This window comes from Mytilus trossulus, chromosome 5 (genome assembly GCF_036588685.1).
Source record: "Mytilus trossulus isolate FHL-02 chromosome 5, PNRI_Mtr1.1.1.hap1, whole genome shotgun sequence".
Taxonomy (NCBI): domain Eukaryota; kingdom Metazoa; phylum Mollusca; class Bivalvia; order Mytilida; family Mytilidae; genus Mytilus; species Mytilus trossulus.
In genome coordinates this window covers 84,110,584-84,163,944 of record NC_086377.1, presented here as the reverse complement: position 1 = coordinate 84,163,944, position 53,361 = coordinate 84,110,584, and the positions used below count along the sequence as shown (strand labels likewise).

The window sequence follows — 53,361 nt, the reverse complement described above, 5'->3', positions numbered from 1 at the left end:
ATGAAAGTTCTTGGATGTTTCATCATGTTCATCACAACTATTTATAGGTTACTGTACAGCTTTCAACAATGAGTAAAACCCTTTATCATTTGCATTTATACATACAATTACATTTTTACATGAGTTATGCTACCGTGAATACTCAAATTAACAAATAATGACAGACAGCAACTTAAAAAGGACAACATAAGCTTTAGCTCAAGCATGTTGAGAGACTGGCACATAAAATGTGACATAGTAAATATAAAAAGATGTGGTATGATTGCCAATGCGACAATAGTCATGTGATAGTAAACCTGTTTTTGAGAGTTTTTCTGTGAAATTAACATATATCATGTATATCAGATGAAGAAAGGGCATATGATCTACATGTACATACAAAATTAACATGGTTTCATTGCTAATGAGACAACTCTCCCTAACACGGGCAAGCAACTAAATGATGTAAAAATAAAAAAAATAAAGGTCAGTGTTAGGCCTACAACTACGAGCAAATTTTATACAACATAGTCAGTTAGCTGAAATGCTCGGCCTTGAAAATTGTACTGCCTTTAACAATTGAGGGTGTTGCAGTACAACATTCAATAAAAAGAAACCAGAAAAAAAAATCAACCTTGAGAAATCCTTAGAAAATTATGTAAATAATGACAAATATAACATGCAGTGGTGAATACAGGTTCAAAGTTTGAGATGCAGGTTGTTCAATAGAAGGTGGTACCATGTACTTTTAAGTCTAATGTTACGGTAAGTTTCATGTACATTCACCAGCTAAATTTAGGATTTTTATATTCTTGTAACATACATTGTATTTAAAAGAATCTACTATATGGTAAAGGGTGTCGGTCAACATGAATGACATGTAGATATCAATGAATACCAGCAATTGACAAAGTTCAAACTCAGTCATGTATGTAGACAATGCAGAAAAAATAAAAAAAATATATATATTAATAGCTCAATCAAACTTGATTGGTGTAAAACACACAAAACATGCACAAGGACTCATAAAGAAATATTTAAAGAAGTTAAACATATATAAAGCAACAATCTGGTACATGTACTAAACATGAATCCAAGTAAAAGTTGAACTTGAAGTATGTTCCATTAGACTGTATTTGGGCAGAAAACATACTTTCAGTGGTGGTAAATATACAGATACATTGTTCATGTAATCATAAAATATTGCCATTTCCATTATCACAATAAGACACAGATGAGACTTCTATCATTGTCTTTGCTTATTTATTTTTCTTCCGTAAAGTTCCATACCACATATTGCCTATTGTAAACCACTCAAACACTACATGTACAGTACTGAAAATTCAGAAATAATTGAATGTGAATAATGTGACTAGGTAAATATTGCAATAATAAGAACTTGCATTCTTAAACATTTGTAACTGAAACATGCACATTTATGAGGAATTATTAGAAATCTCAATAAATAAATATTTTTTAGTGAAATTGAGAATGAAATTAGGGGAATATGCATGTCAATACGACAACCCAACCAAAGAGCAAATAACAGCTAAGACATCCATTCTTGAATAATTGCAATAATAAATGATCATATACTGGAAATAGCGTATTAGATGAATGCAAAACTTTCAGTACTAGTATTTACAGTTTTAAAAAAAATTGCTGGGTATCCTGATTGTACATGTTTTATAAACATGATAAACTGATTTTATTTTAAGTTTATCCACATTTTTTAAAGAGGGGCAGAGTCAACAAGAAACATGTAACAGTGGCGGATCCAGAAATTTTCATAAGTAGGGGCCCACTGACTGACCTAAGAGGGGGCCAGCACCAGTCACGCTTCAGTGATTCCATATATAAGCAACCAAATTCCCCCCCTAGATCCGCCTATGTGTAAGCAATACATAGTCACACAAAAGACTTTAATGCAATTTGTCTTGTATATCAAATAAGGAGATGTAGTATAATTGCCATTGAGACAACTATCCACCAATCGCATGTTCTAATGAAATAGCTATATAATTAAGTAATTACACTATAGGAAAATACCTCCTTTGACAATGAAAAAATTCATACTGAATAGTGTCAATAGTGGACTAAATATGGATTGGACAAACAAAAATCAATTGAGAAACTTGACAGTCTAATGTATAAAAAACAGATACATGTATGTCAACAGACATGAACCAAATTAAAGCAAGCCACTGTCCCTTTAAAACTGTAAAACACCAACACAAAATATTTGTTTTGGTCACAAAATGAAATGTGATGTTTGATATATGTACATAAAATACATGATGGATGAAATGTAATTGCATGCCAGTACTGACTGGGACATCAATTTTGGAAATGAATATCCTTGTCTAGTAAGTTGGAACCCAGTCCCCTTTACTCTGGGTTGGGACCCCCCTTTCTTTTTTAAATGGCTGGATCCGCCCCTGACATATATATATATAGAACTCAGACAACCAACATATACACCATAAGACTACTTTTTTAAGTTTAAGCGATTAAATTTGCATAGAGATTGTATTACAAATTATTTATGAAGGTGGATCTGCACTTTTGTCAGTCTCTTTTTCCAGGAAAATTCGACATTCTACATACAGTTGAAACCGGAAGAAGTGCGTCAAACACGCACAACTTGTTTTACTATCGTCGGTTACTAAAAAGGTCAAATGATTTCAACGGATATTGTCAATAAGATCAATTTATGTTGAGGTTTAATAATGTAAATACTCCAGCATCGTCAACTGTAACAGAGTTGCGGTTCTTTGATGATTTTGTTCGAGTCGTCAGTGCGCTTGAATGACATATGACAATTTATCGAAACCATAGAAACGAAATCTAAATTCACAAAAAGCGGGTTGCCAGAGACGATATTTCTCAAAAAAGTCAACTGAAATAGAAAGCTATAGTTATAACCTAATAGAAAAGTGCTGCGCGCTTAATGAATATGAAACTGTAATCAAATTAAGAACGAAACTGTGTACAAATTTAACGTTATATGCTGCCGGGCAAACTAAAAATATTATTCTAATTTAATATGTTCACTTTTGGAAAATCGCGCAGCACTTTTAAGCAACGGGAAAGCACAGGGATTCGTTTAAAAAAAAGTTTGTTGATTTTTATTCAGTGTAGTAACCCGCTTTTTGCCAATTTGATTAAGGCATGTTACCCCTGTGGAAGTCACGTGACCTAGGCGATCATGACCAAAATTTCGGTTTACTGAATCCTTACTACATGAATATATAAATTCAACAACTAAGATTTATGAATTGTTGATAAAACAATTTTATTCTTGAAATATCATATTTTGCCCCTTTTTATGTTTAAAAGTGCCTTAACCTACCTGCGTTAATCACAATCCAAATTTAGAGCTGAATCCAGCTTGAATGTTGTGTCCATACTTGCCCCAACCGTTCAGGGTTCAACCTCTGCGGTCGTATAAAGCTACGCCCTGCGGAGCATCTGGTTAATGTTGCATTTTGTAAACTGTTGTTTATTTCTTGGTCGCATATTTTTGCATAGCTTAAGCTTATGAGTTTGCAGATAACATTGGTATCTTTCACCTCGGTTCTGATTTTGTGAATGGTTGGACTGTCAGACTCGCAGTGTTGATGTCGCTTTGACTTTATTGCGCAATGAATAAAAACAAGAACATGTGTGTTGTTTTTTTTACCTTGTGGGTAGTAGAATTTTATGTACTAGTATACATATATACAAGTAGAAGATACAATTAAAACAAAAATAGTGCTACAATAATCACATCAACAACAAACACAACGGTATCATAACATATTTAATTTGTAAATTACAAAGTCACTCGGTATTTAAAATAAAACAGTTGTGTTAATGCAAAAAGTTTGAAGGCAAAATGTATAATCATTGAAAAAGATTGACAAATTTAGGACAAATCAGGCTTAGGATTTTACATACACGTTTGAGGTGATTGAGTAGTAGGAGAAAATTATCAAGCATTGGACTATCATTGTTGCAAAAATCTAATCACTATTAAATATTATAGAGTATATAAACATGTTCACATAACATCAATAGAAATAGTTCATAATGGAATTAAGGAATAAGTGGAAGAACATAAAATAACTATGAAACACTGTCTCAGGTACAGGTAAGGGTATGGTTGAATGCCCACAGTATGTTTAACCCCGCCACATTCCCAAGTCAGGAGTCTTTAGTTCAGTGGTTGTCGTTGGTTTAAGTCTGTCATATTTGTTTTTCATAAATTGTTTTGTCATAAATTAGGTCGTTAGTTTTCTCAATTGAGTTGTTTCATATTTGTCATGTTGGGGCCTTTTATAGCCGACTTTACGGTATGGGTTTTTCTCACTGTTGAAGCCCGTACAGTTGCCTATATTTGCTTACCTCCACTTTATTTGAACTTTGGTGGATATATATAGTTGTCTCATTTGCAATAATATCCTATCTCCTTATTTTTACATACACAAATTTTGATATTGGCGATGAAAGGAAAAGGGGGTTAAATTTTGTAAAACTGACAATGAATATTGAAATTCCAATTTTACACACTCGACTCCTTAAAATTATTAAAGTGGCTTGTGGGTACGAAAATTTCAGCAAAAAAATAAACCTTTATTGTTTCATTACAAATTTTATTTATTACACTACTAGTTATTACTTTATGATATGGTACAAAAATCAACCCCAAAAAAATATTCGTTTGGCCCCATATGACTTTTTAAATGTTTATATCATTGAAAAAGCTCCAAATTATCTCCCTTTGGTGCAAAAATGCCTTTTTTTGGCATTAAATTTGAAATATCTTTTTTAACTCATCAGTGACCTATATTTTTTGTTAATGTTTTCAAATAAGCTGTACATAAACTAAATAATTGTAAAATTTAAGCGATTTCTGTAATTAGGTTATTTTTTTATTTCGATATTACCTCTATTTCTCCTGTTAGTTCAACAGAAAAAAGGACATTAACAAAAATGTATGCTTCTTTCAGAGGCAAATTGTGAGCTTAAATGAACGGTGACCCCATTTTTTTTATTTCATTTTTCTTTTAAGTATATGATAAAGTTCATTTATGAAAAAATATAGCGAAATCCTATATTAGAATAAAAATTGATTTATACCCAGGAGCCCCCTTAACAGACGTACAACATAAAAAAACTCATAAAAGATTCCAGGCTTATCATTGTGAGCGTCATTGTATTTTTTGTTTACAAAACAGTAAAATATCAGAAAAACAAGGAAAATTCAAAACGAAAAATTCCTTTATCAAATGACAAAATCTAAATCTCAAACTCATCAAACGAATAGGAAGTCATATTCCTGACTTGTTTCAGGCATTTCCTTATGTAGAAAATGGTGAGGTAAACCTGGTTTTATAGCTAGCTTAACCTCTAACTTGTATGACAGTCGCATAAAATTCCATTATATTCACAACAATGTGTGAACAAAACAAACAGAAAAGATTTAAATGTCAAACATAGAGGTACAGCAGTCAACATTGTGTTATAATCTTAATATCTATAAAACAAAAAGACAAATATGTCAACAAGGAAAAACAAAATGACATACAGACCAAAGCACATAGGCAAAAATATACAAGAATACAAAAATAACCATAGTACAATAACACAATGGCGGGATGTTTAAGTACTGAGCCACATCAAAAGATCCCAAAAGGGTATAACCAAAAAAGGCTGAACAGTAAAAGTAATTTACAAAGAGAAATAAAAGAACACCACAACACGTAATTAGGATGATAAACAACGTCAGTGACTAAAATCTATACTTCCAGACCATCATGTATTATTTATGCAGTGGAATATGTATCAACAAGGTCTTGGTATCTTCTAAAGAACTTGAGCAAAAGACTCATCAGTGACGATCGAAAAAGAATCTTAAAAAGGCAAATCAAGCAAGAAATTGTATAGCATTGCGCTAAAACACCCCCAAACAACACATGGTGCAGATAGCCTGACTTGAAAGAGGCCAAACATTTGCTTGGTAGTAGGTTTTCAAATGTTTTTTCTGATCTGTTTGGATTTAAAATCCATTTTTCTGATGGATGAAAGATAAGTTCATTTGACAGAACAGATGTGTCAAAAACATTCTTTGTGAAATACCATGTTATGTTAGCAACAACTATATTTACATAATAAGAGCATATCGTTGTGAAATACCATGTTATGTTAGCAACAACTATATTTACATAATAAGAGCATATCGTTGTGAAATACCATGTTATGTTAGCAACAACTATATTTACATAATAAGAGTATATCGTTGTGAAATACCATGTTATGTTAGCAACAACTATATTTACATAAAAAGAGCATTTCGTTGTGAAATACCATGTTATGTGAGCAACAATTATATTTACATAATAAGAGCATTTCGTTGTGAAATACCATGTTATGTTAGCAACAACTATATTTACATAATAAGAGCATATCGTTGTGAAATACCATATTATGTTAGCAACAACTATATTTACATAATAAGAGCATATCATTGTGAAATACCATGTTATGTTAGCAACAATTATATTTACATAATAAGAACATATCATTGCATTTTTGTTCAAAACTATGTTTATGAAGAGGCATTTTTATTTACAAATGTACATATAAAAGTAGCTGTTTGATAAACAAAATATACAACAAGTTAATGTCAAAAAATTCAGAAACACCTTAAGGACAAGATTCGGTCACTGAATTAGTTATTTCATATGTGCATACTTTATTATTCATTAGACTTTAAACTTAGAGATAAATTGACTATTAAGGTAACATTGAACAGCTTTAAGAGATTAACATACACAATTATGACTGAAAAGAAATTGATAATAACCTAAATGCAGCTATGTAGGTTATTCAATATTTATCAAAATAGTACATATAGTATATTGTATAAAGTTATGACATTTCCTTTAGGTTGCACTTTGTAAAAACAGCTGTTTCACAAACCACGCCTCTTTTGGGATATATACTATTGATAGATGTTTTGTTTACCTACTGGTTCCCAGATATGATATCTATGTTTCATCTCAAAGAGACACATCTTGGGAACTTTACCAGTATGAATACACATGGATAGCGGCCAAATTAAATTCTGAGAAGGACCAAATGTTAAGTGAGAGGAAGTACATAATTTTAGTATACATGTAGGTTTAAATTCTTGGAAGTTTGAGGCATATAAATGTTGAAAATATACCGCACAGCCATATGTTTTGAACTTTGAAAAATCAGAAGTGCATATGAACTTTCCAATTACTGGTTCCAAATAATTATATTAAGATACATTAAAATTATTTTATATGAATATAAAATATGTCATGACTGCTTCATAATTAACATATCTGTTATGGAACGAACACTCGTAGGGGGATTTGTGTTTACAGGAATGAATACTCGTAAAAGGGGTACATATTTTATGTTTTTCCTTGCCAAGCATGACACTCACACATGACATATGTTTAATATAAATATTGTTATCAATAATATATTGTTATTCATTCACTTTGAATGTTTAAGTGACCAAATCATTGATCATAGGATTGACAATACCTCCTTCTATTCATTGTTTACATGTGTTTGTCTTAGCGGTTTAAGTGACCAAATCATTGAACATTGGATTGACAATACCTTCTTCTATTTATTGTTTACATGTGTGTGTCTTAGCTGTCTTTAACTTGTTGTATAAAGTTTTTCTTTTATTTTGAGCGTTTATGAAAGGTTGCCATATCTGTGCTAGTAACTTCTGTCTTCTCTATTTGATCTGCTAGATCTGCATAAATTGAGTCTTGTCGTAGGGCTTTGAGAAATTCATTAAATCCCTGTTCATTTTTACGCAACAGCATGTCCATTAAATTCCTGTTCTTTTCCTGTGGGGTTTTACCAGATTCTATCTTCTTCCCATCATCAACTGACAATACCTCTTTTGATATTAGATGATCTACTATGTTCTCGTGTTGTATATCAGTGATGACCTTGAGGTAGTTCTTTTGTAGACGAACTTTATATAATGGAAAATTCCAAACTGATAAGCCTACAAAATACAAAAATATTTTTTTCTTAAGATAGTGCTATTGACCTTTTATGACTAAAGACGAGGTTAAATTCAGATAAGCGATTTGGACCACATGAAATTTATAACGTGTTTTCATTTTTTTTTTACATCACTTGGTCGATACCTCTGCTGGTGAATCTCGGTCTATTTCTGTAATTTATTCTTACATACTTTTGATTTTTTAACCCTGTATGCGTACATTGCCTATGAAAATTTTAAAATTGTTTGTATGCACATTGAACGACAAATTTATGTGACGTATATAATTTTTCTGACGTCGGACACTCAAGTAGATCCATGTGTTCGTGGATAGGTTTTTGTGTCCTGTTAAATTGTTCCTTTTAAAAGTTTTGGATTCTCATAAATTCTATGTATAACTTTTGGACTAGTTTGATTTCTGTAATTTATTCTTACATACTTTTGATTTTTTAACCCTGTCTGCGCTCATTGCCTATGTAAAATTTAAAATTGTTTATAATCCAGGTACTTTTGATAACTATTGTATTCACATTGAACGACAAATGTATGTGACGTATATAATTTTTCTGACGTCAGACACTCAAATCAATCCATGTGTTCGTAGATAGTAGATGTTGTTGTGTCCTGTTAAATTGTTATACGATGATGACTGATGTTCCCATATTTTGACTATTTTATTGATTGTGACTGTTTATTTAACGCATCATGTAAATGTAACGGAATTTGATGAGACTGTAATTAAAGTGAGAGGGTTAGCGCTATAGAACCAGGTTTAATCAACCATTTTCTACATTTGAAAATGCCTGTACCAAGTCAGGAATATGACAGTTCTTGTCCATTCGTTTTTGATGCGTTTTGTTTTTTGATTTTGCCATGTGATTATGGACTTTCCAAATTGATTTTCCTCTGAGTTCAGTATTTTTGTGATTTTACTTTTTTTTATATGTCTCCTAGAGTATCATTAGCTTAGTATTAAGTACTTTGCGACTCACATGATTTAAAACAAACCCTTCTTAAAATTACCATTTATAAATTTTAAAATTATGCAGAAACTAAGGTTTCAACTCATTCGGGCAAAGTTGGCATTGGATGGATTTGGCCATTTTTAGTACTTTTCAGGTGTGTAGCCCTTCTACTGTTTTGGTTTTATTCACCCTTTTCTTAAATCAAATGTCTCATGAATAAATTGAATACCCACATAGAATGTAGTATTGATAGATCTTAAATTTCTTCAAACAAATTGAGATGTATGCTCTGAATTTATCAAACACATATGATAAGCGTTTGGCATTTTAAACAGAGCTGGTAAACATGGTAAACATACACATTCACAATTTATAGTTAATTGCCAATTTGTTTGTTATTCTATTTTCTCTCACTTTGATTTTTTTTTATAGTTGACCAAAACTAATGCCTTTGCATTATATATGTCCACTATTCTTTTCTACAGTTGGATCTAAGAAGCGAAATTCATCTGAGGTCATATTTGCCTGATTCGTAACAGGTACTTAATGAACTGTGACTTCATTATAACTGTAGAAAAGAATCTTGATCTCAATGTCTGAGATCATAATTACTCAATGGTACAATGTCTAAGATCATAGTTACTTAACACAAACTGAAATTCGTCCTGAAAGACTCATCATATATACCAGTGACCTACTTTGGTATGCAAGAAAAGTATTATACTTATGATAATTTAAATACGACGCAATTAATCTGGTAGACAGTCTTTAGAATCAAATACATTATATCTATTTTGAATGAATATATAACAAGATTTAAAAATGATTTCAGTAAAAATCCTTCTTTCTTTGTGTTTATAATAAACCCTTCAGATATACCTTCATTTTCTGCCGATGCTGATGTTGGACTTGGACTGGACTCACATTTCAAATCATTAGCGATATCTTCGTATCCATAAATACGTAATCCATCAACAAACACACTGTAAGCAGGTTCTCTCCTTTTAATTACAATATCCAGCAATGCTTTGTTCTGATCATCATGTCGAGGATAATGTTCAATATCACGTCTGTCGTCTGCTGATATCACCAGATGTGTCATCATATGATCTAAAATTGGACTGATTTGTATGTCCTGTATGATTCTGTCTGCATTATCTCTGAGTTTATCTGTAATTGTAGTAATAAAAAAAATCGTTTAGGATGTAAGTTGACTTAAAATATCAAAATGATTATATATTTTGTATTCAGTTAGCATACTGCATTTACTGATTTCTTTTCAAAATATGTATTGTCAAGCAAACGAAAAGTCTGAACTTTAGTTCACGTTTTGAAATTGCACGCATACACAATATGGAATATAAAAATTGAGCACAGCTCAAACTCTCAAGACAGTATCTAATTCTATGTAAGAACCTTCAACTTTAGCTCACAGATATGATATTCCTGTATAAGAAGCAAACTCCCGAAAATGTACATAGATATATAAAGTGATATTCACAGTAAAATATATATGTTATGTCAAGTTTTCCTAAAGTGTTCAGGTCTCGACAATAACGCTTGTCCGATTGTCCGGTACCAGAGGGAAAAAGTCGGACAAGTAAAAGCTGTATCAAGGGTTGTCCGTCGGGACAAGTTCAATTATTCTGCAGAAAATAAATGTAATCCAACTTTGATGAACAAAGTAATTATAAACAAAAAACAAGAACACAAACATTAATTTGACATGTTTCTGTATTCTGTTTATTCAAATGCAAAACCGTTTTCTTCAACATGTTAACATGCACTCAATAATTTTTAGCTGGTTCTTTATCAGGTATGTTTTAAAAGGTGAAAGGTATACTATTCTCGGAAACCAGTCTTACTGATCGGAATCAATGATGCACTTTGTAGATAAGGTAACTGTTCAGGACAGTTCGTCACCTCAACAGGTTTAGCTCCAAGTTTAATAGACAGTTTGGCACCGTAGGAGACATATTTAGTAGACATGATTGATAGACAGTTTGGCAAGGCAGGAGACATTTCGGGACCAAGACAAATCAGTACCTCATTTTGATACCTTATTCTGTTCCTTATAATAAATACCATACCGGTATTTTTTTCACAAAAATATTTTTTTTTATTTACCATAAAATTCACAAAATCATATTTGATCATTAGCAATCAGACCTTATCTTCTTCTTTTTATTGATTGCATTTGAATTATTTTTTTCAACTTTAAAAAAACAGGATACAAATCCAATGAGTTTACAGGCCTATTAGATGGTGCCTCATGTGCAGAGTCTGGTGATACTATCATTGATGAAAACTAGAACCTAAGTCCTGTGACATGACTTGATTCAGTTGTACTTGACTCATATTTTTGAAAAGTATTTCAAAAGAAATACATCAAATTCTGTTCTATTGTTTCAATTCGTTTTGTTCCTTTAATCAACTTAAGATGTAAAAAGGTTATTTTTAATAAAAAAAAAATTGGACAAGCACAATTTCATTCGGACAAGTAAGTTTTGGTATGTACTTGTCCTACTGGACAAATTGAAAAAAAAAGTTATTGTAGAGGCCTGGTGTTTATGTCGTAATCAAACTAAATTCATTTGATGTGTATTGATTGATATTTTGTCTCGGGTACATTTTTCTTTAATAATTTGTTAATGTATTTTAACTAGCTTATCAGTACTTTATGCTTATGTGTGTCTGTTAATTGTTTGTTTGCTTTATGTCATAAAGGCAACAGTAGTAAACCGCTGTTCAATAGTCATAAATTGATTAAGTTAAAACAAATCCAGGTCACAAACCAAAACCGAGGGAAACAATGCAACAACAAAAACACTGAAATGCTAAAAAAACAAATGCCTGCATACATAGAAACGGACTATTTGGTATCAATCTGACGAGTTAAGCACAAAGTGCCTTTTATATTTGGTTTGTATATGTTTCTTTTACACAACTGTCACAGGTTAACGACAGGTTAGTTTTCAAGATTGGTTCTAAATATAGAAATAAAAATATCCAAAAAATGTCTGACACATATATATGCATTGAATTGACATAAACCAACACTTAACAAAGGAAACGCAGGTCATAACAAATGAAAAAAATATAGAGTGCATTACTTCACAAGAGTAGTATACCAATACTACTATAACATTTAAATAAAATTAAATTAAAAACCCCAAAAAAAAACCTTAACAACTAGAAGCAAACATATACAAATAGTTTGAAAGAGATTCCTAGATGATTCCAGATGCCACCTGTATTCAAATTGTCTGAAAAGCTACTGAGTTGACTGCAAATGATTTTTTTTAACATAACTGAATGAACCGCAGTGGATATGGCTGAAAATTGACTGGGAGACTGAACATGACGGAATAATCAAATTTCAGCTTAAGATTCATTTACGAATGCTACCTATTCCGTAAATAAAAAGCTACTGAAAAGTTTCCATATCTGTTTTCCGTCGCAGCATATTATTACCTGTAACAATTTCCACAGCTCTTAATGTTTTTGCATCTATGTTCTTCACAACCTCCTCTAAACAACGTACACCTTTTCTTATATTAACCAAAGCTTGTTTAATGACGCGTATTGTAGGTTTTACTGATCTGTCTTTTCTCCAAGTAAATAACACTTCCTTATTTTGGGCTGTCAAATTGGTACTACATTTGTCGATATTTTCTAAATCCGCTATGGACAATCCGAGTTCTGTTCCAAGTTGAAAAACCATTTTTCCAATCTGTGGTGCTAGCTTGTCTAAAATTTCATCTGTAGGGATACAATCTAATATATCGTCTGGAATTCCTATAAGAGAATTGAGATTTAAATAATACATGGAAGTGAATAGTTGTACATGGACTCATGGACATTAGTCTTCAAATGATGTTTTAAACAGTCATTTTATTTTCTAGGACTGGTTTTGGCTGACATGAACAACACGATGGGTGCCTCGTGTGGAGCAGGTTCTGCGTACCATTCTGGGGCACCTTAGATCAAACCCAATGGTTAGTGGGGTTCGTGTCGCTTAGTCTTTAGTTTTCTGTGTTTTGTTTTGTATACTATTGTCATGATTGTGTTTCTGTTTGTCCTTGTCTTTTGTAGCCCTGGCATTGTCAGTTTATTTTCGACTTATGAGTTTGTCCCTCTTGTATCTGTAGCCCCTCATTTTGAAAGGTCTGTTTGTAAAATGCTTATCACAGAATACACAATTATTATCAGTTAACTTTTTAGCTGGCATGATTCAAATCAAACGTTTTTTCTATTTCAAGTATTTGTTGATATGTTTAGAAAATATTACGGAAATAAAGTTCCCTCAGGCAAAATGGACCTTTCAAGGATTTTTCTAGGTCCTTTTTAGTCATACTGCTTCCCTTGTAAACAGCCTCTGAAAATTTACACAAACAGACTAACAAGTGCACACTACCATGTGTTATCTCAGTGAATGACAAGAAAGCAAAAGAGCATACATGATCACTAGCCAAATCATTTGTCTAGTAAGAGTAAGAAAAAACTGATCATAAATTGACAAAAACATCACTTTCAATATTAGATCATGTTTGTGTTTTTCCTAAACACAACAATTAACAAACACAATTCATGTTTATGCTTCTGTCAACTTAATTTCTATGGGAATATGTGCATTACTTGATAACATATGCAGTTTCTATGATTTTAAACTGAATGTAAGACATTTCGTTAATAAGAAGAATGAAAAGACAGACACAGAACTATAGCAAAGCCCACACTACGTTTGACCATGGGTTAATAAAGTCACTGTTAAGCATGATTTCTGTTGACAGTACAGTAAAACAAAAATACTAGATTTCGTTTAAAGTACATGAATATCTTAAGATACAGTTTACTCACTAGATTTTACTTGTTTTCTTCTCCTGACCTGAAAATGAAGCCGTATAAAACTGTATTGTAACTATTTAATATTATTCTTCCGGTGTATCTTAAATGATTGCCGCAATTCAATTCACGAATACGTATCATCAGCATTGTTTTATCATACAGATGTAAAAACATGTGTATAATATCGCCATTGTTTTAGGACCATTTTCGAATAATGTGGAGGTATTTGTTGTATTTTGTTATGTTTACATAATTTGATAAATAGTGTCAAGTATGACTGTTTATTTAAAAAAAAAAGTTATCCAATAATTAAGAAAACAAATAGCACATGTTCATATCTTATATATCTGGGTCATTTCTCCTGCTATGTCGGCAAGGCTTGGGAAATAAACCTGATGCATATTTAATGAAATATTATTAACAGTTATGTAACAAGATATCAATTATTGACAATTCTGTATTTATGTAAGCATTCCAGCGATCTAATTGTGAAATTTAAGTACATATCTTTGATGTAAGCGGCTCTCAAACTTCGATTTTATGTTTTCAAAATCGTAGCTAATTTACTTTTAAGTGACCATTATTGAAAGGGAGATCTGCAAATGCAAAAAACACTTTATCTCTATATAGCTTACCATGCATAATGTGTGTGTTGTTAATTTCATTTCTTGCAAACTTTTATCTAGATCTCCAAAACATATTGAATAATTCTCTTTCAAGTGAATAAGTGTCAACAACTTGACCATCTGTGTATTTCCTGTGTAATTCTTGACAATATCTCTCCAATCTATCTCTTCCATTCCAAGACGAAGTGCTAATTCATGTATCAAGTCTTCCTCACAAGTACTAGAAAGACGAAGCAACTCGGGGTTACTTGGAATTTGATCTAAAGAATATTCACTCAAACCTACAAGTTGTATAAAACGTAAACATTGTAAAAAGATAGTAATAATTATGTAAATGTGATGATACATTACTAGAACACTATTAGTCAATATTAGTAAACATTGTAAAAAGATAGTAATAATTATGTAAATGTGATGATACATTACTAGAACACTATTAGTCAATATTGGCAACAAATATGAATAAACATCCTAACAATATTGGTAAGCAAGCCAACCAACTTTGGACCAACATAGAGTAGTGAAACATGACAAAAACAGTAAAGGTTTATATGCTAGTCAACTCTTATATATATCATGCATATAAACTCATCCTCGATACCAGGATTATTTTGGGATTTACGCCAGACGTGCGTTTCGTCTTCAAAATATTGACTTGCTGTCTCATCAGTAACGCTTGAATAATTGGTGATATTTTTTTGTGTTAATGGAACACAAAGATAGCCGATACACATTTCAATTCCACAAATGTTTAGAACTGGATTATTGTGAATCTTACTAAGGTTTTGTATTTATGTTATCAGCTCACAATATAACTTCAATGCAAATTACATATACTCCTACGCACGGATCCGGAAATTTTTTCACCTAATTTCGGTCATTTTCATACAACTTAAAAGTTGATGCCCCTTTTCAAAAAATGATTGACAAAACCACAATACTGCATGAGACTCATTATGAGTATGCTCATACTTGATCGTCATGTTCGTAGCATCAACAAACTTGTTTCACTGTTGCATCGCATTTACTTCATGATTTGTCCTACCATTTTCCAAAAATCGTTTAAGAGCAATTAAGGGAAGGCAACAGTTTAAAAATAAAATGATTTTAATGACTCAAAACGATAATATTCTCAGTTATCCCTTACGTATCATTTGATTCTGAAGTCAAAATTCAAACCGGATGTACAGTGACAATCCTAAAATGAACAATTCCGGACTCATTTCCGGGATTAGTTTTGTTTATCCAAATGACAGGAAATCATCGGCTTTTTAATATTTTACCTTTAATAGTGTAAGAATATTAATTAAAATAGTTGCACAAGCTTTATTTAGGATGAACTTATTTTAAATTTACAATTTATTGTCTAAATCTGTGGGAGAGAATTTCAAGCATGCGTATTACATAGTAAACAAAGCACGTGTGTGAGAAGTAAAAAAAAAAAAATTCTACGTAAATTAAACAAAGTTTTAATTTAATTTTAAATCATAATTGACAATTGTCTGACCTGTTGAGTAATTAAATAATGAAGCCAGTTGGTATGGAATTTTTATTTCATTATAATAATAGTTTTGAGCTTGTGAATAATTGCCAGGTGTGAATTAAAAACACAGGTAATGAGATTAGCAATCATTAGCCAATAGCTCCCTGAGGCATTAATATAGTTATTAGGAGGGCCCTCAGGATTATAACACTTTATTGAAGTGGCAGTTTAATTACAGGAAGTCGATAACAAAACAAAAATGTGTTCATAATGGCGATTTTGAAAGTCGATCTCAACGAAATGACCGAAATTATTACGGTTGAAAAATAAAATTTGACCTAAATCCCAATTAACAGTTTAGGACATTATAGTTTCAGTTTATGACATGACTGGCAAATATGACCGTTTCCGGACCCTTGCTCCTACGATACATATTTTACTCACGAAGGAATTATGATATTTTTGAGATCTTATAACAGAAAAAGAAATAGTCAATACATTTACCTGGACAACTAGGATCACACTGCATTTGTTCCTGTAAGGAAAAGAAAAACCTTTTATTATCCTACAAGTATTCGTAGCTAACGTAATCCGGCTAACATACCAAGAAATAAAAACATAGAAACTGCTTATAAGTTAAATATTAGTATAATGTTAGACTAGTTTTGATAACTATGCTGAACAAAGTTAATCAAGCCACAATTTGTATGTGCCTGTCCCAAGTCAGGAGCCTGTATTTTCGTTATTGTAATTTGTTGGTGAACATCCTACTAGTTTTTTGTTCTTTGTTTTACATGTTTTATGCATGAATATGTTCGTTAGTTTTCACTTTTGGATTGTTTTACATCTGTCATACCAGGGCCTTTTATAGTTGAATATATGGTATGGGTTTTTCTGATTAGTGAATGCCATACAATAACCTACAGTTGCTACTATGTCATTTGGTCTCTGGTGGAGAGCTTTCTGCTATGTCATTTGGTCTCTGGTGGAGAGCTTTCTACTATGTCATTTGGTCTCTGGTGGAGAGCTTTCTACTATGTCATTTGGTCTCTGGTGGGAGCTTTCTACTATGTCATTTGGTCTCTGGTGGAGAGCTTTCTACATTGTCATTTGGTCTCTGGTGGAGAGCTTTCTGCTATGTCATTTGGTCTCTGGTGGAGAGCTTTCTACTATGACATTTGGTCTCTGGTGGAGAGCTTTCTACTATGTCATTTGGTCTCTGGTGGAGAGCTTTCTACTTTGTCATTTGGTCTCTGGTGGAGAGCTTTCTACTATGTCATTTGGTCTCTGGTGGAGAGATTTCTACTATGTCATTTGGTCTCTGGTGGAGAGCTTTCTACTATGTCATTTGGTCTCTAGTGGAGAGCTTTCTACTATGTCATTTGGTCTCTGGTGGAGAGCTTTCTACTATGTCATTTGGTCTCTGGTGGAGAGCTTTCTACTATGTCATTTGGTCTCTGGTGGAGAGCTTTCTACTACATCTACTATGTCATTTGGTCTCTGGTGGAGAGCTTTCTACTACGTCATTTGGTCTCTAGTGGAGAGCTTTCTGCTATGTCATTTGGTCTCTCGTGGAGAGCTTTCTACTATGTCATTTGGTCTCTAGTGGAGAGCTTTCTACTATGTCATTTGGTCTCTGGTGGAGAGCTTTCTACTATGTCATTTGGTCTCTAGTGGAGAGCTTTCTACTATGTCATTTGGTCTCTTGTGGAGAGCTTTCTACTGTGTCATTTGGTCCCTGGTGGAGAGCTTTCTACTATGTCATTTGGTCTCTGGTGGAGAGCTTTCCCATTGGCACTCATACAACATCGTCTTGTTTTCATATTAATCAAAATATTTGGAATTACAAAGTTACACTAATGAGACTACTACAAATACCTTTATAAGACTTTTTTGGAGGGATTGTATGGTTTGTTGTGCGACCTTTTAATACACTGATTGTGTTGTCCTACCTATTATGACATTTTGAGTAAGTGTAAATTTGCATGGTGGTTGGTGTTGGTATAGCAACTGGTTTCTTTTTGTAGTTCGAAAGATTCTCTCAGTTTTGTGTTTTTACTTCAGTTTGTAAGTTGTAAATGAATTTTCGAGATTTAAACATCATTCTGCTCAATATGTCTGCGCCTAATGTATACTATTCATTACACTGTGTCTGTGAATTGCAGAACATTGATTAGGGGTTTTATCAAATAATTGCTACACTGGCATTGCTGTTAATTATACTCGAAAAAGTTACGAAAAAATAACAGATGGAAAGCTAGAGTTGAAAACAAACGATTGTTATCATACTGATGAATAAAATTGTCCTTGTATCTTTTTTTCTTTTATGTTTCAGCATTAAATTTTGTGATTTGATAGGGGACTTTCCATTCCGAATTTTCCTCGGTATTTTTGTATTTGTTTTTTTGTATTTATTTCTTTATAAAGAAACAAACCAACTATATGATGTCTAAAAATATATGTCTGATGCATCCTAAGAAATTATTCAAAATGAAAATAGTTAAAGTAAAGTACATACCAGTTTCTGATTCCAAACCCTCCAGTTGTGTTTAATGTTTTCACCATGTTCGCAAAGACATTCCTCTGTATCTACAACCATATTTTCTTCTGGAGTAAAACAGTTTAATTTTGAGCAGGAATACTCAGTGTGGAATGGTAACTTGTTGTTGGCTTTACAATGGATAGTTGACTGATAAAATTCGGATATTCTCTCCAAAGTAACAAACAAACAATCCCGGACACTAGTGGCTATATCAGGTATTATCAAACCCTTGGAGCGCTTGTGGACTAGGTGCAATAAGATCTTATTTCCTTCTACACAGACAACAATATCATGCTCTTTATCAAATGATAACCCAACAAACCCCGAAAACATAAGTTTCCGTCCTTGGTATTCTTTTAATGTCCACATACTCAGACATGCACATATTAGACGGTTTGGTAAAGCTGGAGGTATGATGGTTCCTTTGAAAACAAAGGCCAAACTTACAGTCCTCTCTGGTGTACATTCTTGTGTCAAGTAATCTGTATCATTTCTTTGTGTAAGCATACAGGGTACAAAGAAGTTTTCTACTGGTAGACGACTTCCTGTTTTTGTATCATATCTCCGTTGTTCGGATACGATATCTAGATGTATCAGCATATCAAATATGTACTCTTTAAATGGTAAAATCTGACGGAATTCTTCTTGTTCCCAAATCTGGTAGAGGTCTACTTTTTGAATCATTCCATTTTCAGACATCTTTTTGAAGGTTTTCCTTGTTTTATTTTCTTTGGGCCAAAATGCAACATCTATAAAAATTGAATAAAATATGAAATATTATTTATATTATGAGATTATAGCGATCTATAAAAGCTACATGATAAAACTATTGGTATCACTCATTTAGATCATCACTGGAAAACACAATTTATCTTAATATTTCAATTAAATGTCTTTTATATCAGAACACATTTTTTTTTGTCTAGTCTGTTACAGGATTTGGTGATCAAAGTTGAATCATTTCCATTGGAAGAAAATTATCTGAAACAAGGCTTGCATGTGCTGTGAGAAAACTGCTAGATTTCTAATGTCTGCATGGCTTGTACATGTTTTCGGTAAGGGAAACACTAAGAATGATGTATGGCAGTCATCCATGATGACATCTTGTCAGTCAATTACTGTCTTTCATATTTTTATTTTTCAGTTTTAAGCACAATTATTCGGTATAAGGTAGACGTTAATGTTAAATACACTAGATGTGATTTTTTTCTTTGAAATACTGGTTATTTGAAGATTCCCCGTTCAGTTTTGTCTTTATCAGATCAATAAATTTACAGAATTTCATCCTAATGTAAGACTACATCTACAGCGATTTGAGCAAAATGTATTAAAAAAATTAAAACCATGCCACATCATGATAGAATATAATGTGGACAAATTAAAGAACCTTAGTGAGCACCCTCACATACCCCACGTCCCCACATTGTCATTGGATGAAATAAATAAGTGTAAGAAAAACAAATTGTATAAGAAAAATTAATTTCCTGCCAATATGCACATCTAAATAGTATGTCCTTATTATCTACAAAATTTCATGAAATTCTGTTGTGTGGTTTCAGAGGAATTGAGATGATAAACTGCTGCAGAAGTACATTGAAGCAAATAAGTTCAAAGGGGCTAACTCCTAGAAAAAAAATTGAATCGCAATTTCCCGTCGATATGCACAACTACATAGTATGTCCTCATTATTTGAAAAGGTTTGGTGAAATTCTGTTGTGTGGTTTGAGAGGAGTTGCGAGGACAAACTGTTGCAGTGGTACATTAAAGTAAATCTCGCAACCAAGGTGTGCATCAGCTGGTCCCTAAACAATAATGTATGATAGTTAAGTGAAATGAATGTCACACTAACCATGTATACATTTACTTTCTATAAAAAGCCTGATATAAGAGTTTCTGTTTAAATATATAACAACTTAACATTGTCTCAAAACATAATTGTGTTAGTAATCAACTCATAATGAGATAGAACTACTTTCAAGTTTTTTAGGATTGTTCAAATATATTTTATATTTTGAAACCATGTAGTTCTATAGTTATACTAATACCTTTATACTTAATAAATATCAGTTTCAGTTTAAATTGAAAAAACAAAACTAAATAGGGAATGTGTCTATGGGACACAGATGATGCACCAGCTTGCATATTACGGAAAAAGTGACGCAACCCAAATTTGTAAATGATCTGCTTTTTGGTAATAAGCATTATATTTAAGTTTCATAAAATAAACTTAAGTTGGACAACAGAAACGAAAAAAATCCGCATTTTTTCCATTTGTAAAAGGCATAACTCTAGAACGGTAAAAGGGAAGGCACCAATATTCAAACTTGATCTTTGTTTTGTGGTTATAAGCATTTTCATGTTTTTGTATAGAATTCATAAAGTTTGGTTGAAGCAGGGAATTTCTATACTAACGGGACTGGTCACTTATAACGATATGTATACAAATTATCAGACTGATCTCGGCCGTAGCTGATGTCACGTGACTTTATAGCAAATCATTTCACATTTACGAAGGAATTCTTCATAACAATGTATACAAATAAATTATATGGCCGTGTTCACATTGACCTAAATTCGGTGTTGTGTTAGTGTTACTCACACGTAAACTAAACAAAATTGCGTTCCCATTGATAAAACTCAATGTTTACATGTAGTTTAAATCATGTTTTACCTACACACTGTCGATAGTCAATGTAGGCCTTGTGTAGGTTAAGTGTACACAAAACTAGGCATTTGGGACATTATATTGTATTAATTGTATCGTGTATATATTTAAGGAGGAAACTGTTTTTGAGTAAAATAGATATTTTTGATAATTATTAGTTGTCTAAAATTTACAGATTTTTTTTTGTTAAAAAAAATTAACGTACTTTATTAACCCCTAATCAACTCTCAAAGCAGTATCATTGCCGAACCCATAAGGCAACAACCAATTGATTTTCGGGGGGGGGGGACAATTATAGTCGAGTATAAAACATAAAGGCAAGGGGGTGAGGGCGGTGAGCTATGGATTTTGTTTTGGAAACAAAAAAATGTTTCCAGTTTTTGGCCCTGAAAAAAAAATTGTTTGTTTCACCCTCAGCTGCCACTATATATAATGCTACAATTGATTTCGACTTGTCACCAAAATTTGTCCTGAAAAAAATCAATAGCTCACGCCCCCCTCCCTCTCCACAAAAAATGAAGTAAATAGTTGCTGCCTAATTCATTTGAAAAGGTCTTCCCGAATCGACTTGACGTACACAGAAATATTCGCCACTGGTCTTCACTAAAAAAACGATTCACGCATAAATGCATGACTAACAAAAGTGTGAGGTAAATGATATGTTTGTCTAGTATCTTAGTTCCGTTAAATAACACGTAAAATAAATGAAAAAAAACGTTACCCTATTCCTTTACCAAAAAAACAATGTTGGAGAAGAAATACAATTTTAAACGAACAGAAAAAGTAAAAATGTAGTAAACTCTAATATCTCAATCCTTTTTTTCGGCTGTAAGCACGCTGTTGCAGCTAACGTTTTCTAATGCGTTATCGAGACATATCTAATGGCTTTCATAAAGTAGCAACCACTTAACTTTAAAAAAGGGGGAGGGTTATTTTTTTTTATCTGAGTGAGATTTTTTTTTCGCGCGTACGTTTTTATTCCATTTTTTTCGATGCTGGTGATCAAATACTTTTTTTGTAATATTTTACACTATAATGTATGGGGAAACTCTTGATTCAGAATAAAAAAAATTATCATCTGTATGACCATTTTTTTTTATCAAATTGGGGATCGGAATATTTCCATTCCCATCCCCCACCCCCCTTTTGAAGTCAAATGGTTGTTCCCTTATCGCTAGAAAAAAATTCCAAAAATTTTGAATATTCAGTTCTACGTAATGAACATTTAAATGACATATAGTTTACAAGTGGGAACAAATCTTATGTACAGGTAGCTAAACAAGGTGTATAGATGTGAACAAATGTAATGTGAAAACAGTGTACACTACACTAAACTAATTGTAAACATGTTTACTCTACACGGCGCGATTTTATGAAATTTTATACATTTTGTCATTGCAAAATGCTGTTTTTCAAAAGATTTCTCGGATTGTTTTTTAAATATTGATCTTTGAACTTTGAGGAATTTGTTCGTTGAATTTTCAGTGGCCGCCATCTTGTGTGATATGGAAACAATTTTAAACAACTGGGTTGTTCTTCAAAACGATACGTCTAAGTTTAATAATTCATCATTCTTTCAAAATCTTATATTTTTTGTCACCTTAAATCGCTATTAATCAGATTTTATTTATACAACAAATAATAATTATACAATTACAATGTAATGTGAAGTACTCAAATAACTACTAGCATCGTATATCAGAGATACAAAACTAAGTTTATATTTGGGTGGTAGCTTTAAACAGGTGGCTTAATTAGTTATCAGTTAAAATCAATAGAGACGAGCCCCGTTAGTATAGAAAGTCCCTGGTTGAGGCAAACTTAAGTAAGAAAATGGAAACAAAAAATGCAGCAATTTACCCATTTATAAAGGGACATAACTCTAGTATAGTAAAAGTGACGCACACAATTCAAATTTGATCTAAGTATCTGAGTAAACTGCTCGGTTGTCTGCTGCCGTACATCACCAATAAAAAAAAATATTTTCATTCAGAAATTAGTTAAACAAGTGCATGCATTTCACAATTATTAACACTGTGGATAAAAACAGATTGTTTTTTTAGTAATCATATTACATAAAAATTCTCACATACCAACACAACTATTAGTAAAGGATATTATCAAACAGTCTGTCACGCTCTAATAAAAGGTAAACACTTTTTGGATATTGGAACATTTTTACCTGCATTATATATATATATGTAGGACTCAAATCTATGGCAGGTTTCAAATCTATGGCAGGTTCCTAATCTATTGTATATGTGACGTCATGCCATCCCAAATCTATGGCAAGTTTTGTAATTTCCTAATCTATGGCGGATTTATGTTATTTCCAAATCTATGGCAAGTTTTGTGCAAATTGAAAACAATGCAGTACATTTTCGACCAATTACTTGTCTTAAGCAAGTGTAAAGGTACGACAATGGGAGCGTGGCTATAAACATTTTTGAAATATACATTCCATAATGGTCCACCCCAAAAAAAAATCATAAAGGAAAAATGTATATGCCTTGATACAGATTTCAAGATTAAAATGATGTGCTCTGTAAAAAATAAACATTTTTAATCTGTGCATGGTAACTGTTTAACAAATTCATTTAATCAACTAATAAGACCTTTGAAAAACAAGGAGGCGGTTTTTTATAAAAAAAAGAAAAAAAAAGTAACAAATAAAAATAAACAGTTTGAATTTTCAAATAATATTTATTTTAGCGATATCGTTAATACATCTTTTTTTATTTAATGACGATTTAAATCAAATTTGTATCCGGTAATTTTTTATTTCACTTTATAAACTTTGCTAGCCGTAGACAGTAAACTACTACCAAATAGATATAGGAAGATGTGGTATGAGTGCCATTGCAATTTCTAACAGTAAAAAGTAAAATCACAAAAATACTGAACTCAGAGGAAAATCAATACGGAAAGTCCATAATCACATGGCAAAATCAAATAACAAAACGCATCAAAAACGAATAGACAAGCACTGTCATATTCCTGACTTGGTACAGGCATTTTCAAATGTAGAAAATGGTGGATTAAACCTGGTTCTATAGCGCTAACCCTCTCTCTTTAATAACAGTCTCATCAAATTCCGTTATATTTACATGATGCGTTAAACCATTATAGGTCAACGCCTTCAACAAAAGCCTTGACTTACACCGAACAGCAAGCTATAAAGGGCCCCAAAAACTCTTTTTTCTAAAATATGCGGTACTAAAAATAGCGGTGCCATAATTCATCGAGGCATTCGGCCAGTACAGAACATTTTGTCCATCTTCAGGGTTAATATGTCACATCTTCCTTTAAACTACCTGCAAATTGTTGTCAGGGAAATATCTTCATCTTGAATGGGGTTCAAAACTATATGGGTGAATTATGGCGTTATTCAATTGTGACGTTATATGTTACTCTTTCCTCCAGATGTGCCATAGATTTGGAGAAAACAAAAATTTGCCATAAATTTGAGTTCTTTGACGTTTGTAACGTCACATTTGCCATAGATTAGGAATCTGTCATAGATTTGGAACCCGCCATAGATTTGAGTCCTAAATATATTCACTACACAATGAAAAAACATACACACCTGTGATAAAAGATCTCATAACTTCCACCATAAGAAGGGGGTTAATCATTACATTATCTCTCAGCTGGGGGGTATCAAAATAAACAATCTTCCCCAGAGAATGATGAAAATGTAGAAAATCAGTCAACTGCTCAGGAGACAGGACAGACACCTCGCTGATAGCATTTAATTCTTTAACTTCAGCCAATGACATTATTTGTTTTCCTTCTGCCACTAGTTCAGCGATCTCTAGCTCTAGTGGAACACAAGCATTGGGCATTCTTTCACCCCAGCATGGGTGGTCGAATGTAAGTTCTGTTATTGTTTTCTTTAGAACTTCTATTTCTGGGTCGGCTTGATCTTTGGCATTGACAAATATTAAAGGTCGTAGGACCAGATGATGTTTTCCCTCGTGGTCTTTAAACAACTCCTCAATTCCTCTGTTAAGCTCTTCACGTGTGATCTCAATATTCTCCTGTTAAACATAAAAAGTTGATAGAATAATACACTGTAAAGATACTGTATCACACACCTGGTGATTTATATGCATCTTCAATGGTGGAATATTCCACTGCGTACTACATTAAGATTTATCTCAAATTTTTGAATGACATACACCTTCTCTTACAGGTCAATTTTACACTTTTATCCTATTTCTTATACTTTCAAAGATAACAGAATGAAACTGTTATCAGTTGTTAAATATTGCATTCCAAGGGGAATACAATAAAAAGGGTCTTTTGAAAGAAAAACTTGTTATTGATACTTTTGTTCGGTAATTCACTTTACCTACCTAGTAAAGAAACACAAATTAACAAAACAAATCACATTTAATAAGTTGGCAATAAATCTAAAACAGGTCAAGAGTGTATTTGAGACAATATCTGAAAAAGTCTAATTTTTGGCAATAAGAAAAAACAAAAACAAAATCTTTAGACTCGGTATTTTAATAGCACGAATCGAAGAACACACATTGGGGATCTATAAACTGTTGTCTGTAATTCAAACAATTGTTTAATAAGCAAACAATGGCAATTTTGAATAAAGGGCTGCGCTTTAGCGCATGATACGCCCGTTGCTCTTTTAACTTTTCTTTTATGCTTTAAATGACTGTATATGATCAACTAGAAATAGTGTGAGTCCTGTCAAATACCCCCCCCCAAAAAAAAAAAAAAAAAAAAATAAATAAATAAAAATGCAAAAAAAAATTGGCACTATTAAGGCTACCTCAAATTTAACTAAGTTTGTTGTCTTAATTTTTCATCCATACATTCTATCTTGTTCACAACACACTTTCTGAGTACCAAGTACCTTTTATATTTATTAAGGCATATACATTATATAAAAGTTATAGATGAGATAAAATAGACTAAGTTATTCTAAATATTAGCCTATGTCAATAGATATAAACAATTTATCAAAGTTGCATAAAATTTTGTGAAAGTGTTAGTTATTGTCCCAAAATTGGAAAATCCCCCCTTTTTTAAGCATAAAAATTCATAACACGGAAATGTAAAATCTGAAATTTATAAAAATTGAAAGGGAGCTTACATCAATAGATATAAATAATTCACCAAAGTTTCATGGATATTGGTGAAAGCCTTTTTGAGTTATTGTCCAAAGTGTTAAAAATCCCCATTTCTTTATGAATAAAGCCCCATAAATCCAAAACTTAACATCTGAAATTGATAAAAATTGAAAGGGAGCTTACATCAATAGATAAAAACAATTCACCAAAGTTTCATGGACATTGGTGAAAGCCTTTGTGGGTTATTGTCCGAAGTGTTGAAAATCCCCCCTTTTTTATGAATAAAGCCCCATAAATCCAAAACTTAAAATCTGAAATTTAAAAAAAACGGAAGGGAGCTTACGTCAATAGATATAACAATTCACTTAAGTTTCATGGAAATTGGTGAAAGTGTTTTTGAGTTATTGTCCGAAGTGTTGACGACGGACGGACAGATGGACGGACGGACGGACAACGGTATACCATAATACGTCCCGTCTAAAAGACGACGGGCGTATAAAAATGGTAAAACAAATTCCAGTTCTTTCCTGTTACCAAAGTGAATCAATTTTAAAAAGTTTCTAATGGGAATAAGGAATTAGTTTAAGACACTATTTGATGTTTACTAGTATATCCTGCAATAGTTTATCAAATGCCAATTATTGATTTTAGCATTTGCAATACAAAAGGTTTAGAAATATACTTAAATATAGTCAGACATGTCGGTAACATGAAAGAATCTTGAGTAACAGGACAACGGTAACATGACAGAGTTGGTAACAGAAAGGATTTTTCTGCTTTATTTTAAAGTTTAAGAAAAATGCATCATTTTAGATTGGTCACAATTGGAAGATAACAGCAAACAATGTCATTTATCCTTTGAAACTGTATTTGCAAGATGAAATATCTGCCTAGGTAATGAAAAATTCTAAAATAAATTCCTTGCTGTTACTATCTACTATACTAGAATTGCACAATGTTCTCTGCTGTTATCAAAGGGAAAAAACCTATTTTTTTATTCAATATACTATATATTTTTTTGAAATTTATTTGATAAGGTGGTGATAACTTAAATATTAAATAAAATGGTTGGCATATAGTAAATTATCTTTTCGATTCTTAAGTGAAATTGTCTTCAACATCCTTCCTGTTACTGATGATGGTTATGCTGTTACTTTTTATCAGGTAACATGACAGTACATAACATAAAGGAATTACGCGATAGTTTTTGTCCTTTTTATCACATTAAATGTAAGTGTATTTCCTGTGACATATATTTTTTAAAAAGATGATATAATTACACACTAAATGTGTGGTGCACACTTAAAATTATTCTCAGAAAGTGTAAGAAAAGGCTATAACAGGATAGACCAATAAGTATTTTTCTATAAATTCGTACCTTGGATGGGCTTGAATTTTCAAACCTGGCCGCCTTTCCATCTATTTCTTTGTACTAATGCATTCAGGAAATGATGCTCTTCAAAATACTTAATGGGATATAACTCTTGGTCTTGTAAACGTTTCCTCAGGTAAAAAAACCTTAGTGGTAACAGGAAGGAAATCACCCCTGGGGACCATTTTTTTTCTCTTAAAATTTGCAAAATGTTATTACATGCTCTTGTTATAATATAAAAAGACAAATTAGGGGCAAGTTTATTATATGATATATCATATATATGAGAATCGGATGCCTGTTTAATTAATTTGGATATTATTTGAATGAATTAGTTTTCAAAATAACACAGGGGACAACATGATTTTAGGGGGGAGTTGAACATTTAAATTACAATATTTTATTGGAAGAAATACAATAATGAGTGTTTAATTGGCAGGAGTTGGTGCATTATATAATTTAGTTTATACTGAAACTTAAAATATTCAAAAAAGACGGTTGAATAAAAAAAATAATTGCTGGACATGGAAATTAAACTTTTTCAGATACTGTCTCATTTGCATTAACATAAGGATATTGTTTAAGTTCAATTTTTTGTTGATAAAAAATTGAACTTATTTTAAAACAAAGCATGAATTGTCCTCATGCATTCCCTGACCCATTTTTGATTCTACCAACCCATCAACATTTGTATTACATTTTGGAATTTCAAAAAGTTGGCCTCTGACATCGCTGAAGATACATTTATTGTTAAGACCTTCATCTGGTGCAGTACCGCTAAATGCTAAACTTTCATATTGTCAACATATTTGTTGAAATAAAACTGACTTAAATACAACTTAATCATTTTAACTGAGCAATTGTTATAGTCAATAGACCATGACCGAGAGTAACACGGCAAAGAAAATACAAACCTGTAAAATAATAACATTTAAACTGGGCAATTGTTATATTTATTTTTGTTATTTTGGAAGTATAGCTTTTCAACAATTTTCGGTACAAATCCATCTTTGGATTTCAAATGTTGGGCTTTGAGCCTTCCTGACGAAGGTAAATGAAGAAAAGCGCTTCAGACGCAATAAATTATTAAACGTGTTGTTTTTCATTTTTCTAGTCAATAGACCATGACTGAGAGTGACACGACAAATAATTTCCATGACAATGAGATGTATCAAATTGAATATTAATACAAATGCAAACCAAATATCATTTTCTGATTTATAAGTGGTTATTCATATATGCTACTCTAGTTATAGGCCTTTTAATCTGATCTTAAGTCTATTACCCACAAATCAATTAGGATCTTGTTTTTTCAAAAATGTAGCTATATAAGAAGTTTTGTCAAGTTAAGACATATGGGCATATTATCATTATATAAGCAATAGCGCTCTTATGAAGCAGTTTTTACACATTATTCAAGTGTTTCAAATGGCAATGACTTACTACTATATATCTTACACTAGATCACTCACCGTTGGTACTTTATCTTTGTGAGTGGCAACAAACAAGATCTTTGGAATGCCTGCATATACAACCTTACAATAGGTCAGGATGGAATTGACCCAATATTGCAAGAATACTACAAAATAAAATCAAACTCTGTCATAAAAAAGTATTAAAAAGTATATACATTCTGCCTTTTTTCATATTTGTAATACTACACTTTTACAATCTCATTGTCTTTTGTCTTGTTAACCCCTTATTTAAAAAAACCTGGATGAATTGCTGATAAATGAGGTTGATAAAGTATTAATACTTGATGAACCTGATTTATTTAAACAACTGCATGATAATAGTCTTACTTTAAGTTGGATTCTCTGTCAAAAAGTGACAACTGTTTCAGTGTATATGTTTATTCTATATTGTTGTATTTGTTCTTCAGACTATTTAACACATAGTTAAAGGAAGGCATATTAAAAAAAAGGTAACAATGCTTAAGACCTGCATACATTTAAAAGGTATACAAACTAATATTTCACACCAACAAAATAATGGCAAGTTCAAGTTGCAGTCCTGTGTAAGATTTTATGGAACAGCCCTTGGATTTTGTATTTGTTCTAATCACTATCTTGTTTTTTTTAATTATCATTTATGGCCGAGAACACAGTTATTCCGTAGTGCATTTCTTTTAGCATGCAAATTAAAAAATCACACCTGCTCTATCCAAAATGATGTGATATGGAACCTTATGGTACAATGACAGAGAGAACAGTACACTAACACACAAGTTATTCTCCTGAAACTACAAACATGTCCCTTTTTGACCCCTATTTCCTAAACTATTGGTACCACAACCCCCAAAATATTCTTCCTTTTGTGGTATTGAATCTTCTTGTAAAATTTCATAGAGATCCATTCACTTCAACTATTAAAAGTTATTGTCCGGAAACCAAATGTGTCATCGGACGACGACATAATAGCATTATATGAACCTCAAAAAAATGTGTGCGGTCGTATACAAATTCCTGTCCCAATTTGACAAGTAATTCCATTCTCCTACTTACTTTTTTAGGCATAAAATATAAAGAAATAAATCTGGATGGTGTAAGAAAAAAAAATTGCAAGTTATACACTGTCACATGAGGGTCACTATTTGTAGACAAGGAAAATCAAACGATGATAACTGTGTCCCGGGACCTTACAACAGACATTTAAAGCCAGGTAGTATTGTTGAAAAGTAGTCCACATTTCCTAAGATTTATTTTCAAAATTAGTTTTCTAAAGAAGTCAAAACTGAAAACTAAAAAAATCCTCATTTTTCCAGATTTTGATGTTAATGAAATACATAATATAAACTAGGACTAATTTCAATCAGTTCTAAGAAGGTTACATTATATAGAAATGTTTAACTCAATGCAATAAATGGAGATGCGGATAAGTGGGTTTCTTACGATGCATGTCCTTCAAAACAGATTCAATCATACTACAACAACAACAACAACAACAACAATACTTTATTTTAAGAGGGTTACACAGTTAGCTATATAACTAATCTTCCCTGAGGCCCTCGTAATGAAAAATCAAACAAAACACAAACATATACTAGTACATTGCATACATACATTAGCATAAAAAGTCAAGTGTGATAATAATGTTCAATACAACTTGATAAAATGTGATGAAAAAAATAAACATGATGACATGATCAGTTTTTTATATTATTTATACAGCTAGGTTGATTTCAATAAATGATCTGTTATTTTGTATTTGAAAGAATTAATATTTGTAATATTTCTTAACGGTATTGGCAAATTATTCCACAAGAATGGTCCAGAATACATAAAAGATTTTTTGAATAATTCTGTTTTTGGTTTAGGGAGTATGAGGTTTCCTTGAACAGCATTTCTCAAGGGGTACGGATTTCTGTCTGAAACATAATGAAACTTGTCATCACTAACTTATGATATTTTATTCTCTGTTCAACTGTCATCCAGTTTAAGTGTTTGAATAAGGGTGCAGAAGGAGCGAATGGGTCTGTTTCTAGTATTAATCTAGCAGCCCTCTTTTGTAATTTTAATATCCTTTTTAAACCCTCACTGCTACAACTACTCCACACTATACAACAATAATCAATAAGTGGCAAGATATAACCATTATAGAATAATTTTCTGCAGTCTAGATTTAGAAATTTTTTAATCTTTAATAGTAGATATAGTCTAGATGATATTTTTGAGCAGATCAAGTCAATTTGGGTTGTCCATGTGAGGGAAGGGTCAATTTTAATGCCTAAAAGACTTTCGCATGTGGAAGATTGTATCACTTGGTTGTTAATAGTTAAACAACTCTCATTGTAATGTGGCATTGCTCTTTGCTTCGTTCCAATAATCATATATTTTGTTTTATTTTTATTGATGAACATATTGTTATCATTGCACCATGCCTCTACACCATGTAAATCTTCTTGTACCTTTGACTGAAGAGTTTGATAACAATTACCAGAAAGATGTAAGGTTGAATCATCGGCATATAAATCAGTGCAACAATTTTTCATATAAATAGGAAGGTCGTTGATGTATAATATAAACAGAAGGGGGCCTAATATGGAGCCTTGGGGAACACCATACTTGATATGAAGTTTTTCAGAATGAGCATTACCAATTTGTACTTGTTGAGTTCTTTCATTCAAATACGATTGAAAAAAAGAAACAGCAGTATTATCAAATCCATAAATTTATTGAAATTATGTAGTTAACAAAGTTCTGTAAATCTGGAATTGCATCATTTGAAAATTATATAAATCAAAAAGAAGCTTTATTCCTTCAATTAAAACGTGCGTCAAAGTAAGAACTGCTTAAAAAAAAAAAAAATTGTCTGAAATGTTAATGGATGGACGGACAAACTACAATATATCAAATGCTATGTTTTGTCTTTATAAATGTTTTCAGTTTTGGTTCAAGCAAAGCAACACCTTCAAAATACCTACGTGATAAATCCTTCTCATCAAAACTACTATTTTTAGTCTTAGGGTAGATATTTTGAGAAATCAGTATGTAAACATTCTAACATTAAATATGTTTTCTGGTTTACTCATTTAAAACAATAAGAATCTCTATAGGAAAACATTTTTTTTAACATTGCTTAATGACTAGGCCATTAATTGTGAATTTGACAATACATTGCTTAACTTACTTTTACAACAAATAACATATTTTGACACAATTAAGGATAACATTTGTTTTGCAGCTATTTAATACGAAGTTTTAACAAAAATAGATTTAAGGAATAACAACAATAGTGCACACACTGAAATATCTCGCCTTCTTTACTAACCATTTATATTATGTTGATAGTCCTAGATATAAAGTTTTACTACAACTATATGTATCACATAAACTTAGCATGATCCAAGAAAATGAGGTCAAGGTCAGATAAACTAAACAGAAATACATGTACATCTAACAATCATTTAATTCACTTAATGTAGTTGACCGGTCCGTCTACAAAGGACTCATCAGTGACGCTCGAATCCAAAAATGTTAAAAAGGCCAAATAAAGTACGAGGATGAAGAGCATTGAGGACCAAAATTCCTGAAAGTTTTTCCAAATTTACCCAAGGTAATCTATTCCTCAGGTAGAAAAGCCTTAGTATTTCAAAAATTCAAAAGTTTTGTAAACAGTTAATTTATAGATATGACCAAGAAAACTTAACATTGACCAATGAACCATGAAAAGGAGGTCAAGGTCAGATAAACCATACCAGGCAGACATGTACACCGTACAATCAATCTATGCAATCAATATAGTCGAACTATTGCTTGTAGTATCTAAGAAACAAACTTAACCATGAAAACTTAACATTGATCAATGATCCATGAGAATCAGGTAAAGGTCAGATGATACATGGAGACTGACATGTACATCATAAAATATTTCCATACACCAAATATAGTTGACCTATTACATATAGTATTAGAAAAAATACTAAACCTAAATGAAATGAAAATGAGGTTAAGGTCAGATCACACCTACAATACTGTGCAATTGAAGATTTCTTGCTATAGCGCAATACTGTGCAATTGAAAATTTCTTGCTATAGCGCAATACTGTGCAATTGAAAATTTCTTGCTATAGTGCAATACTGTGCAATTGAAATTTTTTTGCTATTGCACAATACTTAATATAATAATTCACATATCCTGTTTGGTGTGTATCTCCTGCCATATCCTTATTATTTGCTTTTATATATATATATCAGAAATAAACAAATTAAAAAAAAAAAAAATGAAGAAAAAAAAAAAAAAAAAAATCCCCCCCAAAATTTTTTGAACCCCTTATGATTCATCACCCCAAACTCAATCCCAGCCTTCCCTTTGTGGTATAATACCTTGCAGTACAATTTCAGAGAGATCCATACTTTTGAACACAAGTTATTGTCTGGAAACTAGAAAAAAAAGCTTTTTGTGTCCTTTTTGGTCCCAAATTCCTAAACATTTAGGGCAATTGCCCCAAAACTCCAACCCAGCCTTCCCTTTGTGATATGGAACCTTGAAGTATAATTTCAGAAAGATCCATACACTTACACAAAAGTTATTGTCCTGAAACTAAAAAAATGCATGTTTTTTTACCCTTTTTGGCCGCTAATTCCAAAAAATTTGAGGCAATTACCCCCAACACCAATCCCAGCATTTCCTTTGTGATATGGAACCTTGTGGTACAATGTCAGAGAGATCCATACACTAACACACAAGTTATTGTCTGGAAGTTACAAAAATGCTTATTTTTGGCCCCTTTTTCCTTAAATGTTGGTACCATAGCCCCCAAATTCAAACCCAACCTTCCTTTTGTGGTATTGAATCTTATGGAAATATTTCATAGAGATCCATTTCTTAAACTTAAGTTATTGCGCAAAAACCAATATGTCTTCGGACGATGACAATGACGCCAACTTCATACCAATATATGACCGCAAAAATATAATGTTGTCTCTCAATAAATGCAACACTCTGTTCATGCTTATGATAAAATCATCAGCTCCTTTTTTGTGAGAATTTACTCATTCAAAATCTAAAGCACTTTCTGACGTACAAAAATTTAAACCTGGTATCTTTGATAAATATTATTGTCTTACCTCATATCAATGTTTCAAAATGTGAGACATATTGAAGTTAAAATTGTAGTTTGTGACAAGCTCAAAGTGGCAATGTAAACAAGTTACGTAAACCTTTAGATTGGCTTACAGCTAATACATTAATGCTAGCAAGACAAATCTTTGTTTGGCTTGCTTGCTTTGCTTGTATCAATGTTTGCTCAAGCAAGGCAATTAAGATAGGCGGGGCTTCAGCTTGTATACGTCATACCTAAATTTTATTGGACGGTTAAGTTTGAAGTTAAGGACACTAAATTTTAAACATCACAGGATGACAAATATAAAGCGCAGTCGTAGAAATGGAAGCCAAAAAATGTATTTGTTTTTTCTCGAAGATATGCATTTTCATCATCCAACTGAAAAGACTGTCGTTAAGTACTTTTAGAAAAGCAAAATAACTATTCGAACACACCTACTCTGATTTAGTGATTCATTACATAGGTATTTCATTTGACGATGATGTTTAAAACCCATTACACAATAAGTTTGTTTCCCTTAATTGTCATTAGTTTGTAAGATGAATTATCTCATAGAAATAGACTTGTCCAAATGTGGACAGGTGGAAAGCACCTTGGAAGTAAAAGTTCTGAATATCAACAAGTCATTTAGAATTTTCTTTTTTCATGGATAAAAAAAAAGTATCGTCCATTTGGATTAAAAACGGGAATGCATGACACTAGATTAACCCGATATTCTCGTTTTTTCCGTGGACGAGTCTATTACGTTTTTGACACTTGTGTTGAAACTTATTTTCGTACAACGATTTTTACATTTTTTTTCTTTATCAGTTTTCGTTTTTGAAGAACATTACTCACCAAGTTTTCTGGAATTGATTAAGAGCTACGAGAATTTGTTTTTTCTTGTTTGTAAAAAGACGATTTAATTTCGTCTTTGTCTGTGAACACCCCCCTTTTTTACGGCAAATCATTAGACAATGTCATGCGATATTTATGACAGCTGAGCTCAGCAAGAATATTTCATCGAACTTAAATTTGAAATGATGACAAAATAGCATAAAAAACATTTTGTTAGAAAGGTGAAATGTATATTTATTTTGCATTATTTTTTCTGTCTTGAAAGATATTTGTTTTTCTTTTTTTTCCCAACCGACCGACCCGACTTTTTCATGGGGAAAATCCATAAACCCAACAAATTAAAAAACCGTGGCCTTAGTACTGTGATTATTTTTTATGTTATAAAGTCAACCTGTAGGTTTGCTATATAAAAATGATAGAATCTGAAGCGAGATGATGTATCAAATGTTCTTTCTTTGTGCGTTTTTAAGACAAATTGTTCATCTCAAGCACACCCTTACATAAGGAGGTTCGCTCGATTTTCTCTTTTTTGATACAATTGTTTCCAATTTTTTGATATTTTTTCTTGAGTCACGTAATGGAAGAACAGACACGGAAATAGGTTAACTTATAGATTGATATGTTCTCCGTCTGTATTAATTAAAAAAAAGGAAGAATTTTCTTCATCCAACCTGATAGATAACCATGTCGTCGACTTGATATCTAACTGTTCTACTTAACTTTGTAATAGATAAATTAAAAACTTATGCAAATGGTTGTTTTTTGCAATAAAATTTTGAGAAGAAAATTGTTATTTTATTTGTTTCTATTCACTTTTAAAAAAATTCTCACTAAAGTAAACATAACAGAAAGCACTTATCGCCTTCTCTATAAACAAAGAATAATCAGTTTGAAGGTTTACAAGCAAAAATTAATCCAAAGTGCGCAATATTCAATAAAAATAGACATAATAAATAAAATAATTAAGTCATCCCCCCTAACCCTAATTAATTTATCCCTTTTATTAGAAAATCAAGTGCACCTTCTTATGTTAGGGTGTGTTTGAGATGAATATTTTGTGTTGAAAACGTACAAAGAAAGAATATTTGATACATCATCTCGCTTCAGATTCTATCATTTTTATATAGCAAAGCTACAGGTTGACGTTATAACATAAAAACAATCACAGTACTAAAAGATGAAATGAATGGGTCAAATGAAATACCTATGTAATGAATCACTCGAAATCAGAGTAGGTGTGTTCGAATAGCTTTTTTGTTTTAATAAAAGTACTTGACGACAGTCTTTTCAGTTGGATGATAAAAAATGCATATCTTCGAGAAAAATAACAATTTTTTTGGCTTCCATTTCTACGATTGCGCTTTATATTTGTCATCTTGTGATGTTTTAAAATTTAGTGTGACTGTCCTTAACTTCAAACATAACGTCCAATAAAATTTAAGTATGATATATACAAGCTGAAGCCCCGCCTATCTTAATTGCCATGCTTGAGCAAACATTGATACAAGCAAAGCAAGCAAGCAAAACAAAGATTTGTCTTGATAGCATTAATGTATTAGCTGTAAATATTTAGACAATTTTAATTGTTTTTTTTAATTATCTCCTTGCTGTAATAGAAATGTATCCTGTTTTCATTATCTGAGTGTAAATAACATGCATATTACCTGCTGGAGTTGGCGTCATGTGCTGCCCTGGAAAACACATCACATCAGGGACCTGTTCATGCAAATCTTTGCTCCCATCAAATACTACAAGAAACAATGCCCGGAATGTCATGAAGGTCTGATGTGTTGTTAGATAAACATATTGTCCACCAAAATCCCAGAAGATAAGACGTCCAACTTTCATCTTATACTTCCCACTTTTGAGGACCTTTTCCATTTTCTTTCTTATTTCTTCTTTAGTCATTCTTGTTCTCATTTTCTTTTCCATCTGTTTTACCGTGTGAGGCACATTGGAGGATTTCGTAGATGGTAGAGATTGTGCTGCTGCAGACTGTTCTGAGGGCAAAGAGGAAAGTGTAGCTTTGGCATAACCAGTTGGGCTTGTATCTGGAGCTTTGATGAACTTTTTGGTTAGTTCACTCTCCTCCTCTTCTTCCAGAGAGGTCATTAAAACCTTATGGTACACAACATCCAGGGCATTGTAAGAGTCTGAAATTATATTTAATACATCAGGCAAATCAAATCCAAAACAGATGCAGGCTGTCAAAACCAAGTGAAGAATGTAAGAAAAATCAGAATTAAAATAAGAATCATATCTTATCAGGTGTAACATTCATATAATGCTATTAACACATTTTAAAGAGAGTCATATTTTAACTGATTGATTGATGAAATTATTGATTATGGAAAATAAATGTTAATTCATTGCATAATTTTAACATTTAAATTCAATTTCAAAATATAAAACCTTAACATCTTTCTAATAAGATTAGTAAAATGTTAAGATTTTCATACACAAATCAGATTTGATATTGAATTAATATGGTGCGTGAATAGAAGGCACAAAAAATGGCTACAATGTGAAACTATTTAAATCAGTGCTATAACATGTCTGCTGAAAGCGCAGTCCATGCAATAGAGTATATTTTTAATGTGGTCAGATATTCTACTTGTGCTCTTTCTCACCTGGATCAACAAGAATCCACTCTTTTGACTGAATGTCGAGGCCACAGCGACCTTCTACCAGAGAAATCCCATCAGTTGGATGTCGCCCTTCTGGTAGGACATCCCCAGCTAACAGCTTCACAAGAGTCGTTTTCCCAACAGAAAATTGACCAGTTACCATGCATCTCATATCAAATGATTCATAGCTGCCCTTCCCTAATAAACGATTTAACATGGCAGACTGTTGCCCTTTTCCGATGGAATCTAAAAAAAATAAAAAAATTGGAAAGTTTTGATGTGTTCATGTTGAGAAAAAAAATGTATCCATACACAAACTCATAGATAATTTTTCCTCATTTGTTGGTTAATATGTTGATATGTCATTTTTCGATATGTCAATGTGTTAAATATGTCAGAATGTCTTTGTGTTGATGTATTAGCCTGTTTGTGTATTGATCTGTCAGTGTAATGATGTATGTGTGCTAAAGTGTTGATCTGTCAATGTTTCAATATGTCAATGTGTTAATGTACGAGTCTGTTAATGTATTCAGCTGTCAGTGTGTATATATGTCAATGTATTGATGTTTGAATCTGGTTATATGTTGATATTTCAGTGTGTCAATATGTCTGTTAATGTGTTGATCTATCATCGTGATGATGTATGAGTGTAAACATGTTGATCTGTCAGTGTTTCAATATGTTATTGTGTTGACGTTTGAGTCTAGTGATATGTTAATCTGTAAGTGTGCCAATATGTCAATGTGTTGATGTAGGAGTCTATTATTATGTTGATCTGTAAATGCATCGATATACCAATGTGTTGATATATAAATCTGTTAATGTGTTAAATCTGTCAGTGTGTCAATATGTCTACATGCTGATGTATGAGTCTGTTTATTTGTTTATTTTCGGACATGCACGGATTAACAAAAATTATGTGATCTGTAATCAATCAATCTTCATCAATAGCCCATTTCACTTTTCCCATCAATTTGCTGGTTTTTTTTCATTATAACATTATAAGCAGATATCAAGGTTTCCCTATATTAGAAACAAGTAATTATAAATCATTTCAGCCAGTATCTGAATAATTAACATTAGATAATTACCTTCAACTACTGGTGCTGCAGGCTCCTGTAAATGGGCGTCAGGAGTTACTTCTGGGGATGTCTTTGACATGACAGTCTACAAAAGAAAAATATGCTATAGACTATCATGTCCTATGTGAAAAGTTGTCAAATAGTTTAATACACATATATTTAAATAGCCTTTCTATCTGCCAGTAGATTTAAAGGACAATAACTCTATATTTTACAGGAAGTTGAAATGCGCAATGCAATCACAACTTATTTTGAATAGGCACAGACAATTATCTTGAATGGACCGTAATTCTTTGCTTATTTCATTGTATTTCCACCTTTGATTCTGTTGTTTGCATCTATTTGTTATAATAGGTACAGTCATTGTATTGAACAAAATCATTTCTCTTCGCCACATAATTTATAGATAATGCATAGTGATGCATGTTGACTAAATATGAAAGTGCATATGTAGTTGTCTCCCTTACTACTATAATCAGTTTCAGAATGTTCATTGTTATTTCCCTTGTTTAAAACTATAAATTTCATGTTTCTTTATTTAATGATTTACATGATGCTTATTCAGTACATATTTGTGAAATTAAATAGATATTAGTATTTTTTTATTCATTGTTTAAAGATATTCATTTCTAGTCTAAAGTTTAGTATTTGCATTGTCACAAATCATGTATAGCCTCCTTTGACAGACTTAGGCCTATAAATTTTATATGACTGGTTTGGTGTAATTACATTGAATTGTCTGAGGTCTGACGTATACAGTCCAACCAATGAAAGCTGTAAAGGATGCAAATCTCCCTTTAATTAATTGGTTTTCAATTGCTTAGATATGAGAACAACCCCCTCCTCCAATTTTTTTTTTTTTTTAAATTGAAATTTTGATCAATCTTGAAGAAAATAATATGACCACCCCCCCCCCCCCCCCCCCCCAAAAAAAAAGCTAAAAAAAATCAAATCTCCCACCCCCATTTTTTTTTAATTTGTAATTTCAAAATATATCAATTCACCAAACACATTTCACAAGATAGAAAATTATTTCGTTCTTTGCTAGATAATTGATGAAACAGACTATACTTAATAAAACTAGTGAGTGAAGACATTGAGTTATTCCTTTTAGTATAAGAAAATGTCAAAGAAAAACTCTGGTTGTTCCCCTTGTATTCATTTGTTGTTTATAAACACAAAAATTTGTAAGGGTTCCGCGGCACCCAGTGTCTCGCCTACTTTTGCTGTAAATTGCAGAATCAACAAAAATGAGGGAAAAAATCAATAAAAATATTCGCTTGATACCATGTTTGGATTGTAGGAAGCTTCTGTCCAAGTTTGGTAAAAAATCCTGGATAGTTTATGAATCTAACAAATGTTTTAAAAACTTTAACTGCAGACTGGATGTAATGTTAACTGGAAGAAAAACTTTAACTGGAAGAAAAACTAAGTCCATTTATAAGAAAAATACAGATACACAGGTACAAAATATTAACAAAACTTCCTTCTAGATACTTGCTTTTGATCATAAACAAGCTTCTGTCTTAGTTTGGTTCAAATAAAAAATAGTATAAGAAAGTTATCAATTTTTTTTTAAATTCAACCACAGAATAAATGTGTTGTTTCTTGGCAGAAAAAAGTCCATTTAACATGTTTAAAGTAAAATATGGAAAAAATGGATTTGTCATTTTACAAAATTTACTTCTAGATACTATCTTATGATCATAAACAAGCTTCTGTCTAAGTTTGGTACAAACCAAGGCTAGTTTAAGAAAGTTATTAAAATTTTAAAAACTACAATCACAGAGGGATGTAATGTTTTCCCGCAGAAAAACTGAGTGCATTTATAAGTAAAATACGGAAAAAATGGAATTTTATTTTCACAAAATTTACTTCTGGATACTATCTTATGATCATAAGTAAGCTTCTGTCCAAGTTTGGTAGAAATCCAGGATAGTTTAAGAAAGTTATTTAAATTTTAAAAACTTTAACCACAGAGTGTATGTAATGTTTTCCCGCAGAAAAACTAAGTCTATTTATAAGTAAAATACGGAAAAAATGGAATTTTATTTTCACAAAATTTACTTCTGGATACTATCTCATGATCATAAACAAGCTTCTGTCCAAGGTAGAAATCCAGTATGGTTTAAGAAAGTTATTAAAATTTCAAAAACTTTAACCAGAGTGAATATTTGTGGACGGCGCCGACGCAACAACACCAACGACGACGGAATGTAGGATCGCTTAGTCTCGCTTTTTCGACTAAAGTCGAAGGCTCGACAAAAATTGAAATATTGTTTTCTCAGGCGTGCAAGAACATACAATCAAAGGTTTTGTTTTATTTTCTTCTAATTGTAGATGACTGTTTAAAAAACCAAATTTCATTGGTTTATTTAGATATTTACAAAATTAAGTAAAAAGGCTTATTTTAAAGGCCCATTTTTGTCAATGAAATTAATGATTTTAAAAAAAAATCCAAATTTGCCCATAATTTGCACATAATGTTTGGAAAATGAATATAAGATCAAGAAATACATACGTCAGACACATTATTCTTTATAGAGAAGTTGGGAATACATATTTTCAAGTTGTTCGTTTGACCAGGCTGACGATACAACCCACACTATCTGGCACTTGAGTTGTGTGATGGTGACTTCGGTCATAAATCCTAATACCCAAATAATGGACGACAAACAATATTTTACTAATGATTTGTAATGTGATGTCCTTTTTCAAATAATTATGTCTTTCCAACTTTCGTGGAAAGACCTATTGATTTCGTTCTGATTATTATTATTTTAAGCCTAATTTTTTTCTTGCGTAGTATTGTTGTTTCACAAGATGTCGCTTAGATATTTGGAATATGATATCGTAAAGTTTATGCGCTTTAAAAACTGACAACCGCGTAACAAAATACTTAATGTTGTAAGAGTTACCTCCCTAAACACTGTTTTTCTTGTGGTCACTACTCCTCCGTAACCGTAAAAGATTACGACAAATTTGTTTTACCAATTTGCTCTGACATTATGTCTTCAGGATTAGGATTTTAATTTTAACCGAAGCTATCCGGAGACTCCATATGAGAGTTATTTCCCCTTTTGTATCTGATATAAGTTCCAGAGACTCCATATGAGAGTTATTTCCCCTTTTGTATCTGATATCAGTGATATGCATATGAACTCATTAACCTTTATGCATATAAACCTATAACCGCTTTATTTGGTGTCCTTGGGTCCCAACTTAAACTAGAGGCTCTTAAGAGCCTGTGTCACTCACCTTTTTCTATGAAGGACACAGATGAATTCATGACAAAATTGTGTTTGTAGATCTTACTAGACTGAAAATTCTTGCTTCTTACAATTTTCTCTATCTATAATAAACTTGGCCCTTTAGATACAGGGGAAAATATTTGGTAAAAATTTACAAAAATTTACCAAATTAATGAAAATTGTTAAAAATTGACTATAAAGGGCAATATTAAACTCCTTAAGGGGTCAACTGACCATTTTGATCATGTTAAATTATTTGTAGATCTTACTTTGCTGAAAACATTATTGCTGTTTACAGTTTATCTCTATCTATAACAGTATTCAAGATAATAACCAAACACGGCAAGATTTCTATAAAAATTACCAATTGGGGGGCAGCAACCCAACAACCAGTTGTCTGATTCATCTGAAAATTTCAGAGCAGATAGATATTGGCTTGATAAATAATTGAACCTCTTGTCAGATTTTGCTCTAAATGCTTTGGTTTCAGAGTTATAAGCCAAAATCTACATTTTACCCCTATGTTCTACTTTTAGCCATGGCGGCCATCTTGATTGGTTGGCTGGGTCACCACACACATTTTTTCAACTAGATACCATAATTAAACAACCTTATAGAGCGCGTTCACATACCCCACATCCCCACATTGTCATTGGAGAAATAAAATATGTGTAAGAAAAAAAAATTGTATAAGAATAAAAAAATTGAATCATAATTTCCTGTCAATATGCACATCTACATAGTATGTCCTTATTATCTAAAAAGGTTTCGTGAAATTCTGTTGTGTGGTTTGAGAGGAGTTGCTAAACAAACTGTTGCAGTAGTACATTAAAGTAATTAAGGTCAAAGGGTCTTAACTCCTAGAAAAAAAAATGAATCGCAATTTCCTGTCGATATGCACAACTACATAGTATGTCCTTATTATCTAAAAAGGTTTTGTGAAATTCTGTTGTGTGGTTTGAGAGGAGTTGCGATGACAAGAAACAGGACTAATAGTATAGAGAGGCAAATAAGTTCAAAGGGGCTTAACTACTGGAAAAAAAATTGAATCATAATTTCCTGTCAATATGCACATCTATGTAGTATGTCCTTATTATCTGAAAGGTTTCATGAAATTCTGTTGTGTGGTTTGAGAGGAGTTGCGATGACAAACTGTTGCAGTAGTACATTAAAGTAAATAAGATCAACGGGGCGTAACTCCTAGAAAAAAAATTGAATCGCAATTTCCTGATGATATGCACAACTACATAGTATGTCCTTATTATTTAAAAAGGTTTCGTGAAATTCTGTTGTGTGGTTTGAGAGGAGTTGCGATGACAAATTGTTGCAGTAGTACATTAAAGTAAATAAGTTCAAAGGGGCGTAACTCCTAGAAAAAAAATTGAATGGCAATTTCCTGTCGATATGCACAACTACATAGTATGTCCTTATTATCTAAAAAGGTTTTGTAAAATTCTGTTGTGTGGTGTGAGAGGAGTTGCGATGACAAGAAACAGGACTAATAGTATAGAGAGGCAAATAAGTTCAAAGGGCGTAACTCCAGGAAAAAAAATTGAATCGTAATTTCCTGTCGATATGCACATCTACATAGTATGTCCTTATTATCTGAAAAGGTTTCATGAAATTCTGTTGTGTGGTTTAAGAGGAGTTGCGATGACAAACTGTTGCAGTAGTACATTAAAGTAAATAAGGTCAAAGGGGCGTATCTCCTAGAAAAAAAAATTGAATCGCAATTTCCTGTCGATATGCACAACTACATAGTATGTCCTTATTATTTAAAAAGGTTTCGTGAAATTCTGTTGTGTGGTTTGAGAGGAGTTGCGATGACAAACTGTTGCAACAGTCCATTAAAGTAATTAAGGTCAAAGGGTCTCAACTCCTAGAAAAAAAAAATGAATCGCAATTTCCTGTCGATATGCACAACTACATAGTATGTCCTTATTATTTAAAAAGGTTTCGTGAAATTCTGTTGTGTGGTTTGAGAGGAGTTGCGATGACAAACTGTTGCAGTAGTACATTAAAGTAATTAAGGTCAAAGGGTCTTAACTCGTAGAAAAAAAAATGAATCGCAATTTCCTGTCGATATGCACAACTACATGGTATGTCCTTATTATCTGAAAAGGTTTTGTGAAATTCTGTTGTGTGGTTTGAGAGTATTTGCGATGACAAGAAACAGGACTGACGGACGGACTGACGGACGGACAGACGGGTCAAAAAGATTGTACCCTCCGCAACACATTGTGTGGGGTATAATAATGATTGTAGCTAAATTTGGTTAAATTTGACCCAGTAGTTTCAGAAGAGAAGATTTTTGTAAAAGCTTACATAAATTTACGAAAAATTGGTAAAAAATGACTATAAAGGGCAATAACTCCTTAAGGGGTCATCTAACCATTTTGATCATGTTGAATTATTTGTAGATCTTACTTTGCAGAACATTATTGCTGTTAACAGTTTATCTCTATCTATAATAATATTCAAGTTAATAACAAAAAAACGGCAAAATTTCCTTAAAATTACCAATTTAGGGGCAGCAACCCTACAACGGGTTGTCCGATCCATCTGAAAATTTCAGGGTAGATAGATCTTGACCTGATAAACATTCTGCTCCCTGTGAGATTTGCTCTTAATGCTTTGGTTTTAGAGATATAAGCCAAAATCTACATTTTACCCCTATGTTCTATTTTTAGCCATGGCGGCCATCTTGGTTGGTCGGCTTGGTCACCGGACACAATTTTTAAACTTGATACCCCAATGATGATTGTGGCCAAGTTTGGTTAAATTTGGCCCAGTAGTTTCAGAGGAGAAGATTTTTGTAAAAGTTAACGACGACGGACGACAGATGACGGAAGATGGACGACGACGGACGCCGGATGCCAAGTGATGAGAAAATCTCACTTGGCCCTTGGGGCCAGGTGAGCTAAAAATGAGGTCAAGGTCAAAGGTCAAGGTCATGTTCTAAATTTTGACATTCACTTCAAACTGCCTTTTCTCTGAAAGAAGTCCTGGGTAAAATTGAAAAAAATGTGTGCAAAATGTTAGTCGCAACATTATTTATGTCGTGAAATTTTGTTGAAAAAATACGCGTAGTATTTTGGGGGGTTTCATGCCACTGAAATGGAAAAATCATCAAATTGACTAATTAAAGCTTCAAACTTTACAGCTCTCATGATGCGTACATGCAATGTATCTGGGTTAATCATCCAATGCTCACAACTACCCATCTACCCCCCTGCAAAATAAAATATCTGCTCCAAATCATGTACATGTATTTCTGAAAATTAATCGATAAACGTTTTGTTAAAGTACTATAACACCAGCATAATTTGTGTGTGCATGCAATGAATGAGTCGACCAGTGGTCAGCGGTCAGCGATTGGACAATAGAAAAATAAATCGAGAAAATATTTTTTCCGTTAGCAGTATAAATCATGTGCACTCCGCTTATCGTTGCAATCTGGATTGAGAAATTATCAATCAATCCAAATAAAATTGAAAACCCTGGTGTAATAATTTTTCAGTAAAACACAAATTTCTCTCGTTAAAATCTAAAACATTGTTACATACACGAGTGAATCGTACAAGTTGAGATATATAAACGCCGTAAGATGGTTCGTAAATAGTAGTAAAATCCTAGAAACAAACTTCTAAACATGTATTAAAAAACAAATCTGTGTTCCCGTAGATACGTGTGTGAATAAAGCCGTTTTCACGTGTTCCTAGAGGATAGGTCTAAAGTGTTTAAACATGGGCACTATGCTCTCAATGCCTATTTTATGTGTTCCTAGAGACTAGGTCTCAAGTGTTTAAACACGGACACTTGGCTCTCAATGCTGTTTTCACATGTTCCTACAGGCTAGGTCTCAAGTGTTTAAACATGGGTACTATGCTCTCAATGCCTATTTTACGTGTTCCTAGAGGCTAGGTCTCAAGTGTTTAAACACGGACACTGCTCTCAATGCCTATTTTACGTGTTCCTAGAGGCTAGGTCTCAAGTGTTTAAACACGGGAAGTACGCTATCAATTCCTTTACAACGTGTTCCGTGAGGGTATAAATTTATCTTTCCGGCTATCAATCAATCAATCAATCAATCAACTAATTAACCAACCAACCAACCCACCCACCCACCCACCAATTAAACAATCAATTCATAAATCAATAAAAATCAATCAATCATGTTTCAGAGGGGAAAGACCGTTAACAATTGATTTTTTGAAACAATTGATTTATATTTTATATTTTTTTTTTAGAAGCAGTTCGAAAACAGTAGTGTTATCATGGTTATCAACCATACTCATAATGGAGAAAATGCATCATTTCTTTAAGTATGCTTTATTTCTCCCATTGTTTAATTGCAAGAAAATAGCACATATTCAGGTTTTTAGGTTTAGGCTCCAATCTGGCAATATGTGTTGTAATGCATGTAATGGGGCTACCTTTATTTGAAATGATCAGTTAAAAAAACTAGAGGCTCTAAAGAGCCTGTGTCGCTCACCTTGGTCTGTGTGCATATCAAACAAATCTATTTTTGTTGATCTTGTATTACTGATAGTCTGTTTAGTTTCACTCTATCTTCTTTAGTTTTTGCTCAAAACACAAAAGAAGGTAAAAAAATCATCATTTAAGGGCAATCACTCCTATGAAGAGTGACAGTCTACTAACTATATTGGCAAAATTTGACTTTTTAATAGATCTTGCCTTGCTGATCATTTTTGTGATTTAAAGTGTTTATTTATCTATTACAATTCAAATCATATAAGGCATAATGAAAAAAAAATGTTTCTCTCTAAATATCATAGTATTCATGATAATAGGCAAAAATAAAAAAAATGATAAAATTTGTCATTTATGGGCAATAACTCCTATAAGAATATGTCTAACAGTTTTGATGTATATGGACAATTGGTAGAGCTCATCATTCTGAACATTTTTTTTTCCTTTAAGATTTTCTCTATTTATAACATTTCAAAAAATAATAGACAAAACTTGCATTTTATCCCTATGTTCTATTTTTAAGCCATGTCGGCCAATTTGGTTGGTAGGCGGGGTCATCAGACACATTTTTTAAACTAGATACCCTAATGATGATTGTGGCCAATTTTGGTTAAATTTGTCTCAGTTGTTTAAGAGGAGATTCTTGTAAAAAATTACAAAAATTTACAAAAAATTGTTTAAAATTGACTATGAAGGGCAATAATTCCTTAAGGGGTCAATAGATCTTACTTTGCTGAACATTATGGCTGTTTACATTTTATCTCTTTTTATAATAATATTCAAGATAATAACCAAAAATGGCAAAATTTACTTAAAATTACCAATTCAGGGGCAGCAACCCAACTACGGGTTGTCTGATTTGTCTGAAAATTTCAGGGCAGATAGATCTTGACCTTATGAACATTTTTACCCATGTCAGATTTGCTCTAAATGCTTTGGTTTCAGAGATGTAAGCCAAAATCTACATTTTACCCCTATGTTCTATTTTTAGCTGTGGCGGCCACCTTGATTGAACACATTTTTTAAACTAGATACCCCAATGATGATTGTGGCCAAAGTTGGTTAAATTTGGTCCAGTAGTTTCAGAGAAGATATTTGTAAAAGTTAACAATGGACGAGGACACTGGAAAACAGACGGCGGACGCGAAGTGATGAAATGTAATGTGGCTACCTTTATTTGAAATGAAATCTATACACAGGTTGACAGCATACTTAATATTTTGTAAAGACAGTCAGAGCTCAGACATAAAAAAGTCTGAATCTGCTTTTGACTCATAGAGGTCTAAATTTGTAAGTTTAGGATTTATCTCCCTTTAATGCAAGACAAAATACAACTTTAATAAGTAAAATATTGTTAAGCAAGAAATAATTGTCCAGAATCAAAACGTTGCAAATATCGACTCCTACAAGTCGATAAGTTATCAAAATTGATTAACTTCAAGACCCACGCATATTTATAAAAGGTTCATGCGTCTAAATCAAATAATGACAACATTGAAAGACAATGCTTTGTCTTCTAAAGAAAAATATGAATGAGAGTCTAAAAAATCGGAGATAATGTTAGTTAACCTTACAATGCAACCACCTGGAACCACACTTAATGAGGTAAAACATCTGTGTTTAGTAAGGATGTTCAATTAGATAATTAAATATAGATAGCTCAAGTCCTTGTGAACTCTCAGACAGGTTTTTGCTGTCATAGGTGGTGTACTTTGGCCACCAAGTAAAATTAAGTATTTTCATCAACATAAATATACCTAAACAAGTCTGTCATTTTCTGACTTAGATAAGTCTAAAATTGAAAACAAATTTTTATAATAAATACATGTTTTGACTTCTTCAAGTCAAAAACAAAACTCGACTTGTTTATGTCTGAGCTCTGACTGTTCAAAAGACGTGCTTTTTGTTTTAATATAAGATTATTACATATTTGCATAAACATGTAAATCAACCTTTCCGCACAGAGGTATGCATTATAGATGGCAGTTGTGTCAGTAATGTAAGATTGGTGTTAGGTGTGTTGGTGGAGTATGATGAGATGGTAGTTGTGTCAGTAATGTAGGATTGGTGTTAGGTGTGTTGGTGGAGTATGATGAGATGGTAGATGTGTCAGTAATGTAGCATTGGTGTTAGGTGAGTTAGTGGAGTATGATGAGATGGTAGATGTGTCAGTAATGTAGGATTGGTGTTAGGTGTGTTGGTGGAGTATGATGAGATGGTAGTTGTGTCAGTAGTGTAGGATTGGTGTTAGGTGTGTTGGTGGAGTATGATGAGATGGTAGTTATGTCAGTAGTGTAAGGTTGGTGTTAGTGGTGTTGGTGGAGTATGATGAGATGGTAGTTGTGTCAGTCATGTATGATTGGTGTAAGGTGAGTTGGTGGAGAATGATGAGATGGTAGTTGTGTCAGTAGTGTATGATTGGTGTTAAGTAAGTTTGTGGAGTATGATGAGATGGTAGTTGTGTCAGTAATGTAGGATTGGTGTTAGGTGTGTTGGTGCAGTATGATGAGATGGTAGTTGTGCCAGTAATGTAGGATTGGAGCTAGGTGTGTTGGTAGAGTATGATGAGATGGTAGTTGTATAAGTAGTGTAGGATTGGTGTAGGGTGTGTTGATAAAGTATGATGAGATGGTAGTTGTGTCAGTAGTGTAGGATTGGTGTTAGGTGTGTTGGTGGAGTATGATGAGATGGTAGTTGTGCCAGTAATGTAGGATTGGTGTAAGGTGTGCTGGTGATGTGTGATGAGATGGTAGCTGTGTCAGTAGTGTAGGATTGGTGTTAGGTGTGTTGGTGGAGTATGATGAGATGGTTATGTTGTCAGTAGTGTAAGATTATTGTTAGGTGTGTTGGTGGAGTATGATGAGATGGTAGTTGTGTCAGTAATGTAGGATTAGTGTTAGGTGTGTTGGTGGAGTATGATGAGATGGTAGTTGAGTCAGTAATGTAGGATTGGTTTTAGGTGTGTAAGTGGAGTATGATGAGATGGTAGTTGTGTCAGTAATGTAGGATTGGTGTTAGATGTGTTGGTGGAGTATGATGAGATGGTACTTGTGTCAGTAATGTAGGATTGGTGTTAGGTGTGTTGGTGGCGTATGATGAGATGGTAGTTGTGTCAGTAGTCTAGGATTGGTGTAAAGTGTGTTGGTGGAGCATGATGAGATGGTAGTTGTGTCAGTAATGTAGGATTGGTGTAGGGTGTGTTGGTAGAGTATGATGAGATGGTTGTAGTTTCAGTAATGTAGGATTGGTGTTAGGTGTGTTGGTGATGTATGATGAGATGGTAGTTGTGTCAGTAGTGTAGGATTGGTGTTAGGTGTGTTGGTTTAGTATGATGAGATGGTATTTGTGTCAGTAGTGTAGGATTGGTGTTAGGTGTGTTGGTGGAGTGTGATGAGATGGTAGTTGTGTCAGTAGTGTAGGATTGGTGTTAGGTGTGTTGGTGGAGTATAATGAGATGGTAGTTGTGTCAGTAATGTAGGATTGGTGTTAGGTGTGTTGGCGGAGTATGATGAGATGGTTGTTGTATCAGTAGTGTAGGATTGGTGTTAGGTGTGTCGGTGGAATATGATGAGATGGTAGTTGTGTCAGTAGTGTAGGATTGGTGTTAGGTGTGTTGGTGGAGGGTGATGAGATGGTAGTTGTGTCAGTAGTGTAGGATTGGTGTTAGGTGAGTTGGTAGAGTATGATGAGATGGTAGTTGTGTCAGTAATGTAGGATTTGTGTTAGGTGTGTTGGTGGAGTATGATGAGATGATAGTTGTGTCAGTAGTATATGATTGATGTAGAGTGTGTTGGTAGAGAAATATGAGATGGTTGTTGTGTCAGTAATGTTGGATTGGTGTTAGGTGTGTTGGTGGAGTATGATGAGATGGTAGTTTTGTCAGTAGTGTAGGATTGGTGTAGGGTGTGTTGGTAGAGTATGATGAGATGGTTGTAGTGTCAGTAATGTAGGATTGGTGTTAGGTGTGTTGATGGAGTATGATGAGATGGTAGTTGTGTCAGTAATGTCGGATTGGTGTTAGGTGTGTTGGTAGAGTATGATGAGATGGTAGTTGTGTCAGTAATGTAGGATTGGTGTTAGGTGTGTTGGTGGAGTGTGATGAGATGGAAGTTGTGTCAGTAGTGTAGGATTAGTGTAAGGTGAATTGGCAGAGTATGATGAGATGGTAGTTGTGTCAGTAATGTCGGATTGGTGTTATGTGTGTTGGTAGAGTATGATGAGATGGTTGTAGTGTCAGTAATGTAGGATTGGTGTTAGGTGTGTTGTGATGTATTATGAGATGGTAGTTGTGTCAGTAGTGTTGGATTGGTGTTTGGTGTGTTGGTGGAGTATGATGAGATGGTTGTAGTGTCAGTAATGTAGGATTGGTGTTAGGTGTGTTGGTGGAGTATGATGAGATGGTAGTTGTGTCAGTAGTGTAGGATTGGTGTTAGGTGTGTTGGTGGAGTGTGATGAGATGGAAGTTGTGTCAGTAGTGTAGGATTAGTGTAAGGTGAATTGGCAGAGTATGATGAGATGGTAGTTGTCTCAGTAATGTAGAATTGGTGTAAGTTGAGTTGGTAGAGTATGATGAGATGGTAGTTGTGTCAGTAATGTAGGATGTGTTAGGTTTTTTGGTGGAGTATGATGAGATGGTAGTTGTGTCAGTAATGTAGAATAGTGTAAGTTGAGTTGGTAGAGTATGATGTGATGGTAGTTGTGGCAGTAGTGTAGGATTGGTGTTAGGTGTGTTGGTTTAGGATAATGAGATGGTTGTTGTGTCAGTAATGTAGGATTGGTGTTAGGTGTGTTGGCGGAGTATGATGAGATGGTTGTTGTGTCAGTAATGTAGAATAGTGTAAGTTGAGTTGGTAGAGTATGATGAGATGGTAGTTGTGTCAGTTATGTAGGATTGGTGTTAGGTGTGTTGGTTTAGGATAATGAGATGGTTGTTGTGTCAGTAATGTAGGATTGGTGTAAGGTGTGTTGGTGGAGTATGATGAGATGGTAGTTGTGTCAGTAATGTAGGATTGGTGTTAGGTGTGTTGGTAGAGTATCATGAGTATGATGAGATGGTTGTTGTATCAGTAGTGTAGGATTGGTGTTAGGTGTGTTGGTGGAATATGATGAGATGGTAGTTGTATCAGTAGTGTAGGATTGGTGTTAGGTGTGTTGGTGGAGTATGATGAGATGAGATGGTAGTTGTGTCAGTAGTGTAGGATTGGTGTTAGGTGTGTTGGTGGAGTATCATGAGATGGTTGTAGTGTCAGTAATGTAGGATTGGTGTTAGGTTTTTTGGTGGAGTATGCTGAGATGGTAGTTGTGTCAGTAATGTCGGATTGGTGTTAGGTGTGTTGGTGGAGTGTGATGAGATGGTAGTTGTGTCAGTAGTGTAGGATTAGTGTAAGGTGTGTTAGCAGAGTATGATGAGATGGGAGTTGTGTCAGTAATGTAGGATTGGTGTTAAGTGTGTTGGTGATGTATGATGAGATGGTTGTTGTATCAGTAGTGTAGGATTGGTGTAGGGTGTGTTGGTAGAGTATGGTGAGATGGTAGTTGTGTCAGTAATGTAGGATTGGTGTTAGGTGTGTTGGTAGGTTGAGGTCAAGTGAAAACTGTCTGGCGGGCATGAGGACCTTGCAAGGTACGCACATACCAAATTTAGTTATACTTTTACTTATAAAAGATAATTTAACATTACAAACATTTTTTTTTTTTTTCAAGTAGTCACTGAACTATGAAAATGAGGTCAAGGACATTGGACATGTGACTGGCGGCATCCATATACAAAGTATGAAGCATCAAGGTCTTCCTCCTTCTAAAATTTAAAGCTTTTAAGAAGTGCTTGATCACTATCCCTATGCCGAGCTTTCTGAGATTAAAGTCGCAGTCTCGACAAAAAATAAACAGTTTTAAGGGGGCTGGCGGGTCTAAATAATTTTTTTAATTTAAAAAAAATGGGGTCACCGTTCATTTACGCTCACAATCTGCCTTCGAAAGAAGTATACATTTTTGTTAATGTCCTTTTTTCTGTTGACCTAATAGGGGAAATAGTTGTAATATCGAAATAAAAAAAGAACTAAATTACAGAAATCGCTTAAATTTTACAGTTATTTAGTTTATGTACAGCTTTTTCGAAAACAACAATAAACTAGAGGCTCTAAAGAGCCTGTGTCGCTCACCTTGGTCTATGTGCATATTAAACAAAGGACACAAATGGATTCATGACAAAATTGTATTTTGGTGATGGTGATGTGTTTGAAGTTCTTACTTTACTGAACGATTTTGCTTCTTACAATTATATCTATCATGAACTTTGCCCATTAGTAACAGAGAACTATATTTGGTAAAAATTTACATAAATTTACCAAATTAATGAAAATTGTTAAAAATTGACTATAAAGGGCAATAACTCCTTCAGGGGTCAATTGACCATTTAGGTCATGTTGACTTATTTGTAGATCTTACTTTGCTGAACATTATTGCTGTTACAGTTTATCGCTATCTATAATAGTATTCAAGATAACCAAAAACGGCAAAATTTCTTTAAAAATTACCAATTGGAGGGCAGCAACCCAACAACCAGTTGTCCAATTCATCTGAAAAATTCAGGGCAGATAGATATTGACTTGATTAACAATTTAACTTATTGTCAGATTTGCTCTAGATGCTTTGGTTTCATAGTTATAAGCAAAAAACTGCATTTTACCCCTATGTTCTATTTTTAGCCGTGGCCGCCATCTCGGTTGAATGGCCAGGTCATCGGACACATTTTTCAAACTAGATACCCCAAAGATGATTGTGGCCTAGTAGTTTCAGTGGAGATTTTGTAAAAGATTACTTAGATTTATGAAAAATGGTTAAAGATTGACTATAAAGGGCAATAACTCCTAAAGGGGTCAACTGACCA

At 32.9% G+C, this 53,361-nt stretch overlaps 1 protein-coding gene across 1 annotated transcript; it reads right to left on the bottom strand.

The window, feature by feature from the left end:
• Positions 1-6,734: 6,734 nt before the first annotated feature.
• Positions 6,735-38,808, bottom strand: LOC134719217 (uncharacterized). The gene is made up of 12 exons (XM_063582220.1): positions 38,737-38,808; positions 37,649-37,891; positions 36,683-37,171; positions 29,090-29,196; positions 24,739-25,192; positions 18,464-19,236; positions 16,450-16,480; positions 14,472-14,743; positions 13,849-13,876; positions 12,463-12,786; positions 9,868-10,158; positions 6,735-8,023 (listed from the first exon to the last, which is right to left on the bottom strand). Exons 1-12 carry the CDS (start codon positions 38,804-38,806, stop codon positions 7,689-7,691), a joined length of 3,417 nt encoding a protein of 1,138 aa, XP_063438290.1. The 5' UTR covers positions 38,807-38,808; the 3' UTR covers positions 6,735-7,688.
• Between the last annotated feature and the right edge of the window lie 14,553 nt (positions 38,809-53,361).

What these genes read in the sequence shown, in the direction of transcription:
- LOC134719217 (XM_063582220.1), bottom strand. Translation starts at nt 38,806, where the DNA reads ATGTCAAAGACATCCCCAGAAGTAACTCCTGACGCCCATTTACAGGAG. An exon ending in TGCAGCACCAGTAGTTGAAG is followed by an intron (nt 37,892 to 38,736) that starts GTAATTATCTAA and finishes TATTTTTTTTAG; the next exon opens with ATTCCATCGGAAAAGGGCAA. An exon ending in TATGAGATCTTTTATCACAG is followed by an intron (nt 19,237 to 24,738) that starts GTGTGTATGTTT and finishes CAATTTTTATAG; the next exon opens with ATGTTGCATTTTGGCCCAAA.